The sequence below is a fragment of the Leopardus geoffroyi genome, chromosome D4 (genome assembly GCF_018350155.1).
Source record: "Leopardus geoffroyi isolate Oge1 chromosome D4, O.geoffroyi_Oge1_pat1.0, whole genome shotgun sequence".
NCBI classification, from domain to species: domain Eukaryota; kingdom Metazoa; phylum Chordata; class Mammalia; order Carnivora; family Felidae; genus Leopardus; species Leopardus geoffroyi.
Window position 1 is genome coordinate 3,404,028 of NC_059342.1, and position 70,446 is coordinate 3,474,473.

A 70,446-nucleotide genomic window follows, 5' to 3' on the forward strand; every position below is an offset into this window, starting at 1 on the left:
ATAAACTGTCTTGTAAGCTGAGAGTCAAGGGTACCCAAGAGGTCCCGTTTCAATGCCTGGGAACCCCTCTGGGCGTCTGCTTCTGGGGCCACCACCCCGAGGGTGGGACCCTGCCAGCCACGACTCTGCCCCTCCCGACGGCCTGATGCCTGCACAGGCCCCGGCTGAGTTGCTGGCCACGTCCCTGCAGGAAGGCGCTTCCCCTCCCGGCTGACTCTGGGATGCGGGGGGCATGTTGGCCGTCCTCGATCGCCACCCATGCTCCACTCGAGTGCTGCCTGTGTCCGATGCCTTGAGGCTACAGGCTTCAGACTCTAAACCCTCTGCCTGGGCGCCTGGGTGTCTAGGCACCCGTGGGTCAGCGGCTCCAGGAATGGCGGGGCAGTGAACGCGGCACGCACAGCTGTCTTAGGAAGCACCATCCGCCGTCTCTGAGGTCTGTTCCAGGCTTGGTGGTTGTGAAGGAAGGGTTAACTGGCAGACGCCTTGGCCCTTTAAAAATACTCTTAGGTATTACCCCCTTGCGGGGCCGGGGAGGGTGGGGGTCTGCAGCCGGGCTGGCCAGGAGGAGGCCGGCGTGGTCTCGGGAGGCTTGGGGGAGGCTGGGCTGTGTCCCGCCAGCTCGAGGGAGGGCCGGGGACAAGGCCGTGTGGGGATTTGAGGGCCACGGTGACCTTCGCAGAGGGCCTGAGGCTGTGGAGGGCGTGTGTGCCCGGACCCGAGGGCCCAACATTTCTGTCACGATCTGGCTCTTGGCAAAAAGTAAACTCAGGAGTCCCCGGGCCACCGAGGCTTTGGACGGGTGTGTGGCAAAGGGAGGCTCAGGAGCTCGAGGACCAGGACGCCAGGGGCCGCCTGCGTGCGTGTCCTGCTCTCCCCCCAAGGCCCCGTTGGCCGTCAGGCTCCGCCTGCCTCACGGTACCTGGCTCAGAGGCGTGCACGGGGAAACCGAGGCCACAGCACGTGTTTCTTCAGCCTTTCCCTTCAGGCTTTTGCAGAAATAGCTTTCTACACACAGGCCTGGCCAGGGACACAGGCGTGCCCTGTGTGGAAACAATGGCTGCATTTTCCCCGGGAAACAGCGTCGGGTTACCAGGGAGCTCTGCTCGGCAAGACCTCCTGTGCGCCCGGCTGCACCCCGCGGCTGCCTCCCCAGCCCCTGGTCCGTCCGGGGGAGAGCGGCCCCAGCATGGGAAGCAGGCCCCTGCCCCTGCGGTCCCGGCTTGTCCGTGCCCCGGCCCCTGACACCCCCGGAGGATGTCCTCGGAGCCCAGGAGCCAGGCAGGACGCAGCGCCCCCGCTGAGCTGGGCCCTAAGTCTCAGCCTCTCCCTGCAGGTGGAAACCCCGAGGACCAACCTGAAGCAGGCCCCCGGGGAGGGGGGGAGGGAGGGGCTTGGAAGCAGAGGGGAAGTCGAGGCAGCCGCAGCGCCCGAGGCGCTTACCAGCTTCCGTCTGTTTGCGCTCCCCAGACTCTCTGCTAACTTCTCGCTTTTTCTGGTTCTGCCCGAGGGATGCCCGCAGCTCTGCCTGAATGCATCTGGGAAAGCTTCTGCTGCTGTCCCCCGACAGCCCCGCCTCTACGGGACGGTCTCGGCTACCTCCCCTTGCTTCACTGTGTGTGGCACCGTCGTCCCCGTGCGATTGTGCAGAGGCTTCTCCTGGTTTCATTCTTGACCCCTGACTCCCCTGCGAGGCCCACATCCCAGGGGTGTGAGTTCCCGTGCGCCCCGCGCCTTGATGCCTTTGTGTCCTTGTCAGTGTTGTTTTGCGTCTTCGTGCTTGTCTCCAGCCCCCGTGGAATGCGGGTGTGGACGCTTGTCCTCTCACTTTGCAGGTGACCGGGGTCTTCCTCTGCTCTGCACACGTGGCTGGCCGCTTTGAACCGCTTTTGAACTGTGCCTTTCTAACCCGCCCAGCGCGATGCTGCAGAGGCTTGGTCATAAAAGCCCTGGGGTGTGTCCCCACGTGGGCTCGCCGGCGACGCCGACATCTCCCCAGAAGTGCCGTTCCGGGCTCCTCGGCGATTAGCACGCCCGGCTTTACCAACCAGTGCCTGGTGGCTTCAGGCACGCTTGTGCGAGTGCAAGCGTGGGCCTCGCCCAGGAGCGTGATGGTTTCTCGGTCCCCAGACTCTCGCGGTTTGCCAGTCTGCGGGTTTCTGGTGGCCCGACTTGTGCGAGACACAGAGTGGCCCCTCATTGCCGTTGCGGCTCGCGGGTCTCTGATCAACAGCGACTTCTATTCATCGAACCACGAGGCCACATAGTTCTGAAGCTATGTCATTACACGCCTACGTACTCAATTCTTTTCCGTTTTATTTTTAGACGGTTGTAGAGTGACTTGTGCCGTTGTGAGAAAACGGACCCCATAGACCCTTCAGTCGGCTTCCCCTAAGAGTAACATAACGACAGTGCGGAACCACAGCGGGAGGTTTATGATAGAAGGGTCCGTGGACTTCACTCACACGCTGTCGTTTCTTTGTGTAGCTGTGTGTGCAGGCACGTTTAGTTCCGTGCAGTTTTATCACATACCTGGATTCCCGTGACCACCGACAGCCCCGAGGCAGGACCGAACCATCCCTGCAAGGGTCTCGCGTGCTCCGTTTCACGGGGACCGCCTGGTGTCTCCCCTGCCACCTCCCACCCGGACCACGCTCATCCGCCTTCCGCTCTGTAATTTGTCAGCTCAAGAGCGCCGCGGAGACGGAAGCAGATAGTGTGCAACCTTCTCAGAGCGGCTTTCTCACTGGGCAGTTTTCTTGAGACCCACCCGGACTGTTCTTCCCCATATTCCCATCTATCGCTCATCAGCATGCGTTGTGTGGATGGACCTCCGCTCACCACCGACGGGCGTCGGGGTTGTTTCCACCTGTGGCCGTGAAAGCCTCCGTGCCTTGCGTGTGGGCGTCAGTGTCAATGTAATTTTCCGTTCTTCCGGGATAAACGTCCCGGAGCATCACGGCTGGGCCGAGTGCTAAGTGCGTGTTCAGCTTTACGAGAAGTCGCCGTGGCCCCTTCCCAGGGCGGCCGGCCCAATTCACCTTCCCGCCAGCCGCGATCCCGTTTTGCCACACGCTCAGCAGCGTTTGGGGTGATCGCGGTTTCCAAACTTCACCAGTTCTGGTAGAGGCGGAGAGCTGGGTCCCCGCGGTTGCAACTGGCCGCTTGTCTACGACAGACGCTCTGTCCTCACACACCAGGCCGCCGCCCCCCTCCGAATCTCCAGGACTCTGTCACGGCTTCCGCTGTGTCTCCAAACACAGTGCCCTGAAAACCTGGGGTTCCAAGCTGTACTTGAAGAGCTCTGAAGAACATTGTCTCAAAAGGAAGGGCCTTCTCCGTGCGGGCTGTTTGGACCACGGCTAGCCACACTGGCCCCGGGGTCTGCGGCTGGGCCGGAGCCTTCGCTCTGCAGAACACCTCTCCAGAGGCCACCCGGGGCCGTGGTGGGGGTGCCTCGCCAGCACGAACGTGAGTACGTTCTCGAGGGGAGGTCGAGGGTGGACGGAAGAGAAGCGATGCGGTCACATCCGGACTCCCATACGTCCACTCACCTCCCTCCTTCCCGGAGTGCCTTTGAGTTTGCCTTCTCTGGAGGATCAGCACCGAGGAGCAGGGGGAAGGTGAAGCCTTTCCTCTGTTCCCCGATCGATCGCTTGCTTCGCCAGCATGGGCCCCCGGCTCCGGAGAGCACGTGCGGTGTCCTTGGAGGCCCAGAGCGTGGGCTTTCCAGGGCCCGGGCTCCCGCGAAGCCTGAGCACAGGGTCACGGAGGCCTGATGCGCGATCACATCTTCCCCCGTCAGCGGTGGCCGGTTCGTCCCCAGCCCGTGGGGCGAGGCGGCCAGCGAACCTGTAGCTGATCTAAGTTTGGACCAGGAAACCTCAGACTGTGGCAGTGGCTTCTTCGCACACGGACGAGCATGGGTGCCAATGAGATGCGCTCATGTAAAAACCGTGAGAGAGCCTTGGGCTTTCTCATGTTCCCCGTTCAACCAAAATTTCGTGATCTCAGGCGCTGTGTTAGACCCTGGGAAACAGAGAATGGGGTTTACTTTCCAGGGACGGGGGGCCGGTCCGTGCCACCAAAGGCCACTAGGAAGGTGATGGTTTCAGACAGTGAGCGATACGCGCGCAGGAGGAATAAAAGTGGACCACGTGGGCGAGAAGGGTGCCCAGCTGGGGCTTGGTTACTTGTCCACGGAAGTGACCAGAAAAGCCTCTTTGAGGAAACCACGTGTGTGTTCTGAGCTTCGCAGGGCGAGGAGGGACTGGCCATAAACATTCGAGAGGGAAACATTCCCGTGGTGGAAAAAGCCAGCACCAGGTTTCTGGACTGTGATCGGCTTTGGTCTGTCTGAGGCGTAGAAAGGGATCGTCGTGTTTGGAACTCGGGAAGCGAAAAAAGCGAACGAGAGACGCGATCTGGGCCGCGGGCCGCAAATCTGTGTAGGAGAGAGCCCCCCGTTTCCCCGTGCGTGACGCAAATCCCCTGGGAGGACGGGACCACGTTTTTGTGCTGCTTGGACTCAAAGGTCGCTCAGGGTTATGTGCAATACAGACTGCAAGGGATCGGTTAGGGGGTGAGCGGTCTGGCGGGCGAGAGACGGTGTCGGCCGGGCCTCTGGCAGCAGGACGAAAGGGATGGGTCCGGGGCACATTTGGGGGCCGCGGCTGACGAGACGTTCCACCAGTGAATGACCTGGGTGCCGCCAGCGTTGAGAGAGGAGCCGGCTGAATGGTGGTATTATCTCCTGAGATGGTGGAAGCCAAGGAGGTCACAGACTCGGTGGGTGGAGATCCAGACTTCACTTCTGCTACAGCTGGCCTGTCTCTTGGGCCCGAGCTGGGGGGCGGGGGGGAATGGTCAGGGGAGAACGGCCTCAGTGAGGGAAGTGCAAGGGTTCGGGGGCCAGCATGACCACAGGGCGGGGGAGAGAGCACGCAGGGGCCCCGGACGGAGGACTGGTGTGCGGCTTGACTTGGGGTCGGCGTGGAAGTGGTGGCTGGAGGTGAGGCCAAGAGAGGACAGAGCTGACGGACGTTTTAGGGTGTCAGATTCCAGGGCAGTGTTGCGTGGGGTAAGAGGCGGGAGGCAGAGGCGGTGGAAGGAGAATCACCCGAAGGGGAAGGAACTGAAGGTGGCCATGTATGGGGGCTCGACTTTGGACAAGGTGGGTTCAAAGTACGCCTGGGGTGCCTGGGGGCCTCAGCGTGCAACTGTCGGTTTTAGCGCAGGTCACGACCTCACGGTTCATGGGTTCAAGCCCTGCGTGGGACTCCACGCTGAGCACGGAGCCCGCTTGGGATTCCCTCTCTCTTCCTCTCTCTCTGCTCCCTCCCACTTGTGCCTTCTCTCTCTCTCTCTCTCTCTCTCTCTGTCTCAAGATAAATAAATAAACCTAAGAAAAAGCATGCCTTCTGGCACTTTCCAGATTGTACATTGATTGTGGGACCAAGCCCCCGCTTAGCGTGAGGTCTCATTTCCACCGAGTTTAATACGTCTCTGTCTCTCTTAGAAAATGGCAGTTATTATTATTTTTTGATGCTAGAAGAAATACATATTTTTTGTAAAACATTTGAAAAATTAAAAAAATAATATCTCAAAATCTGACTACCCAGAAATGATAAATAATTAAAATACTGGATATCTTACAAACACATGCACATCGTGTGACATATTTGTTTGTTTACTTATTTATTATTTTTTTAATGTTTATTTACTTTTGAGAGAGAGAGAGAGCGAGCGAATGAGTACAAGCGGGGGAGGGGCAGAGAGAGAGGGAGACACAGAATCCGAAGCAGCTCCAGGCTCCGAGCTATCAGCACAGAGCCCGACGGGGGGCTCGAACCCACAAACTGCGAGATCGTGACCCGCGCCCAAGTCAGAAGCTTAACTGACTGAGCCACCCAGGAGCCCCTGAAGCGGGCCTCTGAAAAATAAATAAACATTAAAAGAAAAATTAAAAGCAGATAAAAATTAAAATTCTTATCCCTTCCCTTCTTTAGGAAGCAGAAACACAGAGCCGTGCTCCCACGTCTGCTGCTGCTCTGTGCTGCTCCTGATCCCTAACATATTTTATGAACTGTGGTGACATTTCCCACCTGGGAAGGATGTGGTTTTCCTGAAGCATCGGGGTCCCGCGGCCAAGGTCGCAATTCAAGGGAACTGACAGCCTGAGAAAATTTTCTTGGAAATCGGCAAGGATGGTGGGAGGGTCACGTTCACCAGTCTGTCTGCTCCTCTTGATGTTTCCAACTCCTACTTGAGGCTTTCACTTTTGATGTGTTCACAGCCTTGGAAACAAACGGGAGAAAGACAAGTCAGCACAGAAGAAAACCAGTGGTGCCCAGAGAGGATCAGGCTGGTCCAGCGGTTCCTGGGCAGGATCCTTGGTAAAGCAAGGCTGACTTTTATGTTTCTCCTTCCCCACCGGGGGCCGCAGAGCTCTGGTAGGATTCCAGCGGACAAAGTGCAGGGGGGAGGAGGGCGGTCCGGAAAGGATGGCCGGAGCCCAGGAGGGCGGCTCACCCCTGCCCCCTGATGTTTTTGCACATCGGGTGGACCCTTCGACGTTCGAAGTCTGCCCGCTTCACGGCGGGCTGGCGAAGGACATGGGCGTTTCCACGGCTGTTGTGAATATGAGCGTGTCCCCTGCGCCCAATGCGAGCGAGGTCGCACCACACGGGAGGGAGACGGGCAGAGCTTTGTGATGTAAGGTGCTGCGTTTTGTCATTAGTGATATATGATTTTATTAGGTGGGTTTGGACAGGGAAACAGAACTCCTTGGCATAACACGGAAATAGATGGGTATGTGTGTGTGTGGGTGGGTGGGTGGCTGGGGGCTGGCCTGAAGTCACTGCAGGTCTGTTCTAAGAACAGCTGCACACACAATAGGCGAGGACAAGACACAGTAGAGCCTGTGAGGAGACACTTGGGGGCCCCTAAGAACCAGCTGGGACCCACGTGGAGGAAGGGGACACCCAGGCTTCTCTTCCTGCATCCGACCCGGGACCTGCCGAGGAAGCCGAAGTGCTCTGCCCTGAGCCTGTCCACTTGCCTAGCTCGGCCCTCGGAGAAACGTTAGGGGAAATTGGCAAAAAGGGTTCCTCACTATAATTTAATTTGGGTGGTAATGGGGAGCGTTGCAGGTTTATGAGCAAAGTAAAGGCACGATGAGGGCCATTTCAGGGGACGGTTTTGCCTCCTCCTGCAGGATTGATTAATCTGCAGTGTTCGGATGGACTGATATTCTGGGAATAAGGAAGAACTGAACCCTTCTGGCAGTGCGACTGTGGGACAGTCAACGCCGACGAGGTCCAGTGAGGTTCATCGTCCTGAACCTCGAGGGGGGGTCCCTTGGCATCCAGACAGAAAAACAAAGTCACCTGCAAGCGGGAAAGTGAGTGATTGCAGATTTCGTGAGAAAACACGCAGAGCGGAAAGTGTAGCTCGAATCCGGCCCCCGCCGGTAGGTCACTGGGTGAGGGTGCCGTGGGGTCCTTCAACGTGCCAGCGCACACGGAAAGCGTGCGAAAGATCTGTTAGAAAGCATCATTCGAATGGAGAAGCGAGTCAGGAGCTTAATCCAAGGACCCAATGCGGCAGTGGTTATTTGCACGAGGGGACGGCGGTGAGGTTGGCACAGTCGCCGGACTTGGGGGGGGGGGCTCAGCCACGCCATCAAGGCCATGCAGGTGGGTGGGGTGCAACACTGGGCGACTCTCCAGAATCGGGAGATTAGGGATGCAGGGGAGGGGCGTGGGCTGGGACAGGAAGCGAGCAGCTCAACACTCCATCTTGTGTAGACGTTACAAAGCAAGAAAGAGTTCTCAGGAGATTACTTGAAGTCATAAATGTGACCCCAGGCAAGAATAAAACTACGTCTGGCACTTAAACACACGGGCACACACACAGACCTGGGACGATGTCGGATTATGTCTCACCCAGATTTCTGGGGGAGTGCCAAGATGTGGTTGACGGAGAAATGCGTGTAGCCTTTGAATATCCGAAGACACTCAGGTCTACATTTCCAGTGGAGCAACTGGAAATCAAAGACACGCTATAGTGTGTGTGGGGGGGTGACTCAGGGCAACGATTTTGGAAAAGCATCCTTCGGTAGCTGTCAAATGTAAGGACGCGTGCCACTTGCTTCCCACAGACTCCACGAGTTTAAATAGGCTGGAGCTAGATCTGACTCGTGCAGACCTTCGCCCTCCTCAAATCACGTGATTCAGCGCGGCCGTGTTCCCCTCCATCACCGTTCGAAAAATTAAAATCCTGAGAACCATAAAAAACGTCCGCCTCTACGGGACAGACGCAACGAGCTGTTCTATCCGTAAGATGAACAGTGGACCACTTTTAAAAAAGAAAAGTGTGGATCCGTTTGCACTGATATTGATGATATGCTATTAATTGTCACAGAATTGTATAGACACATAATCATTAAATTGTGTAAAGGGTGTGCGTATGTCAGATTTTGCACGAACACACATTTCATAAGAAGACACGAGAAAATGTTAGTGCTGTGTTTACCCGGGAGGAAAGGGGAATTGTATCTCTCTTCCACCTTTTGACGTTGTGACAGCTGGCATTTACTACGTTTTTTTCTGTTTTGTTTTGCTTTGTATTCAATCTTTCCCCTCCGTTTTAAAACTTGACACGTGATATTACATCAGCATCAGGGGCACAACGTAGTGATTCAAGCCCCTGCGTTCCTCACGCCGTGCTCACAGGGGAGCTGCTGTCTGTCTCCGTACAACCCGATTTCGGTGCCGTTGCTACACTCCCTATACTGTGCCTTTCTCCTTGTGACCTGTTCATTCCGCGACCGGGAGCCTGTGTCTCCCACGGCCCTTCACCCATCGTGCCCATCCCCCCACCTCCTGCCCTTCAGCCGTCGGTCTCTTCTCTGTATTTACCGGACTGATTCTGCTTTTCATTTGCCTATTCATTCCTTTTGGTTTTTAGACTCCACCTGTGAGTGGAATCACATAGTATCTGTCTTTCTCTGACTTATTTCACTTAGCATCATACACCCTAGGTCCGTCCGTGTTATTGCAAATGGCAAGATCTTTTTCTTTTTTGGCTGAGTAACGTTCCATATCTATCTATCTATCTATCTATCTATCTATCGTATATCTATCATCTATCCCCAAGTGAAATACCACCGATGCTGTTCTACAGACCTCTTGTATCAAAGAACACTAACCTTGAATATCTTTCAAGCACATCTGTCTCATCCCTTTCAATATCTGCCTGGGATTTCCAGTATGTGGTAGCAAGATGCATTCTTGGAAAATAAGAAAACCTTGAAAGACTGGGGACCAGTGACTTTGGACTTGCTTCTCGGTGCAAAGACGAGCTGGGAGCTGGTGCTCTGCACCGCTGGGGTCCCGGGTGAGGGTTCCAGTGAGTGGTTCCTGGGGGTTTCTCTTCCTTGTCTCCCCAAGCACCATGTGTGTGCGCGTGGGTTTGAAGTAACTGTTAACCAAGGGATAAGAAAGCCTTTCTCTGAGTCTGCCTGCCCCGGGGGTAATTGGACAGCAGGAGACCATCTCTGTAGCCCCTGAGGTTGTTGCTTTTTTTTTTTTTTTTTTCCAACGTTTATTTATTTTTGGGACAGAGAGAGACAGAGCATGAACGGGGGAGGGGCAGAGAGAGAGGGAGACACAGAATCGGAAACAGGCTCCAGGCTCTGAGCCATCAGCCCAGAGCCCGACGCGGGGCTCGAACTCCCGGACTGTGAGATCGTGACCTGGCTGAAGTCGGACGCCCAACCGACTGCGCCACCCAGGCGCCCCGAGGTTGTTGCTTTGAGAACAAACTCGAGCTGCTCTGTCACCTGCGTTGGCTCTTACAGCCCACGGCACGGAGCCCACAGCCCACGTGCTCATTCCTCCTCCCAGCCTGTGAGCGTCAGGGATCTGACCCCACCGCAGGGCCGAGACATCTGAGCAGAGCCCTACGGGTCCCACGTCCAGCAATCCTGCCCTGTTTCAGGAGGTCTCACCCAGACACCTGGGGTCCTGGCCATGGGACAGCTCTTCCCCGGGGCACAGGGTCCTGCCCCCCCTCAGTGACCGGGGGTCAGCTGTGGGCTGGGTCACTGTGCAGCAGGCCACAGCAGGTCGCAGCTGCTGGTGGGGTCAGCCGGGCACTCTTACCGGTTCCTGCTTTTATTTTTTATCTTTGCCTTATCCAGCTCTGGAAATAAGGGCTCATTTCACGTTCTGCCGGGAGGGAGGAGAGAGAGAGCCGTGGCTGGGAGGCGGGAGGACCCCAGGGCCCAGGAGACGAGGCTTCAGTTCCTCTGACTCGACGCCCTCCATGCGGATGGAGAGAAGAGAAAGGGTAAACTCGCCTGCGGGGCTCCACACCCTTGCAGGGGGCTTCCTGTGCATGCTGGGGGAGCATGACCCCCCCAGCTCGTTTGCTGCCCCGGGGGGCTTGCGCACAAGGAGGGGGCTCCAGGGTAACTGTGCTGTTTGCTTGTTTCTTAATCACTGGTGTTCATGCTGATCCTTCTGCGTTTGGTGGTGATTTTTCGTGCTCTGTCTCCTGTTTCCCCTGCAGGTTCCTGAACCTCAATCTGGCCCATCTGCCACCACACACTTTCCTTGTCTAGAGGCTGGTGGCCACCTGGTTGCCAAGGAGCCTGGGGCCACGCCTCACCCGGAGAGGCTGAGTTCTCCTTTGGATCTTTCCAGAATCCTTTCTGTGTGCACACTGGAGCCCCACCTCCGCTGGTCACGTGGCAAGTATGTATTTGGATAAAGCCAGTGGGTTCTGACAACACCAGTAAATTCCTCAAAGAAAATGTTGGGCACGGAGGGACGTGGTGTAGTCTGGGGTGACAAGGGGGGATCGGCTACGGTCTTGATGGGTCACTGCTGAGGAACGCCCCAGGGCCAGTGGTGGCCCCGAAAGTTTATTTCTCTCCACGTAACCCTATGCTCTGCCTTCGGGAACACCTGCCTCCCAGGATGTGTGAGGGGAAGGGCAGGAGGTGTCTGTGCAGCGGCTCTCGAGGGGCTAGTCCTAAAAGCATCACACTCACATTCCAGAATGCAAGGGAGCCCGGGACCACGGTCTAATTATGTGCAGGAGAAGGAATCGGCCCAATACGGATCAGAAGATGTGGGCGTAAAGTCTGGCTCAGCCCGATCTCTTCACGTCTCCAGTCCTATTTCTTGGGCTGCCGAGGGTGGAGGACGGGGCGGGAGAGCATAGGGCCCCTCCTGGCTCCTATGGCCACCAGCACGTATTCTCGTGGGTTAGAACTGCTCATTTTCCATGCCCGGATGAGACTCCCCAGTCCAGCTTGGCTCTCAGGCTGAGCCCGAATGTGCTGAGGCAGGTGAGGACCATTTCAGAAGAGCGACTTGTCCCTACTGGTGAAGCTTCTGGAAAGGGCTGTTTGTCAGATTGTCTGAGTGGCACCTGGGGACTTGCGTGCTCTCTTACAGCCCCCGGGGTGACCAGGGCGGTGTCAGCCGAGCATATGCAGGGGGGAGCCTGAGCAAAGGTGGCGAATGGGTGAGGACACCTGCCCGCCATCACCTTCAGCCCCTTACAAACTGGCTGGTGTTTGCAGGTACCAGTTGGTCATGTGACAGTGGTGTCCCCCGATGTCCTCTGCTCACCAGCACTAGAAGGACCAGCAGGCACTCTCTCCAATGTGAATACGATTCTTCGGTTCAGGTTTATACACAGACACATACTGGTTTCTTTTCCCAACATATAATATATTTTCAGTGTAGAAACAGCTTATAAGCACATGTAAGTACAAGGAAGAAAAACCAGTTATTACAATCCAACCCCCTGATTTTCTGTGTGCACGTATAGATGACTGCTTTTGTCCAGGACGTAGCTCCTTTTATAGTTTAAGTGACAAAAATAATAGCATAAATGGTAGAGGTGTAGAAGGGAACATTCACGAATTTTAATCATCTCCCTCCAGCTCGGTTTTATTTAAATTTTTTTTTTAACATTTATTTATTTTTGAGAGACAGAGAGAGACAGAGCATGAGCAGGGGAGGGGGAGAGAGAGAGAGAGAGAGAGAGAGAGAGACACAGAATCCCAATCAGGCTCCAGGCTCCAAGCCGTCAGCACAGAGCCCGATGTGGGGCTCAAACTCACGAACTGTGAGACCATGACCTGAGCTGAAGTCGGACTCTCAACCGACTGAGTCACCCAGGCGCCCCTCTCCAGCTCTGTTTTAAATGGCTGAGAGTGCAAAGTCAACAGGTTGCTGGGAACCTCCCCTACGTTTTCTCTTCTTACCCCAGAGAAAGTGTTTCTACCTCTCCACACACTTTGGACATAGACTGGGGGAGAGAGAGCCTTTTACTGCTTCACAAAAATTGAGGCATGTCATATATCTTGTTCTGAGATTTCTTTCCACCAAAAGCGCACCGTGAAACTTTCCAATTCAATGCCTCAGAGCTCTCCTTTCTCTTTCAACTGGTCAGTCATCTGTCACAACACAGATGGCCATGATTCATTCAACCATCGTCCCGTCGATGGTCGTTTGGGTGCTGACTGGATCTTCCTACTGATGGCATCAGTGTGGAGGCCAAGCCTACTCACATCTTGTAAGCAGCCGCTTGTGTTTCTCGAGAGCTGACTTAGAAGTAGGAGTACAGGGTCCGAGGAGTCTAGCACATCTTGCCCATTTCCATCCTGGGAAGTTGCAAGAACCGATCTTCCCGCTCATGGTGCACAAGCTGTTTTCCTCCCTTCCGACCAACAGAGGTGGTTACGCTCAGTGAAAAGTTTTGCCAGTTGGACTGATGAAAGATGACCCCTCATTATTTTAACGGGAGCCTCCATGAAACTGGCAAGGTTCATCATTCTGCCACCTGATGACTGATGTCGTGAATGGATCGTTTTGCACCGCACCGGCCTGCGAATTTGCACACCTCTCTCCCTCGCCTGCTTTTTCCTACTAATTAGTTGGAGGGTGTGGGTTATACCGCCAATGTTTTCTCTCTTCAGTGTGTGAAAAGAAGTTTTCGGTCCGGCTTTAAAAAAAAAAAAACATTTTGCTTATTGCATTTTTGGTGTTAGAATTATGAGAAGTTCAGACGATTTTAGTTATTTAAATTTATAAACATTTAAATTGAAAAGACCGTGAATTTGTTGCCCACGCGGTCGCAGGAAGGCCCCTTTACCGTTTATTTCTTAAACGTAGCTTGTCATGCCTGTTAGCTGCCCACCCAGCTGCCTGATTTCTTGGTGACATCTGTGTGGCTGACACACGGAGAGTTGGCTCCCGAGGGGCGTGCAAGGGTGTGACCTCACTCCTTTTGAATTTTCTCTCTGCCAGATCCCATCCCCGGGTGTGGCCACGCCTTTCCCCCTCCATTCTTCTAGGCTTTGCAGAAAGAAAAGAATTCAGGGAATGAGTTCCTGTTTGGAAAATTCATAGGCTTTTTGCGGGGGAAAGTGTTCTGCTTTTTTTTTTCTCGATAAGGGGAGAAAAGCCGGGAGGGTTAATCCAGGTGGAATTAATTCTTCCAAATTTCTCTTTTGCTCGGCTGAAGTGTGGGCCTGGTGAGAACGAGCCTTGGCCCCTGCAGACTTCCTGCCACACGTGGCCGGGCTCCCGAGGGGTTTGCCGTGGCCTTCCGCCTGCCGTCACCATGGGGCGGAACTTGTCCCCACATCAGTGGCACCGCTCCCAGCTGCGAAGGTGACTTTGTCAGGTTTTATCAGTGCTTTCCTTTTAGGGTAAAATGCACAGACGTAGGAAACCTTCATTAGTCTCCACGATTTTCGGCTTGGGAAAGAAGGTGACATTGCTAACACACGGGCCCTTAGCGGTGACCCCACAAGGGGCAGCGTTCCCACAGACGGCCCCACGGCGGCCCCCACGCGTCGTGAGTGACAGCGCTTACGTCGGTCGCCATCGACTGCCCTGAACATCCATTATGTCATGGTTTCTATATTTGCTCTTTTCCCCCCAAACTGTATTTCGTGTTAACCGTGGAAGAAGAAGTCAACGTAGGGTATCTAACGCAGGGCGCCCGGACCCCGCACCCCGGGGAGGAAGGTGAGGCCTCCCCGGCCACCCCCAGCTGGCCGCCCCCGCCCCCACCCTGCTGGCGTCCTCCGGTGCCTCGGTTTCTCCAAGGTGGCAGCTGCCCTGCCCGCAGGTCCTTCCCGTGGGGATGCTCCTCCCGTGTGTTTGGACGGCTGGCTTCTTCCCCGTGCATAGTGCTGCTTCTCAGAAGCCTTTCCTGATGGACAGTCTTGCAGAAAGCTGCAGGGTCAGCTCACAACCGTGACACCCATGTGCTGGGTCCCTCCTGCCTCGTGGGCCAGCATGCACCCTGATCCTGGCGCCCGGCGCGCGGCCAACACATCCTGCGGGACCACAGGGTGGGCACGGTGCCTGCCTCCCAGGAGGGTGGGCTTCACAGGTGCCTCCGGGGAGGCGTCCACACCACCTGCATGTGGGTGGTGGGGGAGGCGGCCACGGAGGCCTCCAGTAGTAGCTCACGTCCGGACTCTGCACTGGAGTTCCACACCCAGCGTTCTGTCCCTTTGCAGACGTTTTTGTGGACCGGTCCTTTGGGACAGCGGACATGCGCAGAGGCCCCTCTCGAGAAATGCACCTGTCTTGGGGATGGTGGTGGCTTCTGGCAGCTTCAGGGCACGGCTGGAGAAGATTCCACCCGGGTCTTTGTAAGACGGAATTCGATTTCATTTCCAATGCTTGGGATACGTGTGAACAGCAAGCTCAACACGTCTATGCATCAGAATAGGGTAAAGAGGTATCAAAACGGGGTGGCCAGCCACATCCCAGAGGGCGTGCACCCCACACACCCTAGTGCTCATGCTCAGAAGCGTGCAGAAGTCAACAGTACAGGTTTTCAAGGATGCCCACGTATGTGACAGAAGTCAGAAAAGCAGAGCGAGGGCCCGATGTCAACAACGAACGTTCGGGAAATAAAATGGAGAGAGAAGCGGCCAAGGGCAGGTGGCGGCAGGTTGACTGTGGGGGCCGCCCGCTGGCGGGAAACGCTCTGCCCGTCTTGCGGCGCAGGACCCCCGGTGTGACCGCCTGAGATCACAGAGTCAGGAAGCAGCGGGTCTGGGGTTGGTCTGGCTCCCAAGCTCGCGGTTTCCTGTGGGCACCAGGGACCAGCCATCAGTAGAGCCACTCTTAGGGATGAGCTCAGAGGGCATAGTGGATAGTGACAGGAGAGGAGGACAGGGGGGAGGGAGGGACAGCACGGGACGGGAGCTGAGGAGAGGCAGCAGGGAGACCCCGGGGGTGCCGTCTCAGCGGAGTTGGTCTCATGGGATGGGGTTACTAGTGACACCTCAGGACCTCGCGACGCCTGAATCGTGACCCCGGAGGCTGTAACCCCCCAGTGTGAAGACTTTCCTGATGGACAGTCCTGGAGACTGGAGAGCCCACGTGCTGAGGAACAGAGAATCCCCACGTCAGGAAGAGCAGATCCATCAGGGATCGAAAAGACAGGATGAAGAGAACAGCAGCCACTCTGGACCCTCAGCTCTTCCCCCACTCTGACTGCCCGGAGAAGTGTAGCCAGGCCCATCCAGCCTCCCCGGGGAGGAAGCCAGTCATCCCCAGAGAGCGTCGCCAGGTGCTGGCCTCGGGAGGTTTCTTGGCGGAGAGAAACACATTGTGTCAGTCTGCAAGCCGGCCCCTGCCCCACCAGACCCAATTCTACCCAGCACTCGAACGTCTCGGTCGGGACAGCCAGGACCACAGACGTCGGAGAGAAAGGCTCTACAGCAAAGACAGACGCAAAGGGGCAAAACCAGAAAACAGAAACCGGCGTGCGGGGGAAGAAATAACAATACCAAGAGAAACAGAAACGATAACCAAGGTGCTAAAAAGAACAGAAAAATAAAAGTTAATATCACAGAGACTGAAGAAGGCATGGCACCCATAGACAAAGATTCCATGGACAGAGATTTACTGACATTGGTCAAGAAGGAAGGTGGAATGTAGATATTTTCAGACGTGAAAGCAAGACCTATCTGCTTATCCATCCGTCCATCCGTCCATCCTTCCGTCCATCTGTCCATCTGTCCATCCATTCACTATCTACCAATCTGTTCATTCATCCATTATCTACCCATATCTATCAATTAATCTATCATCTATCTATCTATCTATCTATCTATCTCTTTTCCCCTGAACTCTTTCTTTGAAGACCACTGGATAATTAATTTTAATAAAATAAGGATGAAAATTAGATAAGATGGAAATCTGGGAAAAGAGGCCCGGCAGAGGGGAGAGAAGAGAAAGGAAAAAGAGCTTTTGGAAGGCTTGGGAAAGTTCGGAGGTATTTAACAGATGTGTTGCACCTTCCAGAAATGCTACTAAGAGGGGCCCGAGGCACTGAGCAAATAAGAACACAGAGTGGTTTGTAACTTCCGGGAGAGCCCGTCAAGGCTGTGTGAGAATGGGGACTGTCCGTCCATGCAGCGGGGAACAACGTGTACCCCGTGCGGCTAAGGCACACTGCGGCCCGCTGGGAGGGTAGGAGGCGGGGGGCGGGGCGATGGGAGAGACCCACTCTCTCCTTTAACAGAAGGTCGAGACGATACACTAAAATGTTGACTGATCAAGAGATAGCAGGATGGAGTATTTCACAAATATACAGAAATAAATGTCAGAAGGAAATCTTCATAGAGATTGAAAACGTGTTCCTCTAGGAAGTAGGGAAGGTTTGGGCACGGAGCCCAGTGCTTTTTAAATATGAGCTACTTAGACCTCTCTGATTTCACTATGTGGACGTACTTGGCTAGAAATAGAAACCTAACGCTATCGCAGAAGGGCGCGTAGAGGAATGCATACACACAGCTCCCGGAGGCCTAAAAACCGGGAAAGGTCTGCCGACAGGATTCGTGTTGCCTTTTTACTAGGGGGCGTGGCCAGTGGGGTTTACACTTCTCCCGTGGGAGCCGGGAGGAAGCCCTTCTTGTCCTCGGGGCCATACAGCCTGTGACCCTGTCTCTGAAATGCTTCCGTGATGGGATGCTTACAGCGCTAAGACTCGCCCTGCTCATCCCTGTGGTGAAGACAGACTCCTCCTGCGCGGGGCGGGCGTCTAGAAGGCCCTGGGAGCCCCGTCAGCGGAGGGAAGGAAACGTCAGTCCCCTGTTGTTTGGGTAAAGCTGCCACTGTCGACCCAGGTACTTAACTGGTCGTGCACAGTGGGCTTTTACCAGTTGACAGCCTCACCCCACCCCCCCCCCATGTCCCCATCTGCTGGTCCAAACCCCATCCTACACTCGCTGCTCTGACCCGTGGGATGGCTCACCTCCAGTCCTCTCTCGGTATCCTCAGTCGTGATCTCCTCTCACCGTCCTCCCCATGGGGGGAGACGCAATGTGGGTCGTCGGGAGGGACCCCAGCCCCCTCCCAAACTTGTCTTCGGAAGTAGGGTGACGGGTGACACACAGAGGAGTCATTTGGGGGCAATAGAGCACACGGAACATGAAGGTCAGTGCTGGTGGGTCGTAGACGAGACCGGAGGCGCGGGCCCAGGAGGGGGGTCACGCAGGGCGAGGGCAGAGTTTGTGGCTGACCGGGGGAGGGGCCAGGAAGGGGTCCCGACTCCCCTGATACCAGCAATGAGTGCATTGCATGTGGTTTGTGTTCTGGCTCCTTCGGGGACCGGGACCCCTGGATCCTGGCCACTTCTCGCTCTCAGACACGACCAACAAGGCTGTCCTGTTCTTATCTGGGCGACAGCAGCATGTGACCGGGGGGCAGAGGAAGCAGTGGGGCCTTAGAATGACATTGAATAAAGTGACATTTAGACGCTTGTGTAAACACCACGTCATATCAAACGAAGTGAAAGCCCAAACCTTTGGCACCCTCAACTTTGTTTTTTTAAATCCAAGCCTATTTTGAGGTATTAATACTGCAAAACATTTTCTATTTTTCATATTTGTAAATTTTACTTATTTATTTTGAGAGAAAGGAAGAGCACAAGCAGGGCAGGCACAGAGAAAGGGAGCGAGAGAGAGAGAGAGGGAGAGAGAGAATCCCAAGCAGGCTCCACACTATTAGCAAACCCTGAGATCATGACCCGAGGTGAAATCGAGTTGGATGCTCAGCCGACTGAGCGACCCAGGCGTCCCCAGCAAAACATTTTTTGAAGAACGCAGGAGACCAGGGAGGCTGGCTGCCCCAGCAAGTTGAAGCAGGTGCACAGGGCATGGGGTCCCAGGAGCAGAGCTGGCGGAAGGTGGGGGCAGGACTCCAGACACACAGTCCAGGAGCTTTGGGGGTGGACAGTGTTGTGGGCAGCTCTGTGCCCACGCTCCTGCCTGGGACCTTTGTCTTGGGTGAAGTGAAGACATCTCCCGGCCAACGCTGGTCAGCAGCCTTTGAGCAGAGACTTGGCGACCTCCAAGTACGGGCCTCAGGACCTCCAGACCAAGCAGAGCCAAAGAGCAGGGAGCCACCTCTGCAAAGAGCCTGAGGTTTGGGGAGGCCGCTCTCGGAGTGAGTGGAACAGAGTGAGCGTGGAAACTGTGGAGTACGGCCACCACGGAGGGCAGTTTCCAGATCATCCAAATGACCCCAGATGTCCCCTCCTGCTCCCTCCAGTGACAGGTGGGAGTCTTTATCAACAGTGTGCAATCTACAAAGCCGAGCCCCATGCATATCGTGACAAAAGGTGCTCAGAGACCTGGCAGTGACACGGGGAAGGGGGAACCGTGCAGGAAGGGTGCTCAGGGAGCTGGGGGAAGATCGGGGAAACGGAGAGTCAGGACATCACCAATCTGCCCTCTCACACACTGGCCTAGGTGGCCACGGCAGAGCTCACAGGAGCCACGGGCATGTCTGCGACGGGGGCTGGCAGGCAGGAGGCTCCGGCTTCCTCCATGCAGCTGCCATGGTTGGACAGTGGCTGCCTGTGGTCGCCTGTGGTCTTCTGCACAACAGAAGAAGGGAAGGACCGTCGGCATCTGTCCACCCGAGACGCACGCTGTCTCCGGCTCCCCAGACTCAGGCCAGTGTCTGCTGGTGGCCAGCTCGATCCCCAGACTGTAGGGGCAAGGGCAGTGGGGGACACCAGACTGGAGCTCGACGGAGCCGAACGTGGAGAAATGCAGCCTCAGGGCACTCAGGACGTGGGCGGGGCCCGTATGCACCTTCCTTCACGGCCACGGTCTTCCCCCCAACACCACCAACCCACACTACAGTCCCACGGCAGGCCCCGCTTGAATACGCGGCAGAGGCTAAGTTTGAGTTCGAGCTTCTTGGCCTTTGTCCCCGATCCCTGTCCCGTGTCACCTGTCGTTCCTGATTGTCCAGTTGGGCCATCCCTCGAGAGAGTGACGTGAAGGTGTCAGGTGCTCTTCTCCCCTGGGTGTCCTCCTCTGCCAGAGAGCACCCACTCCGTGTAGACGCTTCTGGGGAGGCTGACGTTACAGTGACTGTTGCACCGCGGGGGTCACCAGAGCGGGACTCAGAGGCTCTGAAAAATGTCCTCCAAAGGCAAACTCCACCAGAAGAGAAAGGTACCCCCGTGCCAGGTCCTGACCGGTGGGGATGTTTCCCAACCTTATTCACTCGCGGGTGAGGGTCCCAGCAAGGCGGGGCCGGCTGCGGAACGTGGGTCTGGGAGGCTGGGGCAGGGCGGGGGTCCTTGTGGCTGGGGAGGTGGCCGGAAAGAGGAGTAGGGATTGCGGTATCCTTACGGTTAGGGCGATCCCTTACACTGGCGAGGTCCACGGGCGAGCTGTGATCACCAGCAAAGCCTCCGAGATCGTGGTCTACAAAAGCGAAGGTTCGAGACGTCCGGGTGACCAATGCCAGCGGGGGTCAAGCAGAGCAGGGGAGGGGAAGGCGGAGGGTTGCCTCAGCACCGACGTCCCTGCCCAGCCTTCCCGTGGTCCGTGACTCCCGCGTGCCCCCCTCTGAGACACACACGCGATCTTGGAGCTCCGTGACGAGCTTGCAACCCTTACTTGACTCATGGCGATGTTAATTCATTTGCCAAGATCGTGAGCGTTTTTCTGTCATCCTCGGGGGAGAAAAGAGCCGGGTGGGGGCCTGGGGGCAGGTGATGCCACCTCCGGCCACAAGCCCTGGTTCCCGGAGTGGAGACAACTTGACGCCCGAGGAAGAGGATGGGGCCAGCCATCCCCGCCTGGTCACACACGTGCAGCCGGGGAAATGCCTACCGTTCTCCCCCCCTGCTTCCTGTCCCTGCACTCACCACCCCGTGACTTCGCCTTCCTGCCCGCGTCTGCGACGCTGCTGAGCGCGAAGGGCGCTCGAGGATGCCGGGCGGCCGGTCACCTTTGGAAGTCACGACACAGACCTGGTGTGACAATGTGTCTCCAGCCAGGGTTCCTCTGCATCTTGGGAGCCAGCAGCGATTCTGAGACCACTTCTATTTCGGTCCCTCTCTAAGGCCCTGGTTTTACGGAGGTGTGTGTTGTGTGGCCTTGTGAGGCCCGAGGGATAGGGTCCCGTTGGGCAGGCTCTGCAGGTCTGGCCGTAGCGGGGCCCTGACCTACTGTGATGCCTTGTGGCTGTTCATTCATTCGTTCACCTACTCAGTTAAAGTGTCTTGCGTGGCTGATGTACATCAGGGGCGTTCCTGGGGGAAAAGCCTGGTCCCTGCTCTCACAGCGTCAGGGCCGCTGGCCGGTGAGCCCGGCAGGTGTAACCCCGCAGAATGAGCATGGGGCTGAGGCGGGTGGGGTGGAGAGCAAGCCGGGGAGGGCGTGGGTGGGCTGCAGGGAACAGGAGGCAGGGGGTCTGTGCCGGGCAGAGGAGTGGCCTCTCGGAGGCCCACGGTGAGGGCCGCGGAGCCCTGTGTGGCTGAGCAGCAAATACGAGGGGGTGTCTGGGGCAGGAGGTGCCGGGAAAGACACAGAGGCCGTCACGACCGGCCACGTAAAGCCGGTGAGGCTCCAGCTAAGGGCCGAGGGAGCCACTGAGGCGTTCAATGCTCTACTCATCTGGCAAGATTCTACTCGTCTGGGTGCCCGGTGGAGAGTGGACTCCGGACGTTGTGCAGCAAGGCAGCCCGTGGGCAGGGTCTCCCGGCCTCTGTGCCGGGATGGAGGCCCCAGGGGGCAGGGGAGGTGGGGAGGGGAGCGGCAGAAGGCGGTGGCAGTCAGCGGAGCGTGTTTATTGTCTGACACCAGGTTCTCCAACCTCAGGGTCTGGGGGGCCACTGGGGGGGCTTGGCAGCTGCACAGGCCCCAAGAGTCTTCCCTGACTTGTCCGTGAGGGAACAAGAGGGTCACCCGAGGACCTGGCTCCGAGCAGCGAGGGGCTGCAGTTAAGGGTGTGGGTCGCGTCCCCAGGGCCCGACACCCCAGACAGCAGGACCCCGCGCGTGGCCGCTCCTGCAATCGAGATGTGGTTCTCTCCACGGAGGGAGCAGCATAGATTGCATTAAGCGGTAATTCTTGGAAGCCAGACGCGAAAGAGCACAGACCGTATGATTCTGTTTGCACAAAATACCGGGTAGGCAAAGCTAATGCATGCTGTTCGACGTCAGGAGGGCCGTTATCCCGGGCTCGGGGCCTGGAAGGGCGCTCGGAAGGTTCCAGAGGCTGTGCGTGTTGTTTCTTCGTGTGGTGCTGGCTTCATGGGTCCGTTCAGTTTGCGAAGAGTCACCAGGTCGTGATTTTACGCACACACATGCACACACACACACACACACACACCCCTTCAATGAAAAATGTCTTCAGAGGATGAACCTGGGGCTCCCCAGAAATGCCAGCTTGGTGTCTCGAGGTATGTAAGCGGAACTGCTGAATGTGTGTCCTTAGGAGCAACAGAGCTGAGCCTGCAGCTGTGGGCCGGGGGGCAGAGGTGACCAGGTGTGAGCTGGGGGACGGAGGCCCCACACCGGCCTCCTTCCCCCCTGCATCCCCGGGATGCTTTTCGGAGAGGCCCTTGTTGACTCAGAAGCTACAGGCTTAAGCCTCGTGCCGAGAGGTTTAGCCGGGGCTGTTGCCGATGTCTAAACGGCAAAGGGAGTCTGTCTTTCGGAAACGACAGGATTCCGGGCCGGGTCTCCTTCTCTACAGTCTCACCCACAGAGGTTCTCGGGGAATCCAGCAATGGGAGGCTTTCCAGCTGCCAAGGGTGGTGACTTCATCTAAATACAACTTAAAAACGTGTCTTCGGAGGGAAGGATGGTTGGCCTTGGCCACACAAAGGCCTGACCTCCCCAGCCCAAGCCGGCCCTTCCCTGGCAAAGTGTGTTCTCAGGAAACCGTTCACTGTCACCAGCTGTCCCAGCAGCGACGCCCCGTCCACTAGAGTGCCGGCCAGGTGGGGGTGCCAGGCACAGCGCTGGGGGATGGGACCCTCCCGGGACACCTGCACTTACACCCAGGAGCTGGGACTTGACTCTAGGCTCCGGCGGGTCCTGTCACTGCCGCCCTCAGAGCAGACCTCAGATCCCCCACTTCTGGTCTCAGAGCTGACACTCGGGCCAGATGGGACCTCATGGCTCAGTCCCCACTCCTGGGCACCCACTGTGCCATAGGGGGGCAGACGGCGGGCCCCACCAGCATCCCAGGAGTAGAACAGCAGTAAAGACCCCTCAGGGCTCCCCCCGACTCCCCTGGTGACTAACAGGCACGTTCCGGATTGTGGCTTCTCTGTCCACTGGGACCCGGGGCACGAGGACACACACAGACGGACCACAAATTACCTTGCCGTCTCAGGGGACTGTCCACGCAGCCCGGACCACCCCCACTCACACCACACCTTCCTCCGGACCTCCGACCACTGCCAGGGCTCTCCCAGCCCCCCTTTCCCCAAGACCTGCCCTGTTCCCTCTCACACGTGGAATGACATCCTCAAGCCTCCCTGACCTTCTTCCAGCCATGGACTCATTTGTGCCCGGCCCTCACACAGGAGCACCCTTCCCAGGGCTTTCTGGAAGGTTCTCCCAATGCTGTGTCCTCTGAGAGGACCTACCTGCTGTGTCTTCACTCTTTCCACCGCCTGCCCTTCAGCGATGGCGTTCTGTCCTTCACCGTCTTCTGCACGAACACTTTCTGCATCCACACCAACGTGTGTGGGCACGTCGGGGTCTCCCCACACCGCCAAGTGGTTCTCTGACGCCAGCTGGGTGTCCGAGAATCCAGCTCGCGTCTGACACGGTCTCCCTGGAGACGGCGTCAGATCCCACACACCAAGGCTCAGTCCTACAAGATGACTCTCCTCACTCCAGATGCCAGCTGTTACCTGAGCTTCAGACTGGGGAAGGCGGGGGGCTACAGACCGGAGGTTCCCATGGCCACCTCCTTGGGCTTCTCCAGTGGCTAGAGAGGCTCACAGAACTCGGGGAAACATGCTACTTACTAGATCACTGATTGATTATAACATGACAGAACTCAGGAGCCGCTGGATGAAGAGACGCACAGGGGGTGGCATGGGGAAGGGGTGCTAAGCTGCCATGCCCCCTCTGGGTACTGCCACTCTCCCCGGATCTCCCCGACTGCACTATCCTGGAAGCTATGTGAACCGGTCCTTTTGGGTTTTTACGGAGGCTCCGTTATGTAGGCATGGTGACTAGATCACTGACCACTGTGAGTGATTCAGCCCCCAGCCCCCCACCCCTTCCCAGAAGTCATGGGTGGGACTGAAATTTCCAACCTTCTAATCACGTGCTTGGCTCCTTTGGTGGCCAGCCCCCCTCCTTGCAGGAGGGGGGGGGGTGCCCGAAGCCACCTCGTTAACGTAACAGGACAGCTCCGTGGCTCTCACCGTGTGGGAAAGTCCAAGGGTTTCGGGAGCTCTGTGCCACGAGTGGGGACAAAACCCAAGTAAGTATTTCTTACTGCAAATCACAGCATCACAGCGGCTGTCCTGTTTGCCGCTCTGTCCAGCGCTGCGAGCAAGGACAGTGCACGGTCTGCCTGTCCCCAGAAGTCTGCTCAAGGGGCAGCGAGTCCCTGTGGCCCTGGCACCCGCAGGGAAAGCCCTTGGTGCACAGTGGGCCACTGCTTTGCAGAACGTGCAGCCGCGACGGGTGGTCCAGGCTGGTACCGTCATGGTGCCTGTTGTCTCAGCTGAGCTGGGAACTCCACAGAGGCGATGCGGCCCAGAGGTCACACGCATGTGGATGAGGAGAGGGACGAGGACGGCCCTTGTGTTGGCAGCCCCTCTTCCCATCCCATAGGGAAGACACGAGGGCTGGAAGGAGGTAGGATGTCCCCGGCCCCACAGATGGTGCCCTAAGGAGCTGATGTGGGCGGTCGGCCCGCCCGCCTTGGCCCGTCACCCCTGGGAGCCCCTGTGCCGGCTCCCGGGGCGGGAAAACCAAGGATGCGTCTGGCAAGATGCGTAAAGAGGCTCAGGTTTACGCTCAGCCACCTCCCATCTCCAGCGGTCCCATCCAACTGAGATACCGACCTACCGCTGACAACGTCCCTTAGATCCTGCCATTACCTCTTGCCCCCTCACCCCGTCACTGCCAACTCCAGTATGCACTTTCTGGCCACATTGTCCCCACGTCCCGTAGGCTCGTGCCACTCTTCCCGCTAGGGTCGTCTTGGGTCGACACTCACTTCCCTTCACTCGCTCTCTGTTGTGACTTCCCTGTGTCAGTAACACATTGGCTAATACCCTGAGCTCCCTTGACCTGCTTTTTATCAAACCCGATAGGCAGGACACCCCCATCCTGGGCGAACCCAAATATTGACTTGCTCTGTTTGTGCAGCCACGAAATGAAGACAGTCGCAGAAAACCAAAAACAAAGTAGGTTGATAGCCCTGCGGACTGGTGATCAACAACTCCAAAGAACATCCTGATTGTACCCTGCCTCATGTTTGGAAAGGGATCCTATCCAGGACAGACAAAGAACTCGAACCTTTCAACAAGCGAATGACAAAAAAATCCAGTTGTAAAACAGACAAGACTTAGACATTCACCAGGGACGCTATCCCCATGGACAATAAACACATCAGGGAGAGGCAAACGAAATCACAGTGGCCGCCATTGCACGTACGAGAATGGCCGACCTACAAAAGGCTGGAGGTCCAAGTGCTGGTGAGGAGGGAAACCACCAGACCTCACATCCCGAGACAATGAAAACACTAGATCCGCTTGGGAAAACTCTTTGGAAGTTTCTAATAAAATTAAACATGTTGCGTAACCTGTGAGCTGGGAACTGACCCCCAGGTGTATACGTAAGAGAAAATAATGTGTACCTCCACAAAAACTTGTCCATCGATATGAGATGGACTCACGGATGATGAGATGGATGAGAAGATGTACTCATTGTAACCCGAACCCAAAAACAACTCACATATCCATCAACGGGAAAACAGATAAACCGATCCCCTCATTGGACCTCAACACGAAAGTAAGAAGAAACAAGAACGCCTGATAACACACAGCGTCAGCATGGGTGAATGTCAAAAGCAGAGGTTAAGCGAAGGAGGCCAAATACAGAAAAGCGTGTGCTGTATGACGATTCCATCCTGCAAACTCATCAATGCATGGAGCGCTCAGAATGATGGCTACCGCCGGAGGGGGTGATTGAACGTTGCCTCGGGAGGGACGTAAGAGAACTTTCTGGGGAGAGGGAAATGGCCTGCAGCTTGATCGGGGTGGTGGTTACATGGGTGTATACGACTGTCGAAATTCATGAAACTGTATTCCTGAGCTTTGTGCATTTTCTTCCACATAAATTGCATCTCAATGAAAAATAAACCCTGCCCAGCCATACCGTAGTCCCGTGGTTATCTCCCAGCGGCAGCGAAAGACAGTTGTGTCGTTCAACATCTTCACACGCATTTCATTTTCAGGTGTGTTTTGTTTTGGTTTGTTCTGTTTGTAGATTTTAACCATTTTCATAGGTATCACAGCTGGCTTCTCTCCCAGAACAATCTATCCAAGAGGTCGAGGCAGAGGTTTAGACCTTTATGACCTAGACTCAGAAATCAACTTGTGCAACTTTCTGTTGGTCACATGGGTCAGCCCTGATTCTTTGTGGGAGGGACCCATGTCCATGACTGTGAAGACCAGGAGGTAAGGATCAGTGAAGGTCATCTGGAGGTTGGCTATCACGTTCACATGGGTGAATTTTTTTTTTAGATTTGGCAAACGTGCTGTATCAGAATGAACTATGGCATTTCTCCCAATTGCGTCCGAGTTTATCGGGGGTGCACGTTGGGCAGCTGACACATTGACGGTCTTCCTGATGAGGTAAGAACCAAGACTTGCCTGGGACTCACTTCCTCAGGCAACCCCATGTCCAACAAAACTAAATGCGGGCTTCTGGGACATGCAGAATGGTTGCAGAAATACAGGTTATTGTTCTGGGGGCTGGTAACTGGCTTGCTAAATCTGGTGAGTGTGAGGCCGGATCCTTGATCATCCTGTGTGTCCCATAAGCCCTTCGTCTTTTCCACAAGGAGCCACGTCATGGGTTTGGCACTGGGGAATTCAAATTCTGAGGTCTGCAAGGTTCTACATCAATTCCAGTGAGAGACAGCCCCGGTTTCACGCAAATGAATGGCATTCGGGCCCCTAGATCCATGTACTGATAGCAAGCAGAGTAGGTACTGAGGGGGACTTTAGTTTCTTTGCACTTTTCATTGACAAGGACAAGGTGATCTTGTTTTGGTCTTTACTTCCTTTGGTCTTTGGGTTTGAAATTGTCAGAGAATTTACTTTCTCCTGAAGAACATGCCAATGGGAGGAAATGTTCCCTTAAACTGGGATATTTCTAGAGTTCTTCAAATTATTTGGGGAGCATTTAAATTTTCTATTTCGTATTATTGAGGACTCTTGGTGAACTATTTGAAGGCAGGCATAACCGATACAATGGCTCCGTCTCGGGCACAGAGTGATCTTGGCGCTAATCTAGATAATGTCTTCTGAGTTGTTTCAGAGCTTTGGGGTCAAACTTTTCCCGTTTCTGTCATTTATTGAGCACTTCCTGTCCGTTCGGATGACTACAGGCCACCTCGTCTGCCTCAACTATCTTGGCGTGGGCTCCCCCTGCCAGCACATCACTGCTTCCCTAAGTCAACTGATTCCTGGTTGAGAATCAGCCAGCCCACCTGACTGCAGACACACACCACGTCGTCAAGGTCGGCCTCATCAGCCACGCGTGTGCTATTTTGGCCGCAGATGCTGGTTCCTCTGACTGAGTTGCCAGACGGCTCAGAACTCACGGTGAGAAATGGTGATACCGTCTATTGGGAGCCCAGGCAAGGAACCCACCAGTGTCGAGCGTCTTCTGATGTTCTCCTATCCCCCTTGATAGAGAAAGATAGAAGCCACCAGACGGTAAATCGCGTATCCCCTAAACATCCAGCGCACCTGCCCCCGTGCAGAGTCACACAACCTGCCTCCTCCCCTTGTTATCCAGAGACGAGCTGCCCTCCTATAAAGCCACTCGGTGCCTCCCTCCGCCCAATACCACCCGGTATTGGGGTCCCTTGTCCCCTCACATCCTCAGCTGGGTTCTTGTAGGAAAATGCGAGGCAGCCTCAAGCGTCTCTTACGAAACGGAAACAGGAGCAAAATGACAAAACTCTACAGGCGCCATCTCTCAACTTTGCATTTCCAGGGATTTCTCACAAGACTCGTCTGCCCTTTTAATTCTCCTCTTTTTACCCCCAGGCGCTGGTCACCCTCCCTAGTCTGGCATCTGCCCTCACCGCTGGGACGTAGCCGTGCCTCTGCGGGGATGGCTATGGGGAACCATCTTCCTGAATCTTGATTGGAGGGCCCTGGAGGGCAGACCTCTTCTCTTTCGGCTGCTGAACCGAGATGGGAAGGCGGCTCGATTCCGGCCATCCTGTGCCCTACGCATCCCGCACACCCGACCGAAATGTTGAGAACGCAGAGCAGAGAGAGAGAAAGATGGGCTATTTGGGTCATGGTGGGATTACCAACCCCCTAGCCGTTCTGCCCTCCGTGTGTGAGCCAACAGTCACCTCCATTGTCCACATCGCCTCAGGTCGAGGTTTCAGCGACTCGCAGACCTCTGTGTTCTCTTGGCTTCAACTATCGTTGACTTGCAGACTATGCACACGTTGGCACCGGGCCGGACTAATCCTCAGAGTCTGGAATGCGCAAAGCTTCAGTACCTAGTTAGGTCAAAGACTCCTTTAGCGCAGGAAGCCCGAAGACCACACTGTCATCTGTCCCCTTACACCTGTTACCCTCCCACGTTCTGCACTGGACCGTGTGCTGCCCACACCCACCCTGCTATGCAAGCAGAGACCTGGACGCCCTCCCTGGTGCACCCTTCTCCCTCACCCTTCCTAGCCAAACCTCCAGCCTAGAAAGTCTCTCTCATGCTTCTTCTCCTCTCGTCCTCATCGCCTGTCCCCCAGGACACGCCATCACCCCTGTCTTCCGGCCCCGGACTCCCCGATCGCGTGTCTGCTATCAACCCTCCCCTGTCTCCCCACGTGGTCATCGCATGACCCCCCGACCAGGCCTGTTTTTAGTCGCCATCGCGTCTCCAGAGCCCCACACTGTGATGTCACCTAGAACGTGCCAGTAAAGACTTGGTGCTTCCGGAGCGGGTCCCTTCCAGAGCGTAGGCACCCCCGGGGCGGGGAGGCGCCTACGCACACAGGGCCGGAGGGTGGCCTAATTTCTCAGGCCTCGTTGTTCCGCAGCCGGAAAGACTGACATTGGTGCAGGCAGTGTCTTGTCTGATCACGTCCCCCTTGGGTACCGGCTAGGTAACAGGCCCTCTGGGCAGATAGAGAGGACGAGGTCCACAGGGCCTGCATCAGGGGCACAGACAGGCCAAGGGAAGCGCCCCTTCACACAGCTGGGTCTCGTAGCAGCTGCATCTAAAAGGGAGGTGGAGACAGCGCACAGAAAGTCATGCTGTCTTCTCCCTGAACAGATATGACTTAAGGAGCCGGCCAGCGGCTCTGTCATCACGACGGCCACGCGGCGTCCCTCCACTGTACGTGCCGAAGTCACCGTGTGTCATGCTGAGCGGCCCCACCGGCAGGTGCGTTTCCGAGTCAACCTGTGCGGTGAGCCTGGCCTTAGTGGGTGAGGAAGAAAGGGGGTATGGGAATCACAGCCTTGCCCAGGGGCTGGAGGCTGGCTCCCCATCTGCCAGCAGCAGCAAAGCACCTGCAGAGAACCATTGGCCCCTCGGTCCAAGCTAAGGGCAGGAGGGAGACGATTCGCAGCCACGGCAAGAGGGAGGCTGGGGAGGTGGCGTCCTCGGGGAGTGGCGCACTCAGGAAAAGGAAGGGGAGAGAAAGTTCACAGGAGAGAAGTGGCTGAGTCTGTGGGTCCTTTGCGGGAGACTGGGAAAGGACCGTTTGGAAGGGGCTTGGACCCCGAGCGGTCCCAAGTGGGGGCATTTCGTTCCATTGTCACGCTTGGCAGACCTATGACAATTTTGAGTTCAGGCCACCCCACGTTTTTAGGGAAGCGGCACCGACAGAGGCGGGGGCCTTGCCCTCTGACCCGACTGTCCCCAGCACGAGTGAGCAGACTGAGCTGACCCCCGTCACGTGCCGAGACAGAATGTTTCTGTTTTAGTCACACCGTGGGTCATCGACCACAAATGCAGGCACACGCGGGGGCTGGGAGGGACCTGCCCCCTCCCCGTTACTAGAGCACTGGGCCCACCCCTTCCTGTTGTAACTGTCCAAACATGAAAAGACGTTAGTACCTGGAGAATCTTCTCTCTGAGACTGAAGTTCGTTTCCTGACTGCCGACTGGCGTCCGAGCAAGGAGAAACACCTCCAAAGGGATGTCACGCGAGGGAGAAACGTCTTTTCCTTGTAAAGCCTGTTGTGAACGTCACCTTCTTGCCTGGCCCGGTGGGCTGACTGGCCCCGGGCTCTGCTCCTGAGGGCGGTGACCCGTTCGTAGACACACGGGGGGCGGTGATGCGTCTCCGATGTCAGGGGTCCACCTCAGGCACACAAATGTAGAATCTGTCATCCCCAGGAGACTGGTTGCGGGGGAAGTCTGAGATAATCTGGTCGGAGGAGACGCTCTGGGTCACGAGCCACACCCTCCGGGAGCGTTCCTCTCCTGCCGACTCTGCGTTAGCCGCCGAATCCTACCACCCACCCGTCTCCCCGGCTCTGGGCTGTTTTTACTCTAAACTCAGATGCCTTTGGATCTCTTGCTCCAGTGGCCGTCCGCGTCGTAGGGGAGCCCTAATTCCCTGAGTGTGCAAGAGACAGGCAGCATCTGAAGGGAGGCGGGGGAGGGAGAGACAGGGGAGGGAGAGCCACGCCAACACCAGCTTGGCCACTGAGTCACATTTCCTGAAGGACGCACGGGAAAGTCGCCTTGCAAACCCCAGACTCAAGGTCCTGTCACCAACTCATCCTTCGGTGGGATTAGGACCCACAAACCTGCCACAAACCTGCTCTCTGACTTCACCACCCTGCTCTTCAGGGGGCCGTTCCCAAGCAGGTGCACAGCCTGCCCTGGCCCCAGCTGTCCTTGGGGCCACCATGCCCCCACTGGACCCCACCGGACCCCACTGGACAGAGAGAGGCATTCGCTTTTCTTCCGTGCTGTCACACTGGCTGGAATCCAGTCGCACGGAAATAAACACGCACCGTACGTGATCCCACCTGGCGGGGAGCCACGTGCTTTGACCAATGGCAGCTGCCGGACGCGGCAAACGATTCGCTGCAGAGGGCGAGGGGCCCGTGGGGTTCAAGTGAGATGTGCCTCGGCAAGGGAGCCTGGCCGGACAACGACCCGCTTTCCACGTCTGCTCCCACCCCCAACGACCGGCTACAATCTGTAGGAGCAGCTGTTTAAACGGACCCTTTCTTGGATGCTGCTTCTCCTCTGGTCCTTCGCGAAGATGTTCAGGGACGCTGGAGACCGGAGCTGGTGCCGCTCGGGCCGGCTTCACCGTGTCAGGGCAGGCCCCCCGGGGACCTCGCTGAGCGCCTCTTATACGAAGTCTGTTGCTGGAAACGGAGCAGGTCAGAGCCGAGGGCCAGAGCCGGAAGGAGCGACGTGCCCACTGCAGGGACCGGTGTGGCCTGGGCAGCCAGGAGGGACACGCGCTAACAGGGCTGGACGCCGGACGCCGGCCCCGCTGGCCTGAGATCTCACAACGGCCAAGCTCCGCTCTTCCGAAGCCGGGGAGGGCTTCCGCACGGCCTGCGTTTGTGCGGCGCCTTGGCATTTGCGAGCGGGTTCACCCAGTCTTCCTTTTCCTCGTCGCTGGAGCGGCTGAGGTGCTGTGAGGCGTCTCCATTTCAGAGTGGGGACGGGCCCCTCAGACGTCCTGGCGGACGGGAGCGTTCTGTTTCCCTAACACTTGCCTCCCCGGCGGCCAGCGTTACAGACGGTTCTGCCGTATCAGGACACGCGATGCCTGAAGTGATGTGTGTCCTTGGGCCGGAGAACCGAGCTCGCCTCCGTCCCCGGGCGTGCCAAACCCCACACCGCTTGCCGTCCTCCGGGACGGGGCTCGCCGTGAGCATCGAGAGGTGCCGCCCGCGGAAGGCAACCGTCCCCACCGACTGCCTGTCGCCCAACAGGAGGCGTCCTTTGTTCCTGCATCTTTGGTTGTGTGTGGCCTGCTGGCCGAGGGACCGCGCAGGGTGGGACTGACTCCTCGTCAGCCCGAGGCTGAAATGACCTCCCGCTTCACAGCTGGAGGAAGGCAGCTACTCTGACGGAAAGAAGAAATGGAAATAGAAGGTAGTGATCACAAAATAGGCAGAACCATAGAAAGATCCCTCCGGGCTGCCAGGAGAGCAGGTGGCCTGGGTCCGGAGGTGTGTAGCGGGGGGGATGGGAGCTAGAATGCACCTGCCGGGCAGAGGGAGCACAGGCCGTTCTCCCTGCCCCTCCTGTACCTGCAGCAAAGGCCGCCCTCCAGCCCAGACTGAGTAACTCGGGCCATGAGGGGACGCGGCGGGTGGCCGTGTCCGATCTGGGATGACCGTCTGTGGGAGGAAGCTACGTCATAGGAACCCCTGTGGGGGCTTGAACGATCCAGTATTGCGCGTGATTGAGGACGCTGGAGAAGGTTGTCGTCCACGGTCGATCTCCCAGAAGGGTGGGCTTGTTGGGGCTGCGGGTGAGGGAAGGGGTCTACGCTTCTCCTGTGAACGTCTGTCAGTCACCCTGACTCGTGAGTGGGGGACGTCAGTGTGCTGCCCCACGTGGCCTCCCTGTTCTCTCTCTGCCCCTCCCCTGCTCATGCTCTCTCTCTGTTGCAAAAATAAATAAAAACATTAAAAAAAAAAATTAAAAAAAATGAAGACAGAGTGAAGCCAGCCGCTTTCCCAAGGCGCGGGCAGCACATCTGGGCGCGGCGACGGGCCTGTGAGTTACAGACGGTTCAGCGGGAGCACAGAGGGCAGGGCTGAGGGCCTCACAAAGGGGGAGAGGTCTGTCGCAGATGAAGCAGATACCACACGGGGCCCGATCATACGGGGTAAAAGAATACAACTTTTATCTTGATGTCAGTGGGTGAGCCACCGGAGATTTGGGGCCATGCTTCTCTGACTGGCGTAAACATCCATTTGCCTGCGGAACAAGCCCTTGCCGATCAACTGAGGGGAGACAGAACTGAGTTACAACTCCGGCAGCTTCTATTTAAGGCCTTGTGACTCACCCCGTGGCGGTGCAGAGATTGCTAAGGCCTGTGCCCTCCTGTAAACACCTGTCACTTCCCCGCTCTGCAGAAACGCTGGGGCGGATGAGGTCACGCGCGTGGAATGTACGGGAGCTTCTCGGAGAAAGGAACCAGGTAGGTTCGGGACGTTACTATCGTCACCCCAGCCGTCTGGGGGTCCGCTTTCTAGCAAACCCAAGGGTCCAGAAGCCAGAAGCTACAAAATAAGGAAAAATAAAGGAAGGTGCCTGGCCCCAAAGAAAGCAGGAAGTAGACCAGGAAATGGCTGTAAGGTCAGAGATAACACGAAGCAGGATACGCCCGGTCGTGAGGGAAGCTTCGTGGCCCCTGGAGGGAATGACGGCAGAGGCCGGCCGCCCCACTGTGCACAGACCTCCCAGAAGTGAGTGATGCGGGGGTGGGGGGGAGGATGAGCAGGATATAAAGGGAAGACAGCAGACGGGCAGGAAGTGGCAGAGACCAGAGGGTCCCGGAGGGCAGCAAGAGATGGGGGAAGCAGCTGGGCTCCCCCCGTGGGGCGTGGAAGGTGGGGAGGAGGGTTTGCACCAGTTTGGGGGCGGCGGCCAGCCTCTCCCAGGCTCGGCAGCCCCACCGTTTTGCCGACTGTCCCACGGATCGGGGGCGGGGCTTCCTCTTGGACAGCGTGGACGCAGCCGCGGGAGGAACAAAACAGAGGGTCTAGGGGAGCTGGTGGTGTGGCTGCGTGGGCGTAGCCCAGTGTGCAGGCCCGAGGGGCCCAGGGGACAGGTTGGGAGCAGTGAGAGGAGGCCGCTTGGGAGTAAAGAACGAGCGAGCGCCTGCCATCACATCATGGTCCCAGCCAGCTGCTGGAGGCACAGCGCCCTTCCTCGGGTCCTCCCCTCCCCGGGATCTGCCCTGATACCCCTTGCCCTTTCCTGGCCGGTGGCCCGGCCGGTCCTGGTGGTGGGCCTGCCTCCCCAACCTGAGCTGAGGTTCCCCAGCAGCACCCCCCCCCCAACCCCAGCTGTTAAAGGAGAATATACCTCCCGCTCCTAGAACTCGTCCTCTTTGTCACTTTACATTTGTGTCAGTTCCTTGACAAGCTGATGGTTTCCCCGATGGTCCATAAGCCACTGGGTGGGTGTTTGATCAGCATTGCGTCCTTGGTGCCCGTCAGCGCGTCTGGCACATAAATACAGGGTGAGAAAGCAGGAGAAGGAAGAAACAAGCCTTTTCTGTAATAGCTTTGCCTCCCCCAGACATTCCCGCGCACCTTCCAGGCCTTAGCCTCATGGGCGGGTGGAGAGAGGCGGCCGCCGCTTTGTGCGCTTTCTAGAGAGTTCCGGGTCACCCTTTGGGAATATGACATTTGCAGACGCAGCAAAGCAAAGGGTTTTTAAAATGTTTCTCTTCTAACCCTTAACCTACATTTACTGTTTGGCTTTTGACGCCAACGGGCACTCGTTTTATTTACTTTTTACCTGCGCATCAGGGTTCCACACACGGAAGGACTGAAATACCTCAAATGCACTCTTACTTGTTATGTCTTTTAACCACGTTGGACAACATGATTCTCCTTCTGATTTCAGTTCCTCTTTCTTGATAAATCATGTATGTTCAGAAATAACATGAAGGGCGCCTGGGCGGCTCAGGGGGTTAAGAGTCTGCCTCCTGACTTTGGCTCAAGTCACGGCCTCACGGTTCGTGAGTTCGAGCCCCACGTCGGGCTCTGTGTTGACAGTCGGGTGAAGCCTGCACGGCTGGAGTGATTGACGGAGAGAGCCGGGCCCCGATCCTGGGCAGCTCGGCCTCACGGGGCCTGCCAGGAGCGCTGCCCGGCCCTGCTCCACGGCCGGTGGCTGGCCCCCTTGCCCCCTCTTTACCAGCAGCTGGTGGTGGCTGCCTCCGGCCTCTTCTGTGAGAACAAAGTGACACGACAGACAGCCACGGCCGTGGAGCACGCACAGTAGGCCTTCAGCTCCCGGGGGCCAAGCAGCCACGTGGGACACGCGGGAACTCTGGTTCCCTCCTTCCTCTTCCTAACGACATGGGGCGGCGTCTCCTTGAGGAATGTCCCGCCCATTTGCTTGGACGACCACCCGAGGCCCAGAGCCTGGCCTCTACATTTGTTTGGGAAGGTAGACCGGTCCCAGGAGCAGGGACAGCAGCATAGAGGACACTTCACAAACGGAGGGTCAGCTCCGAAAACCTAAAACGCGGCGTCTGTGTCCCGAGGCCCAGAGTGAAGGGGCCTCTATTTCCCGTGGAAACAAACCTGACATTAGCGAGGCCGCGCTCGCCCCGCTGCTGGAGGCTGACGTGGGTGCGAAAAGCCTCCACACAGAGGGTGGGGTCCAGTGGGACACCAAGGACGGAGAGAAAGGAAATTCTTGTAAATCGCTGCACATGATGAGACTGTGGTTTGGGGAGACACCGACAGAGCCGGGAGTGGCCTCCTGGCACTTGGCTTGGAACCGGCCCTGACGCCCCTCTGAGCGGCTTTCCCGTTACTTCCGTGGGAACGCGCACACCCGCGCACCCCAGCCTGCGTGTGCTAAGACGTTGCTTTCGTTATAAGTTCCGCTGCTCCGGTCTCCTTCCGGACGGTTCCCCGGCCAGAAGCAACTGCCCAGGTTGCAAAAGGGTGCTAACAGTTCCCCCAGCTGGGTTCAGATCCACCTTGCCGCCCAGAAAGCAAAGCACCGCTTCTCTCTCTCTCTCTCTCTCTCTCGCTCGCTCCATGAGCTCTGAATCTATTCCAACACCGCGTCAACATTCAAGCAGGAAGGAGAGGGTGTGAACTTTGGTAACCTCCATCCCTTGCTGCCGTTCCCAGACATCTGTATCACGTCCCTGGAGCACCAGAGCAGAGACGAGTTGCATACGCAGGGGCTGAGCTGCGTGCGCTCTGGGCCGTCTATGCTCCGCCCACGTCATAGAGCGTTTTTATGATCATCCAAAAACACTTTTGTGTTTAATGCGAAGCAGATTTCTTTGTGTAACAAAGACGGAAAGGATGTCCCTCGACAGTAGCTCTTGACTCCAAGGACGACGGCGGGATGGGACGGGGCGCGCCTGAGTCTGTTGTAACCGTGCGAGGTTGGTCCGCCGCGGGAGGCATGTGCTTACCTGGGCGCCGCTCCAGGCCCTGACAAATTCTGACTCATTACGTACGTACAAGGACATTTCCACTCATTGTTGGACATGAGGTCAAATTAATCCTCAAAGAAAGTGTTCTCGAAGAAACTTCACATCGCATAAAGCTGTCATCGTTTGAAACAGGGCCTGAGGGGAAGGGACCCATCAGCCTTTGGGATTCCCTAATGGCATCTGCGGTGGCCGCCAGCCTCCCCCCTACACCGTGCAGGCCGGGCTGAATGCAGACGCTTCTCCGGGCCAGGGGCGGCAGGGGCGGGGACCGTCTGCAGGAAAGGAACAGCAGCATACGTGTCCCCCTAGGCCACCGCTTGTCCCCTGTGCTTGTGAGTACTTTGGATCAGGGTGTTCTAAGTTAATACGTACCTGATTCCTCTGAGCATCTTGTTACAACGCAGCGTCTCACCCCCTGGGTCCGGGGCACGGCCTGAAATCCTGCATTTTGGACAAGCTCCGGGATCCTTGGATCATGCTTAGCTCATGTGATCCTCATAACAGAACTAAGGATTAAATACTATTACCTTTTGTTTGCAAAGTGTTTTTATTTATTTTGGGGGGAGAGAGAGCGTGAGCAGGGGAGAGGCGGAGACGGAGGGAGCCAGAATCGGAAGCAGGCTCCAGGCTCCGAGCTGTCAGCACAGAGCCCAAAGCAGGGCTTGAACCCATTAACCGTGAAGTCATGACCTGAGCCGAAGTCAGACGCTTAACCGACTGAGCCCCCCCAGGCGCCCCACTATTACTCTCTTTATAGGTGTGGCTCCCAGGGTTGCTCCCTCTGCCCACAGGGGCACGGAGGAGCCAGAACAAGCAGGAGGGAGGTGGGATGGGCGGGTGGCATTGTCACTCTGCTCCCTCCCATGCATACTGCTTACCCTTTACTTTCTCTGGAAGGAGGTCAGCAGGGCGGGGAGGGAGCCGGATTCTCTCCCTAACCGTGTGCAAGAAGGCCCAGAGGGTCACCGTAAATACTGCACCCCAACGGGGTCTGCCTTCCACAGAGAGAAGGCTAGCAAAGATCCAGAGTCCCTTAGGACCCCACATGTCCAGGATGCCGCGGAAAGTCACTCGTCACGCCAAGAACAAGGAAAACCAGAACTTGAACGAGAAGCGACCATCTGCAGACATGGGCGCTGAGGTGACGTGGAGGCTGGAGTCGTCTGACGAGGACCTTAAAGCAGTCGTTCTAAAACTCGTGGGACGGGCAACTCAGAAGAGCCTTAATTTACCCACGCTAACGGCAGAGAGAAGACAGACGTGTGGAGGAAAATGACAGACACGCTCCAGGCACCTGTGGAACAAGGACAAGATCCTCCATGGGCGTCATCGGAGTTCGGCAAAGGGGGAGAGATTGAGCCTGGAAAAAACATTGAAGAAGTAATGGCTGGAAACTTTCCAAATTTGGCAAATAGGTGAAACCCAGAGACATTCGCGCCAGGACTCTACCTCATTAAACACGTGATGTCAGGGGCGCCTGGGTGGCGCAGTCGGTTAAGCGTCCGACTTCAGCCAGGTCACGATCTCGCGGTCCGTGAGTTCGAGCCCCGCGTCGGGCTCTGGGCTGATGGCACAGAGCCTGGAGCCTGTTTCTGATTCTGTGTCTCCCTCTCTCTCTGCCCCTCCCCCGTTCATGCTCTGTCTCTCTCTGTCCCAAAAATAAATAAACGTTGAAAAAAAAAATTATTTAAAAAAAAACAAAAAAACCACGTGATGTCAGGTCCCAGAGTGGGGCGCCATCATGGGCTGAGCGTGGAGCGTCCAGGAGAGCTGTGTGACAGAGAGGAGTGCCACGGGGCACAAACCCAGCTCCTGGGGACACCTACTGAGTCCTCGCTTTCAGGGCAGGTCCTGGGCTGCAAGAACGGATCGGGGACGTGCTTGCCCAGGGAGGTCACAGGCTAGCTGGGGAGGGGGACGCGTTGGCAATCCACCGAAGTGACTACAGGATGATTGTTCTGCTCCCCACTGCTCCCCTGGGGCCTGCCGGTGACCTTAAGTCCTCTACCCTACACGTCTGTAAAGTGGGTGTCCAAACTCCTGTGCTCGATGCCTAGAACACCGTTGTGCAAAACACCCGTGTAAAACAAAACAATGTTTCATTTATTAAAAATTTTTTAACCCGATTTATTGTCAAGTTAGCTAACAGAGTGTCTACGGTTGCTCTTTGGGGCGTAGATTCCCATGATTCCTCACTTACATATGACGCCCAGTGTTCATCCCAACAAGCGCCTTCCTCAATGCCCAGCACCCATTTTCCCCTCCCCCATCCCCTCCCCCCACCATCAACCCTCAGTTTGTTCTCTGTATTTAAGAGTCTCTTATGCTTAATATTTTACAGAATCGAAGGCAAGTTCTCCCTGGTTTTGTGAAGCGGGGCCGTTCTGACTGCTGACTCGGGCAAGGACGTGCTTAGCTGAGTCGTCCCGTCTCTCCTGGCATCAGGGCTCCGTGCTGTGAATGCAAGAGGTGGTCGGAGAAAATGATTCTCCTTCCTACGGCTTAATACAAGGAGGCAGGCGAGGCGCCTCGCGTGTGGGAGGAGTTTCTCACCACGTCTGGGACCCTGGTTAGGGATCTCGCGAAATTACCCACTGAAAGTGATTTTCTTTTCCCTAGAAGTTCTCTAGAACAATGGCTTGACAAACTCAGAATTTCATGAGCTCTGTAAATCAGTTCCGCCCTTGAACACTTTCTTGTACACCCGCTGGCAACTCATGAATCCTTTCCCAAAAAAGGTAGAGTCAGTAGAAACGTGCACTGCCGCGTTTTGAGATTCATGTATGAGCCATATGAGGGCCAAGCACTCATTCACATCTGCTCGCTGCTCATCTGATCTCACCCGTGAGAAAAAGGAGGCGGTGGGCCGGGAAGGTAGGGGTGTGGAGCCCAGCGGGTTCTTGGGGGAGGTGGGGACTGGCGGGAGCAGCCGTCAGGGGCATCGGAGTGGCCCCAGCAGAGACTGGGTGGGGACTGGGGGCCTCGCAAGGAGCCTGGGCGTGCCGCCATGGAGCAGGACGGAAGGGGACCCGCAGCTGCTCCAACGACCCTGAGGGCCACCCTGGACTGTTTTCCTGGTCCCGATTGGATTACTTTGTACCTTTCCTCCCCTCAAGCCCTTCTCCCTCCTCACCTGTGCTGCACTCGCAGCCGCAGCCGGTGAATTAGTCTCACCTCCACCTCGTCATCACAGGGTCATCAACGCTGGATTCTTCTGCACACACCTCCTTCTCCTTTCCTGGGGCAACTCCTTTCCTTCCTCAGCATGCGTCCTGGGTCCTGTCTCTTTTTTTTTTTACTTTCTCTCTTGTTTCCAGTCTTCTGTCTCCGTGGGATCACTCCCCACGCCCTACAAATATTTCCCGCCGCTACAAATAGCAATGTTCCCCGAGGGGTGGCTGCTCAGCTTCTCTACCCCAGCTCCGGCACCCGTCACATGGGCCACTTTCTTTGGGCACTCACAGATGTGCTAGACCTGGGCACTAGGTCTCAGTGAGAGGATCTGGAGAAGAGCTTCTTCTGACGGGGACTGGTCTCTGTGTCTTGCGGGAGCCCCGCCAATGGGGCCGATCTGACCTTGGCTCTTGGAAAGCGGTAATCATCTAGACCTCTCTGATCTTCAGCAGCCCTTCTTCTACTGACCAGGCTCTTTGCAACAATAACAGAGTACAGTGGGGAGATTCCATCTGTCAAAGTCGGAGACTGAAGATTTCAGGTGCTCTGCTGGAATTATCTTTCGGGGTGCAGGCTAACTGATGAATTAGGAGGGCAAGGTTGGGGTGGACCTGGTTTCCCATCTAGGCAAGTTCTCTTGGCTAACAAGGACAGATCTACGTGAAAACCATTTACCGACATTGAGTTAAAGGCCACCCTGGTGGACTCAACGTCTACAGGGAGACCAGAATTTTCTTTAAAAACAATTTGCAGTCTGTGGTAGTAATCGTGAACACGTTCGGCAGACTTCTGAGTGCCTGTCTGAGTTTCGTTCCAGACTCCTGGTTTATGAAAAGCCTTCGGGATGGCAGGGGGCAGCCTTGTGTGAATGGCCCGAGCCTGGTCACGTGAAGGAGTTGGTGGTTGATTTAACTCAAAATTCTGAAGATTGTTCAGGGCTTTGATCCAGTGCTGAGCTTGACCTCCAACAAGTGTACGGACCAACGGATAAAGACCGAGAAGCCAACTCGGTTAAGTGTAAATTACAATATGTAATTCTTCGGCAAATCTATGAGGGTCCCCACTTCCCTAGAGGAAGCCTTTTACCACAGCTCTAAGTTCAGCGTTGGTCCATGGGTTTTGAGCGACTCGTGGTTTTGCGAGATCCTCAGAAGGCCTGATTCTAGAAGGGCGAGTTTCACGAGGCCCGGTTGGTGAAGTTTCAGCACCAGAGAAAAGGGGAGTTCGGGTGAAGGAGGGAAGGCAGAAAAAGGGAAAATGTGGGTGTGGAGGATGCAGAGAAATGTGGCTAGCGGCGGTCCAGATGGGGAAGACGTCTCTGACACTTTTACCCCCTTCCGATTGTCTATTGGCTTCAGTTAATTTAGAAATAGGGTTTTGTAAAGAGGCACTGTAGAACCCCCGGTACTTTTAGAAGCCTCTAGGTAGCCGCTGAAATAGCTCTGACATTCAGATTGTTTGGCTCTATTGCTGGAACCTCCCAATCCCTTCTGGAGGAAAAGCAGGTCTGGGAGGTTGTAAATTCCCATAACCCGTCACCCCCCATCCCACTCCTGAATGCCAAGGAATGCCCGTCTAAATAAAAAGGTAAACCGCGGCAAGATCGAACTTGTCAAAAAGATGAGATTACTTGGGAATACCAGAGGGATTGCAATTCAGACGCTTCAGTGGCAGGGGGCTCCGGGCTAGGGTTTGGGGCAGGCTGTGTTTCTGGGCAGCAGATGTGAGGCTCGAGGAGCTCAGCGAGACTGCGTTAAAAAAAAAATGCAAAAAGAGACCAGTTTGGAAACCTCCCGCAGCAGAGAAAACCAGCCCATCCCACAAACAAAGGTCCAGTCAGCATATTTTGAGAGACCAGCCCGACCTGGGTCACTCCTCCCTCGGGCTTCTGGAAAACCATAGATAAAACTTCCCCAGGCTAGTATGAGGCAACTTCCCAACCAACTGCCCTACCCTGCCAGAAATTTCCAATATTATCAGTCTTCGCCCTACCCTGCCAGAAACTTCCAATATTATCAGCCTTCCGTAAACCGGGCACTTGCGGGAAATCGGTCTCTCGTGCCTAAGTGTCGACTTCCTGAGAGCACGCGTGTGAGGTTCCCCGTGTTCCATCCCGTGGCTCCACTGCACGCTGAGATGTTTTCACAGCCACTCACCCCGATCTGGAGCCCTCTTGCCAGTATCCCCTCTACACCTGCCCTGACCCTCCTGTGATGCCTGGGAGACCCCGGACCCGCCTCCGCTAGGGAGACTTGCCTGCATTCGCTCTGCGGACACGTCCTTCCTCTGCCCTTCGCACGGATGCGCAGCTGTGACATCTTGTGGAGGGAAGGCCACCCAAAGCCATCTGCATTACACCCTTGACTGGTGTTTATCCGAAACCATGCAGCAGAAAGAGGTTTGGTGTTTTGCCGGATGCTGAGTGGGCGATCCGGTGAGGAGAGGGAGCACACACCTTTCCTTCCCTTTGTCTGGGATCCGAATGTGCCCTGGGTCATTTACCCCCGAGACACGCTAGAGTTCCTTAACGTGCTGGCCACGGCTGAGGTCACGTACGAATGAACTGTGTGTGAGAAAAGTAAAGTTGTCAGCACAGATCTGACACGGATGTTGTGAGTCCTCCGTGACTGTCCTCGGCGAGCAGCCTGGCTTCGGGGATAAGCCACCCGCATCACAGGGCTCAATGCCACGCAAGCACTGCTCACTCAGGGCACGGGGACACCTGCTCCTGGAGATTTCAGGGGTGGGCCTGGGAGGTGGGGCAAGCCACTTCTGCTCAGGCCCCACTGTCCAGAGCTCAGTCGCTGCAACTCGCGTGACTCCGAGGGAAGCCGCGAGACGCCCTACAGTGTGTCCTGGGGAGAGAGGTGAGCATGGACATCGGCGAGAATAAACGGCTTCTGCCGCGTCAGCCCTGTCCCCCGAGTCCAGAAGGGACTCAGATGTGCCCATAAACAGATGGGGAAACAAAGGCTTCCCGAGATCATCTATACCAGCCAGGATCTGTCCTGACCACAGTCCCAAGCCGACGGTCAGCCTGGCCACAGACCCACAGCTGCTCGCCATTGCCAGCGGGGACTGCCGCCCCCCGCAAGGCACTGAGTCACATTGCCTGAGTCAGGTCCATCTGCTCGGGGCACCGCCACGGAAACAGGCCCTCCGTGTAGGGGACAGGTGCCAAGCCAAAGAGGGCCGGTCGGGAAGTCCCAGCCTGGGCATCTGCCGTTTCATGAAGTCCTCTGGGTTGGGCCCACGGCCCAGGCAGGCCTCCCCTCCTGTTTTCCTCAACAATAGAAGAAAAGATGCTTCCAGACACTTCTGGCCGCCAGAGCCTCCCCTGTTTCTCTCTGAGGGCCTTGGACACCCCTGAGGCCAAGTTGGGGGCCGAATGCATGGCTTCCCGAAGCTCTGCTGAGACTCTCTTGGCAGAAGCCATGGTTTCCAAGGGGACGACGTGGCTTGCAAAAGAAGCGTCCAGATGATGCCCAGAGAAGCCTGGGCCGTGCCCAGGGGAAGCCAGCTCAGGGCGAACGGCAGCCTTGCACAGGAGGCAGAAGCCCGGCGAAAGAAAATGAGAAGCCGGCTGGCGTGGCTCCAGACGCGCGACGGGGAGCCGCGGTGGCGATCCCGAGGCTGGCTGGCTGGGCTGGAACCCCCCGTGCCACGTGCACGAGCTGTGTGGCCCTGGGGGGAAGGTCTGGTCTCCCTCTGCTTCTGTGTCCTCGCCTGCAAAATACACGCGATCACCCGTAGTGTCGTCAGGAGGACTCAGTGAGTCGCGTAAGATGCCTGGACAGACCTCACGCCTCAGCGGGCTCTCACGGATGCCATCGGCTGTCGGTATTTACTGGACAAGCCCTGGCCCCGGAGGAGCCGAGCCCGCGTGCCCTGGCGCCCCCTCCCCGAGGTATAGGCCCAGAAGCATCTACACCTGCACCCGCTAACACCACAGTCACTGGCCACGTGAGGTCACCATCACTGACATCGGAAGTCTTTGAAATGAACTGAATCCCCCCATGTGTGATAGACACACGTGGCTAGTGGCCCCTGCCTCCGGTGCCCCCGATACAGAACATTTCCACTGTCACAAGCAGCCCCCGAGCAGCACCGACCCAGACAGAAGCACGTGGACCGGGAGGTGTTGCGTACCCGCCTCCCCCCCGAGTCAGGTGGGAGCGTTTCCAGGACCCCGCAGGGCGCCGTGGTGAACAGTGGTCACAGGTGCGGTGCGTGGGCAAACCCAGACAAGTCGGAGACAGACCTGTGACTGCAGGGAGTGTGGGGAGTCCGGGAGGCACACAGGGGACCCAGCCGACACCCCGTGGCGTGCGGTGTTGGAGGAACAGAATTGGCCTGGCAGGTGGATTCTCAGACCCAGAACAAGCCAATCTCCTGAACAGAAGTGTAGGAGCTGAGACTGTGGGAAGAAACCCCCAGAACGGCATGTAATAACAGGAAAAGCAGGTCATAATACGAAGCGTGTGGAGTGTGCCAGGCACATTGAAAGATTTTTTTAATGTTTACTTATTTTTGAGAGAGAGACAGAGCGTGAGTGGGGGAGGGGCAGAGAAAGAGCGAAACCCAGAATCCGAAGCGGGCTCCAGGCTCCGAGCCGTCAGCACAGAGCCTGACGCGGGGCTCCAGCTCACGGACCGCGAGATCATGACCTGAGCTGAAGTCGGCTGCTTAACCGACGGAGCCACCCAGGCGCCCCTCCAGGCACATTTTTAAGTAATAGGTGTCTACTGATGCATTCTAACTGGACAGTGTTCTGCGGAGAAGGTATGACAGTTATCTTCATTTTGCGGACGAGGACACTGACCCGGGCAGGTTTGGTTCCTTGCTCAAGGTCACAGAACTGCGGAAAAGCTGGACGGGGTTTGAACCCGGGCATTTGGGCTCCGGAACGCTCACACTTGTCAGTCCCTCTGGCGCCTGAACTGCACTCTGTGCTTTCAGACTCTCCGCTCCGGAGTCCCGTCTCTGCCACATCTGGTGACCCACGTGTGCCCTTCTCTGGATAAGCTTCTCTAGATATTCCTATGCTTTCTCTGATTGCCTGTTTTTATCAGAAGTCACAAGCAGGCACCCTGCAGCCTTTTCTTTTTTTCTTTTTCTTTCTGTTTTTTTTTTTTTTTTTGGCCTGAAGTGCCTCGGGAAAAATACAATATATATATTACTTCCAGCTTTTCTTCAAAACTAGGACGCTCTAGCAATGCTCTGCCCACTTTCCATGGCAGCTCCCCTCCTTCCCTACCCCCAGCCACCCACACATTTCTCCTGCTGGCACTTTTTTTTTTTTTTTTTTTTTTTTACAGCTTTAGAGAGATGTAACTGACCTACAAATAACCACGCAAACTTAAAGTATACAATATGGTGAGTTTGGATATGTTTATACATCTCTGGCACCATTACCACCGTCAAGATAATGAACACATCCATCACCCCAGAGTTTTCCTGTGGCCCCTTTTTATCCCTCCCTCCTCCTTACCCCCAGGCCATCACCGGTCTGCTTCCTGGCATTGTAGGTTGGGTTGCCTGTCCTAGACTTGTGTCTACATGAAATCCTACCATATTCTCTTATCTGGCTTCCTTGGCTCAGCGTGGCTATGTCGAGATTTATCTGTTGTATTCTTTGTGCCAGTGATGTATTCCTTCTCACTCCTTCTGACTGCGGAGCCGCATTCCATTGCACGGTGCCGCCACTGTCTGTTTACCCACTCCGCTGTGGCTGGGCATCTGAGTTCCTTCCGGTCAGGCACCTGCTGATATTAGAATTTGTCACCCACGGTGTGTCTGGCAGCTGTTGGGACAGAGCTGTGGGCACAGAGCTGCAGGGGCGAATGCACGGGGAGCCAGAGGGAAGAGGTTTTGCTCTCACGTGTCATGCTATGATATTACAACTACGTGGGACACGGTGCTATTCCAAGCTCTTCCGCGTCCATTACTTTGTGCAATCTGAAATCCCAGTTGGAGCTGGGTCGAGTTGCGTGAGGATGAGCCCCATCCTCGCAGAGGCTGGACAGGTAGCAGATTAACACCCCTCCGTGGGTCCATCAGACCACAGCGTGCAGACGTGCAGCCGTGCCTGAAGCCTGTTCTCTGGAAGAGAAGGTGGCATTTCCTAGAAACCGGGTGGTGGTATCCTTCTTACTCAGTACAGACTGGGTGTGTTTAAAATGTGCGGACGGATGGACACGTATCCGGGTTACAGGTGTGGGAAGCGGAGTAAAGAGTAGGCAGCTGGTGGGGGTGCGGGGGGGTGTGAGGAAGGGGCCAGGAGAAGGATATTACCGCTGAATGGTTACCAGGGTTTCTGTTTGGGGTGATGGAAAAGTTTGGAAGCAGATAGAGATGATGCTTGTGCAATCTTGCCAGTGTGATGAATGCTACAGAATTGTACACTTAACATGGTCAAAATGGCAGATTTGAGTTTCGATCGATTTCATCGCAATTTACAAAATATAATTTAATACAGCCCAAACCACGGAATGTTGCACTTTAAGTGGATGAGTTGCATGGTAGGTGAATCATAGCTCAATAAAGAAAGCTATTTTAAAAAATTATTGATCGAACCTGGCCGCTCTCAATTATCTCCGATTTCACCACTTCCGTCCAGGGGCGCTAGGCAGAAACGGCCATCCCTGGGGGCGCCTGGGTGGCTCAGTGGGTTAAGCATCCAACTTCTCGGCTCAGGTCATGATCTCGTGGTTTGTGGGTTCAAGCCCCGTGTCGGGCTCTGTGCTGACAGCTTGCTCAGAGCCTGGAGCCTGCTCCGGATTCTGTCTGCCTTTCTCTCTGCCCCTGCCCCGTTCACACTCTTGTCTCTCTCACAAATAAATAAATGTTAAAAAAAGAAATAAAAAAAAGAAACGATCATCCCTGGAAAAGCGTGAGAGAAGGAAAAGCTGTGGGGCTGTGTTCAGAGTTAAGCAATCCCTGGCCACCTCGCGGGTGTCTCAGAACCGGCCTTTGCCGCCGCGTCTTTGGGATACGCAGTTCAGTGGGGAGCACGTCCGGGGTCTCGGTCACGTCACCAGCAAAGTTAGCCGTGGGAGTGAGGGTGTCGGTGGCCCTGTGGTTTGTGCTGCACACGTGAGCAGAGACCCCGGGGACACCTGAGTCATCGGTTTCTCCTCGTGTGACTCCCCAGCCCCCAAGAATGACAGGTCCTTGAAGGTCTGAGTGGACCCTGAGCGACCCCCCCTGCAGTGTGATGCCCCTCCAGCAGGTCCCCGGGGCCCGTTTGGACCACCTCATTCTCATCAGCCCCCATCGGGGCTCCGAGGAAGCTGCTCCATCATCAGACACGTACAGGTGCACATGTTGTGCACTGTACCTGGGTCAGTGAGGGCAGGCCTCCCGTTGCAGTGAGACGGCCAGGTTGCAGAGAGGGGTTTGCTCACAAATAGCTGTGTTTTCTCTCCTTGGCCTTGGCCAGAATCGATTTTCTTAAACGCGGCAGAAGTTGGATCGATCTTCGGAGCTGGACAGCAAGGCAAGCAGATGCGGGCGAAAAACCAGAGGCGGAGAAAACAGCCTGTTTTCCTAAGGCAAAGAGGGCAGAGGGCGCTTTGCCACCCAGGCCAGCTCATCCATGTAAGGGTGGCAGTTACACCCCCCAGCCGTGTGTGAGGGCACCACCTCTCAGTACTGCACCCAAAGAGCCGCTTTGGGGCTCAGTTCTACAGGTCCTCAGAATGCTGAACAGAGCTCCCGTGTGACCTGGCAATTCTACTTCGGAGTAAGTATTCGAGAGAAACAAAAGTGTGTGTCCACACAAATTCTGAGCATAAATGGCACGAAAACCAGCTCTTGGGTTTTGATAAAAGCATTAGGGGCGCGCCTGGGTGGCTCAGTCAGTTGAGCGACCGACTTCAGCTCAGGTCATGATCTTGCGGTTTGTGAGTTCGAGCCCCGTGTCGGGCTCTGGGCTGACAGCTCGGAGCCCGGAGCCTGCTTCGGATTCTGTGTCTCCTTCTCTCTCTGCCCCTTCCCTGCTTGCATTCTCTCTCTCTCTCTCTCTCTCTCTCTCTCTCTCTCCCTCCGTCCCTCTCAAAAATAAATGTTAAAAAATAAAGCATTAGAACAGACCCAAAGTGAAAAAGCCAGTCACAAAAGCCACGCATTGTATGATTCTGTTTACTTGAATATCCAGAACAGGCGAACTCAACAGAGACAGAAAACAGATCCCTGGTTGCCAGGGGATGGGAGGAGGCGCAGGTGGGGAATTAGAGGGAGGGGTCTAATGGGAACAAGGTTTCTTTTGGGGATGATGACAGTGTTCTAAAATTAGATCCTGGTGATGGTTTTGCACAGCTTTGTAAATATACTAAAAACCATTGAACTGTATACTCTAAATGGGTGGCCTTTATGGTATATCAATTCTATATCAATAAAACCATTTGAGAAAGAGAGAGAGAGAGAGAGAGAGGGAATTAAGCCTCATTACTCTGTGTTCTCTGCCTTGCACTTCTCCCCAGACACCTACTGGGATTTAATCTGTCTGTCTCTCTCACACACACATTATGATCGTTTTCCCTTCTCTTCATCTTCCCAGAATATCAGTCGATGGAAATCCTGTCCCCAGGACAGGGAGACAATGCCCGTCTTGTTGAAAACTCGAGTGGACTGGACAGGCAAAGGAACTTGACTTGCACAAGCAGTTCCCAGAGGGGGTTGCCTAGCGGTAAACGCTTACAATAAGAAACAAGAAAGAATTCAAACACAGGACCCAACTTTATACCTCAAGAAACTAGAAAAAGAAGAGAAAAGAAAGCCCAAAGTTTAGTAAAAGGAGGAGGGAAATAACAAAAAAATCAGACAACAAGAAAATGGAAGAGAGACTTAAAAAATAAAGGTTATGAAAACAAGAGCTTTTTTCCCCAAAAGATAAACAAAATAGACAATTCTTAGGGAGACATAGCTACAAAAAGAGAGACTCAACTAAATAAAATCAGAAATGGAAGATGATACATCATAACCAATGCCACAGAAATACAAAGACTTGTGAGAGATCACGATGAATGAATGTAAGACCTGAAAATATAAAACTCCTAGAAGAAAACAACAGTAGTCAGCTGCATGAAATCGAACTTGGCAAAGATTTTGGGGATCTGTCACCAAAAAAAGCAAAATCCTCTCCCCAAAGATAAACAAGTGGGACCATATCAAACTAAAAAGCTTCTGTGCAGCAACAGAAGCCATCAACAAAATAAAAAGGCAACCTACAGAATGGGAAGAAATTGAAAATCCTATACGCGATGAGGGATTAATATCCAAACTATATAAAGAACTACTAAAACTCAACAGTAAAAAACCCCAAAAAACCAGAAACAAAAACAAATAACTCAATTTATAAATGGGCAGAGGACCCGAATAGACATTTTCCCAAAGAAGAAATCCAGATGGCTAACACGTACCTGAAGAGGTGCCCAACGTCACTCGTCATCAGAGAAACACAAACCTCGACCACGACGAGGTATCACCTCACACGGGTTAGGTAGGGATTCAAAAGGGCAAGAGGTCCTCAGTGTTGGTGGGGATGTGAGAAAAGGGAGCCTGTGTGCACTGTTGGTGGGAATTTAAACTGGTGCAGCCACTCTGGAAAACAGTATGGAGGTTCCTCAAAAAATTAGAAAACGGAAGTCCCCAAGGGTCCAGAGATTTCATTTCTGAGCACATGTCTGAGGGAAACAAAATCACTCTCTTGAAGAGGGATCAACACTCCCATGTTTACTGCGGCATTATTTACAATAACCAAGACTTGAAAACAGCCTACATGTCCACTGACAGATGGGTGGGTAAAGAAAATGCGGTGTGTGTATACACAACAGAAAGTTATTCAGCCGTTGGAAAGAAATCTTGCCACACGGAACAACGTGGACGGACCCTACGGGCATTATGCTAAGTCAGACAAAGAGGCGAATAATGCCTGACACTACTAATATGTGGACTCTAAAAAAAAATAAAACTCATAGGAACAGAGACCAGATTGGTGGTTGCCAGAGGTGGGGGTTGGGGGTGGAGGGAATGGGTGAAGGTGGTTAAAATGAACAAACTTCCAGTTATAAATAAGTAAGTTCTGGGGATGTAACCCACCTGATGACTGTCCTTAACGATACTGTATTGTATATTTGAAAGTTGCTCATAAAGTAGATGTCAAATTTTCTCATTAGAAGGAGAAAAAAACCCCACGTGAGTGTTGGGTGTTAACTCAGCTCATTGTGGCGATCATGTCACAATACAGGCGACTCGTGAACAATGTGGGGTTAGGGGCACAGACCCCCGCACAGTCAAAAACCCACATGGAACTTCTGACCCCCCCCCATACGCTTACCTACTAACAGCCTACGGTTCACCAGAAGCCATATTAATAGCATAAATAGTCGATTAACATATTTATATGTATTATACATGGTATTCTTACAATGTAGTGAGCTAGAGAAAAGAAAATGTTAAGAAAATCATAAGGAAAAGAAAAAATATATTTACAGGACTCTATTGAATTTATAAAAGAATTATGCACGTAAGTGGACCCACACAGTTCAAACCCGTGTTGGTCAAGGATCGACTGTACATACATTTATGGAGTCTTTATGCTTAAATTAATACAACGTTACATGTCAGTTCTATCTCGATGGAACTGGAAGCTTGCACTCAGTCGTGATGATGATGATACTTTGGATTTCATAGATGAGATATTTTGGAGAAAATCAAATACAGTCAGTCTTGACAGCAGACAAAATCAAACACATTTCTAGAAAAATATAAATTCTCACTATCGATTTAACGAGAGACACGTACCTGAGTAGATCTAAATATCTAGGAAGAAAGGCATTACCTATAATGACTTTCTTGTTTTCTAACGATGTGAAGCAATTGTTGACACAAAGTTCAAGGCTCCAAAATTTTTTTTTCGTCTAAATTGTACAAATCATCTTTTCTTTTTTTTTAATGTTTATTTATTTTTGAGAGACAGAGACAGAGCATGAGCGGGGGAGGGGCAGAGAGAGGGAGACACAGAACCCGAAGCAGGCTCCAGGATCTGAGCCATCAGCACAGAGCCTGATGCAGGGCTCGAACTCACGAACCGCGAGATCATGACCTGAGCCGGAGTCGGACGCTCAACCGACAGAGCCACCCAGGCGCCCCACAAATTGTTCTTTTCTGATGGTCCAAGAAAATCAAGTTTCTGCCAAATTCGTATTTTTTCCACCAAATTCTCCCGTTTTTGCACTTCTTATGCCAAGCAGCACTTACTTTATATTACTAGATTTCTGAAACGATCTCCGTAACCGTATGTACAGAAGCGTGCCTCCTTCCCTAGCCTGCTCGCTTGGTACCTGTGATTCTGGAGCACGTGCCAGGCTTCTCAGCGTACGTGATTTCAGCTTTTTCTCTTTTTCACGCAGCGACTGATGCCACCACATACCTTCGGACGACCACAGGGCCCAGTGTGTTGTGGGAGATTGTCCCTGGAGATTAAGAGCACCCCCAGTACACACTGTCGACAGTGACACCCTCCAATGAACAAGAGGGACACCTGCCCGTAGAGGAATCCTCTCTAATCGCGGGGTTGTGCTGCCCAGGGGCGCCCACAGCTGTGGGCTTGACACTGGAGCTCTGTGCAGGCCAGCGACAGCCTGGGTGCCGTTCACTGGGAGAGCAGTTCAACGGGAGAATCCAAGCATCCGGTGCTGAGTGAAGACACAAGCGTGTAAACTGCTCTGGGGGCTTCCTGTGCCCACCGTCCACTTGTTCTAGGGATTCTGCCTTTGGGGAACGTTCCCAGGGGGGAATGAGATTCGTTCTCTCACTGCAATGGCAGATTAAGTGTCTGTGCAACTCATGTGCTCACGCGGCATTGCATTCTCACCAGGAAATGAGGCAAAACCAGCATCGGTCAGAATTCCCATTCAGAATGGGGACTGACGCCCATGGGCCTCGTGCAGGGGAAGCGTCCCTGTCTGTTTACTGGAAGGTCCAATGATATGTGGCCCTTTTGGGTCAAGGAATCCCGTTCAGAATCGGGAGATGCTCCTGTTGTGAAAAATTAATTTTGAGGAGCTCTGTTAGTTAGGGGGTGAAAGGATCATATTCGAAACTGACATTTTTGCTGGCTATGGGTTTCCTACCATCCCATGGGGTCTGCGGCTTCACTGAGGACTTAAAAAAAATTTTTGTTGTTGTTGTTTTAAGTTTATTTATTTATTTTGAGAGAGACAGAGACAGCACAAGTAGGGGAGGGGCAGAGAGAGAGGGAGAGAGACGGAATCCCAAGCACGCTGCCTACCATCATAGCAGAGCCCAACGCGGGGCTCGAACTCATGACACCGTAAGATCATGACCTGAGCTGAAACCAAGAGTCAGACGCTCGACTGACTGAGCCTCCAGCCGCCCCGAGGACTTTATTTTTCAATAAGAACACCGTGTATCTGATTTATAAAGACGCTGGGAAGGGGAACCCAGCACTTCCCGTGAGCCCTGTCCAGATTTCCCCGCTCTCATCCTGCACAGAAGGCTTCGTGGTAAGCGTCAACTCAGCCTGCCACTTCCTTTTACAACTCCGGAAATCTTCCTTATTGCAAAAGTGATGTAAACAAGTAGGAATCACTTCAACAATGTAGAGGGCTGTAGAGGAGACGCGGTTTCCCCCACCTCTCTGCAATCTCATTGCAGACTGTAGGTGCCCGACCGATGGGCGTCGTCGTTATGATCGGCTTACGTGCGTTGATGAAAATGACAAGTAGAACTGGCATAAGCGGGTTTGGCAAAAACGCAGCTGACTCCTGGTCAGCCCAGCAGGAGGGCTCCTTGGGTGTCTGTGTGGGGGTGCAGCCAGACTGTGAACTTTCCTGCATTAGCCCCCCACCGTTGGAAGCTCTTTGCCCTCAGACCTGCTCTCCATTCAGGTGGGTGTTCTCTGTACCCTGACCAGGTGCATGAAAGACAGGTGACACGCCCGGGAGACTATCATGCAAGGGCTCGTGGGGCTTTTGGTGGGACTTTGGCCTCCCTGCCGATTCGTCTGGGGTCCTCAGCAGGAGGTCCTAGCTGTGACCTCGGCTCTCCCTGGCGCCCATCACACCTCTGTGGTGATAGCCCTCATGCTAAGCAAACGGTTCGGCTGCTTACATTCATGTGAGTGTGAGCCCACAATGTGGGGACGTGTCAGCACCCCAGCTGGTTGGAGCACGAGCGTGTGGGCACCTTGGGGAGCCAGTGAAGCAATGGCAAAGGTTGGTGCAGTGGAGGCACTTAGGAGCATGTCTGCTGGAACTCATGCTCATTTCTTGCTTTGCATTATACCAGTAACACGTGACTGCTGTACGATAAATTCAGATAATATGGAAAAGCATAAAGACAAGGGGCACCTGGGTGGCTCAGTCAGTTGAGCATCCGACTTCGGCTCAGGTCATGATCTCATGGTTCGTCAGTTTGAGCTCCGTGTCAGGCTCTGTGCTGACAGCTCGGAGCCCGGAGCCTGCTTCGGATTCTGTGTCTCCCTCTATCTCTGCCCCTCCCCTGCTCGTGCTCTGTCTCTCTCTCTCTCTCAAAAATAAATAATAAACATTAAAAAATTAAAAAAGGACACTAAAGGCCAGAAAAGGCAAGAAAGACAAGGAGACACAATGCTGTGTGTTCAATTCCTTCTGTAACTGGTTCATCTTTTAACATCAAGCCTGCTGCCTTTTACGATGGGTGCTTGCTCTTTGACCAACGTGTGGTCTTCTGCAGATCTTAAACTGTGCTAATTGCAGAAGTACTAATTAAGAGATCAGTTGATGATGCATTATTCTTTCCCCAAGGATGCAGTCCCCTCAGGGAGTGTAAATTCTGCCCAAGTGTAAGGCTGGAGGCTCAGGGATCTGAGATGGGAAGGGAGCCAAGTCACCAAAAGGGCACGTAAGTCATTTACTCGATCTCCCGGAACTTTTGAGTTCTGTGCTTTTGAAGCCGTCTAAAATAAATCAGAGGGGTTCAGGACCCCATTTCCTGTGCTTGCGTTGACCTTTTGTGGCTGGGCTCCCTCCCTTTGCAGTGGGAGAGCAATTCTCCTACTCAAGGCAGCTCCTGGCACCCGGCCTCCGAATTTCCAGCTTTCCATGAGACTATCACTGTGTCCGTATCTTCCCGGCCGAACAGAGCCACATCTCTGGAAGAGCCAGAAGTCCCCCTGTGAATGCAAGTCCCTGCAGAGATAACAGCGGAGTTCCTTCTCCTCTTGTGAGACCTTTTTTCAGAGGCAGCCTGCTAGCTTTGCTCTCCTCCCTCATTTTTGGTCTTTATTTCTAGCCGTCTGATACGAAGCTTCTGTCCCCGCCACTCCGCTAAAACCAGAAGGCTGGACTCTAGAAGTTCTCCGAAGGCTTAAAATGTTTTGGGCTAAATGCACCCAGACACACACTTGTACACGTTCCCTTTACTCAGTTAATCGCTGCTGTTTCCGAATCAGAAACTCCAAACCATACCTCCATTCTGAGCCCTCACCCCGTATCCAATTTCTTGGTGGATGTGGGCAGGCCGATTTAAACAAGTCTAAGGCTTCCCTCGTTAGGTGCTCTCTCCCGGTTGCTTGCATCAGGCTCGTGCCCTCCGGAATTCACGCTGCACAGTAGGGCCACATCCCACCCACGGCTCACCCAGGTGCTACCTGTCACCACCTCCCAATTCCATCGGCCAAACTTCAAGCTGTCTCAGTATCCCCACCTTAGTTCAGGGTCCACCACGTCCACTTACATTTAAAAGGCACGTGTAACAATTGCTAGACATAACACACGAGGAAATAACGTAAACATCGAGGACGCAGTATATCAAAAATCAGCCAGGTCACAGCTGCGTAGCCAGTACGCGGGTCAAGGGGAAGAATGTCCTAGCATTCCAGAAGCTCCTGAGTTGTCTCTTTGGGCGGAATCCCCGTCCTCCTCCCAAGGGCAGCCACAAGGCTCGTGTTAGGGGGCTCACTTCCTTGCTTTTCTCCTCGTTTATCACCGACACCTGCATCTCCAAGTGGTGGGGTTGGGGCTTGCCCGTTAGTGATCAGCGTGTGTCTGCCTACACCCTGGTTTTTATTTTATTTTGCTTTGTAATTTACCAGCGCGAGCTTGGGATTCATCCATGTTCTTGATCGTCCGCGCTGGGTAGCGTTTTGCGACATGAATTTCCCGCTGTTCACGTAGTGGACCCCGGGGGTCCTATACGAGCACAGACACACTGAGCATGGCCCCCTTGGTGTGCGAGCCCGGGGGTCCCAGGGAGCGTTCCCCGGGGTCAGGTGGGCACCAGCCCCAATCACCTGGCCCACCATTACCTGACGTAGAAGGGCAACATGAATTTGAAGTAACTTTTGCCATACCTGATTAACTCCTCACTCTCGCCAAATACTCCTTCCTTCCACATCACAGGGGCGACTGTCCACGAAGCAGATCTGATGACGTCCGTCTTCTGTCAGGACCTTTGCCACAGCGCCCCCTTGGCCTTTGACCCCATCTGGATTCCATCACAACGGTGCCGGGGCCTCTGTGGTCAGACCCACCTCTCCAGGCTCTGACTCTGGACCCTCTCGCCCACCTCAACCTTCCTCATCACCTACACAGACAGGCTTGCACCTACAGAGACACAACAGGTTTTCGTCAACATCCTGCCCCTGACACGTAATTTTCCACTGCAATCAAGTCCTCTAGGAGAGTATCCCCCCCTCCCAGCCCAGGTTCAGTACAGGTTTCTGTGGCTCTGAAAGCACTCTTGTTGGAAGCGTCTGCTTACATCTTATTTATTTATATCGTGCCTTCCTATACAAAGGTTGTCTAGATAAAATACAGTAACAATGGAGCCTTAGGAGAAGGGAAAAAGCAGCATACAGTGAGGGGTCGCTAGCCTACGTGACGAAGAAGGGGGCATTGGCCGTTAGATCCGCAGACTTCCATGTGATCGTTCAAATCGGGTCCCAGGTTGACCCCGAGAATCAGGGACCGCAGAGCAGGCGAGTGACTTCTCCACTCACAGCGAGGGTGGGGGCCACGGATTGTGTTTCCTGTCCCGGCTCCCAGGGCCTGGGACCTCCTTAAGACAATGGGAGCAGGTGAAAGTTGGAGTGGACTCTCAAGGGGACAGTCACCTGCCTTGGGCAATGGCAGCCTCTTTGATGTCCTGCGAACTGAAAATGGCTCCTGTGGGTTGTCTGGGAGGACGAGCGTCGTCTGCAAGCTGCCTGCTAACTCAGCCGTCTACAGGGACGGTCTGTCGGCAGAGAGCAGTGAAAGTGACGAGGGCAGGACACACAGGCACCAGCAGGCCCCTGGTGACAAGGGGAGCCCATGCCCTGGGGGAGATGGGGAGCACATGCTTGTCAACCTATGCCGCTTTCCAAAAGGGCACGAGTGCTTGGATGATTTAAGTGTGAGACGTTTCTAGGGTTTTTAAAAGTTGGCGATGAATTCTGCAGTTCTTGTATTTTCAAAACACTGTAGAGATCTTCACCGAGTGGGTGAAACAGACCTCAGCAGTCCGGGTGCTTCCTGGACTTGCCTGGCCATGGAAACCACGAAGAGGTTCTTTGATAGCAGATAACCGTGATGGGGGCTGGGAGCCCCACAATAGCTTGGGGCTAAAATGGGGGGCTGGTCTCCCAAAAGACCAAGACCCAGTTAGAAGGTCGGAAATTTTAGGCCTTCCCCCAATCTCCCTCCTGGGAGCAGGAAAGAGCTGGAAATTGAGTTGCTCACCAACGCCAATGACTTAATCAATCATGTCTGCTTCACAGAACCCCCAGTAAAAGCCCCAAACGATGGGGTTCTGGGGCTCCTGGGTCAGTGAATGCTTAGAGGTGCTGGGAGGCGGGGCATCCGGAGAAGATGTGGAACCCCCTCGCTCTTTCCCTCACACCTTGCCCTACGCATCCTTCACCTGGGTGGGAGGTAATCTATTTTCCTGAGTTGTGTGAGCCACCCTAGCAAATCACCAAATCACAAGGGAGGTGGCTGTGGGGACCGCAGATGCGATAGCCAAACTGGACAGAAGTGCGGGTACCCTGGGCACCCAGTACTGTGCCTGGCATCTTGTAAGACTGAGCCCTTACACTTGTGGGTCTGTGCTGAGTAGTTAGCGACAGAATTGAACTGAACTGGGGTCACCTGGGTGGCTCAGCCTGTCAGCACAGAGGCTACACATCCTGCCCCCCCTTTCTCTGCCTCTCCCCTGCTTGCACTCTCCCAAAAGGTGAATAAATATTAAAAGAAAAAAAAAAACAGAATTGAAAGAAAAAAAAAGGGATGCCTGGGTGGCCCAGTCAGTTAAACGTCCAGCTTCAGCTCATGTCATGACCTCACAGTTGGTGGGTTCGAGCCCCGCCTCGGGCTCTGTGCCGACAGCTCGGAGCCCGGAGCCTGCTTCCGATTCTGTGTCTCCTCCTCTCTCTGCCCCTCCCCTGCTCATGCTCTGTCTCTCTGTCTCTCAAAAATAAATGAACATCAAGAAGGGATTGAACTGAATTGTAGGATACCCGGTTGGTGGCTGGAGATTTGGACAAATGGTTGTTAGGGGAGAAACCCCTACATATTTGGTGCCAAACGTGTTGCGAGTCTGCACGTACCACTGATGTGTTGGAAACTGCCCATTATGAGTGTTCTCGGACGCCCAGGAGGGCCAGCAGGCTGGAGATGATTCGCTTTGAGGCCAGCATGGGGTCCGGATTTCACTTGCCAGAAGCTGTGCCCCCTTCCTAGAGACTACCCACCCAGGCAGTTTATATGGAGCAACAGAACATATCCTGACATGTGTTGTCCCTTTAAACTTGAGGTGGGGACTCGGGGCGGGGGGGGGGTGTTTACCTCTGGCCAGTAGCACCCCCCACGGGGGTTTCTCTCCCCAGCCCACTGTGCCTCCCCTCCCCTCCCCTGCTCCGCCCAGACCGACCTCTTCAAGGTCACTGGCCACGCTGGCAAGAGAAGACGGCGACAGATACTTTCCCGAGTGTCTCGGGTCATCAATGGCACTTTCCTGTCAGCTGTGGCTGAGGTCGGGATCGTTCAGAAGACGGACTGAAGGAGTCCCCGCCCCTGCTACCTTTGCATCCCCGACACTGGAGCCGCACTATGGTGCCTTCGCACAGTACCATACACATCCTGCCTCCGGGGCCCCGGCTGGCAGTTGTCCACCTGGAGCTGAGGTAGGTGAAACCCCGGGCGTTACGGGCTCTCGTCCGCTCAAGTCCGGGCTTTGCCACAGCCCTGGAATGTGGCGGTGCTGAGGGGAATGACGGCTGCGCCCTGCGCATTCCCGAGCAGAGTCAAAGTCACAGCGCCCTCCCTGAACATGGGTGGGGGGGGCACTCGCGAGAGCCACGCTCTGTCCTTCTCCCCCTCCTCGACTTTTCATGTCACACAACTACTGACAATCGTAGACCCAGGGCAACACCAGATTGAAAACCAAACCCGCATTCTTATGTTAACCGCACTTGGAAGTGAACTGGGGTGTTTCCAGTTCAGTGTCAGTTGGTGGAGATGCATGTTGCAGTGTAGAACCACCTGTCCTGGAAGGAAGGGTGTGGAAAGATCCGGAATCTTGTGTTTTTTCCAAGCGTTCGTTTTCTGAGGAGTTGAAACAAAAAAGAACATAGACGTGAAGAAGTATGCGTATGAGATGTGCGTGTGTGCGGTGTGTGTATGTGCCTGCATGTGTCTGGGTACACGTGTGTGCACGTGCGTGTGTGTGGTGTACATGCACATGTGTACCTGGTGTCTCTGTGTGTATATGTGTGTGCATGTGTGTGCACATGTGTGAGTGTATATGGGTGTGGCGTGTGTGGTGTGGCACATGTGTGTGCATGCGTGTATATGTATTGTGTACATGTGAGTGCCTGTGTGTGTGGTGTATATGTATGTGCATGATGTGTATGTTTGTGAATGTGTGTATGTGCATGGTGTGGGCGTGCACATGTGTGTGCATGTGTGTATATGCACGTGTGTACATGTGAGCGCATGCATGTGTCTGTGTGGTGCATATGTGTGGTGTGTATATGTGGATGTGCACACAAATGTCTGTACATGTGTGTATGTGTGCACGTGTGTGTGCACGTGTGTGTGTTGTATGTGTATGTATGCATGTGTATGTATGTGAAAGTGGGTATGTGCACGATGTGGGCATGCACGTGTGTGTGGTACGTGCGTGTGCATATGTGTAATGCATGTGTAGTGTGTGCACACACATGTGTACATGTACGTGTGTACGTGTGTGGTGTGCATGTGTGGGGTGTGTGCAAGTCTATGTGTGGTTTGCATGCATGCGCATCTGTGTGGGGTGTGCGTGGGGTGCGTGCACATGAATGTGTGTGGTTTGTGTGCACGTGCAGGCGTGTGTGTGAGGGGAGGGGGTGGGGGGAGAAGGACAAGCAGGCAGGTGAGACCGAGTAGAAGAAACATCACCTCTGGAGCCCGCTGGCCCGAGTTCGAGTCCTCACAGTGTAACCCTGGGCATGTGTGCAGCTTCCCGGAGCCTCCTCTGCGAGATGGAGGCCGGCACCCCCTGCAGGTTGTGGGATGTGACGGCGGCCGTGCTGACCCCCCCCCCCCCCACGATCCTGTGCCCTCTGACCTCCGTGCTGGATGATGGAACAGCGCTTTCTGGCGTCGCTGGGTCTCCGTGGGTGCTGAGGTAGGAGCAGGATGAACCGTGTCACCTGCACGCTGGACATTTGATTTTCGACACCTCACGGAGCTCTTTGACCTTCTGTGGGCCCCTGGAAGCTTGTGCGTTGGTGGCTGTCCCATCCGCCAGCCCCTGAGCAGCACAGGTGGGCGGGGAGCCGTGGCTCCGCGTTGTCCCTGCCCGTGAGCTGGAGGTAAGCCTCTCGCGGTCCGAGCACGGAGACTTTCAGCGGATCGTCGCCGTGGCATGGCCAAGTCTCCGCCGTGCCGGCTGTGTTGACAGTCACCGAGGTCGGGCGCTTCAGGGGGCCACAAATGCCGATGCTGCTTTTGCTGTCGAATCAACCCTCCTCTGTGTTGGGAGAGTGTCGCCACCCTGCCCTTACACGGCCATCCGCACTTACGTACCCTCCTCTCTTAAGCGTCTCGTGCACCCAGGCTCCCGTAAGGACGGAGAACAAAACCGTCTTTCCGATAGGAGCTAACAGTCAACACAAGTACTGTGGTTACTTTTTAAAAGATTTTTAATGCTTATTTATTTTTGAGACAGAGAGAAACAGAGCACGAGCAGGGGAGGGGCAGAGAGAGAGGGAGACACAGAATCGGAAACAGGCTCCGGGCTCCGAGCTGTCAGCGCGCAGCCCGACGCGGGGCTCGAACTCACGGACCACGAGATCATGACCTGAGCCAGAGTCAGATACCTAACCGACTGAGCCACCCAGGCGCCCCATAGGTACTGTGGTTATTGACGGAAGTGAGGAAAATTAAGCCCCGTGGTAAGCAGGGCACCGTATGAACTCAGATAAAATACGGTTGTGGGAAGACCCCTCCTTGTCCCTGTCCCTCTTCTGATGCCACTAACCTTGTAAGAAAGTAGCTCCAAATTCTGTGCTATCAACGTCACGGGACCCTCCTGGGTGGCTGGCATCGTGGCATCTCTTACCACGAAACCCACAAAGAGGGTGACAGGTGGGCTAAGGGGACTGGTTGCTGTCGTGCCACCAGTGTGGCCAGCCACTCTGCACTGTGGACCCTTCTACCGCTCCCTACACAGATCGCCAGTGTCACGTCTGCCCCTTCTGGGGCGCCCGTGGTCCTGGTGGAGAATGGCAAGCAGACAGGAACCACGCGGGCGTGCGTGTGCATCAGCTGCAGGGACGGAAGGGTCCCGCAGCCACTGGCGGCCAGGAGAGCGGCCAGACGCCGTCGCCAACGCCAACCACACGCTACCGTGTTCACACCTGCCGGAACACGCGGCTCTGATCGGGCCACCTCCCGGCTCCAAAATGTCCCATGACCCCCCCACCTTCCCCCAGAATGTGGGCAAACTCCCTGTATGAGCTCGCTTGAGGCGTCACAGACTGGGTGGCCTAAGTAACGTAGCTTCATTGTCTCCTAGTTCTGGAAGCTTCAAGTTCAAGATCAAGGTGTCTGCAGAGCTGGTTCCCGCCGAGGACGTGAGGGAGGATCCACTCTAGGCTTCTCTGGCAGCTTCTGGTGGTTTGTTGGCAACGTGGGCATCTTCTGGCTCGTAGAAGCCAGCCCCACGGGGACTCTGCCTTCAGCATCGCATGGGCTTCTGCGTCTGTCTGTCTGTCTGTCTCTGCGCCCCAGTTGACCTCATTATGATAAGGACAAGAGGCATGTTGGATTAGGACCTCCCCTAATGACCTCATCTTAACTTGACGACACCGGCAAAAACCTTATTTCCAAAGAGGGTCACACTTTGAAGAGCTGCGGTTAAGGACCTCCGCACGTCTGTTTGGAGGGGACGCGGTTCAGCCCCTTATGCAACCCTGGCTGAGCAAAGTTGTTCACCCCCTTCTCCAACCCTGATTTACCTGCACCCCAGACTCCTCTCTCCATCAGGACTGGCCTCGCCAGGATGCTGCCGCGTTCCCCCCGAAGCCTCTCCATCCGTTAAGACCCCGCTGAACCACGTTCACGGGGTTCCCCTGGTGATCTATGTGAGAGCGTTGGACTCGCTTTTTGAATATCCCACAGATCAGGCAACCACCCAGGGGCCTTCTCGTAATTCTTCGATCTTTCAGGACGAGACCCGGACAAGAGACACCTTGGCGCTGGGTCCCCACGTGGCGAGCTGTCAGTGGAGCCAAGGGAACAGAATTGCCAGGAGACGGCGTCACCTTCCAGTCTGTTCTCCCAGCCCCGAGCAGCCCTCACCCTGCTCCTGACTGCCCCCTGCGTCACCCTCCGGGAGTGGACGTCACCACCGGGCGCCGGCGGGGGTGACAGTGCGAGGCGTGTGGGTGCGGAGCCCGTGCACGGGAGGCCCTTGAGGTGCCAGACCGAGCCAGCCATGGACGGAGGAGGCTCAGAACCTCCCACCAGGGCTGTGACCGGATCTTCCCGTGTCGACACCCCTGGGGGCACAGAGAATTCTAAATGCCAGTCGGCCCTGCCAGGTCATTACGGAAATACACTCGTCAGGGTGGAGGGACAGAGCGTATTCTCTTTAGCAGTTTGTGAGCTTGATTCACGACCGTAACGTACTTAGCCCTGCTGTACTTGAGCGTCTGCGGGCACTTAGGCTCTGGGCCCAGCAGGGTGGGAGGGAGGGGCGGACTCATTTCTCGCTCCGTCCTGGGACCGCTGCAGTTGGAGACCTGTTTTTTCTAAGATGAACACACACGGGGCCGGCTCTTCTGGGCCCCTCAGCACTCGCTCGAGACCCTCCCATTTAGTCCTCATGACGTCACTCTTCTGCTCCCCTGTTCTGCGCCGAAGGCAATGAGATGTCTCCATGGGCGTACCCAGTCACCCCAATAAAAAGATGTAGAATGACGCGGTGGGACGAGGACGATGGGTCCCAAAAGCAGTCTTTGAAGGCAGAACATCTCCTGCCAAAGCGGGAGGAAGGGTGGTTTCGGGTGCAGCCGCTAAAGGGCTGAGACCAATGGTGTCTCCCCACGAGGAGGCCCTGATGTCCCCAGATGCACCTGCTCGTGCGTGGCTGGGAACGAATGTCCGTGCCCCCCACGGATGGCTCTCACCCGCCTGCAGATCTGATGGTGAAGGGGGTGGCAGGAGACCTCGCACGATTGCCACTCTTGAGTGAGCAGAAGAGAGGATGGCCCAGGGGGCGACACAGCACTGCCCTGGATCTCATTCAAAGGTGGATGAGACGCCGAAGTCACTGCACTGACGAGAGTCGCTTGGTCAGATAGAAACACACCTGGATTCTTCTTTCCTGCACGTGGGAGGACCCTGAGGCTCCTCCCGGCTCTTGCCCGGTGCTGCCCTGTCACCTGGGAAGACGGCACCCTCCTGGCGGCTCGCACCCCCTTCTGGTGTGTCCTTCACCTGCAGGATGGGTCCCCTGCGCCCTCCTGTCCTGCTCAGGGACATAATGAAGGAGTCCCTATTTCTCTCTCCGGTGCATCTCTCAGAGCTAAAATAACTTCACCTCCAAAGGATCACTCGGGCAAAAAGCATCATTTGCAAGCTTCCCGCCTCTTTGAAATGCCGTCCAGATGCTTCGGCAAAACCTCTTCTCCTTTTCTGTCCCCGGTCTATTTATAATTCCAAATATCACTCCTGTTTACGTAGACCCCGGACACCCCCTCAAAGAACGTTAGCAATGGAAAACAAATTCTTCGGTACAAAATGTGTCTTGATCTCATGCTCCATGGCTGGCTCTGCGCTAGGTAACTAACGACTTCATTTGATCGAAAAGAACATAGAGTCCTGGGGATATTTTAGACAAGTGGTTTGTCAGTCCCAATAGTCAATGGCTAAGTCAATGCTACGATTCTATTTTATAATCCACCCTAACTTACGGAGCTTTGAAATAAAAATAGAAGTAAGGTAGTGAAGAACTACCCACCACTAAGTCAAGAGGTTTTAACCGGAGGCAAATAGACCTCCAGGGAGCTGAGAAATTGTGTGCAAAAATTCGAGGGGACGTATACATGTGAATCACCAATTTTACTTCATGTGGCAGAGACTGTAATCTGCCCACCCAGTACCCAAGTACCCAACTGCTTTTCTGCCGTGGACACAGAACCTTTATTTTATTGGGAATAACAATGACTCCAGCTACAAAATCCAACGTTCTCAGCCTCTAGTGAAATAGGTGTGTCTGTGTCTGAAATCTGGCCACTTAGTTAAGCAGCAGGTGTTGGATGGGGCTTTCAGGAAAACACCTTAAAAGAGGGAAGGACTGGCACGCTCTCTCTTGCCCTCTCACCTTTATCCTTCTTCCTACGTGGAATGCAGACATGATGGCTGTGCTCCAGCAGTCATCTTGGACCAGGAGGTGGCCTCGCGGTTGAAAGCCACCTACCAAGGAAGGTGAAAAAGAACTTTAAAAGGAGCCTGGCACTGCCTGGTCCTGTTTATGCAAGATAAAAAGTCATCCTTGTCCTTAAGCTGTTGTCATGTGACTTCTATTGTATGCGGTCGAACCTGATGCTAGCAGATACGTCCCACTCAAGGGCAAGAAATGTCACATCTTTTTCTAAATCAATGAAAAAATGAAATTCAAATCCCACTAAGCTGACTGGTAAGAAATTCCATCTCAGCCAGGGGTACAGGACGTTTGTGAATATCTCTGGGCTTCCCGTTATGCCCAGAAAATGCGGTGAAGGCCTCTAACGTATGGTTCATCAGCATGGCTGCTAAGAGGCTCAACCAGAAGGAGGAAGAAATTATCCCAGAGTTTCCGGGCCTGGTGTGGGCACTGGGGTCTCGGGCCGGGCATGCAGTGGGGCAACTTGATCCAGCGCCCATGGGTGCACTGAACACCCATGCCTGTCTGCCCCTGTCAATCCCTGGGGTTTTCTCTGGGCCCCAGGACTGATCTGCACCACCCCAAGACCTCGCAACTCACGCCCCTCCCTAGAATTGGGGGTCCCCCAGCCCCTGGACAGCCCTCTGCCTGCCTCCCTCCAAGTTTTCCCCTTCCCTTTCCCTCCTGGAAGACCCCACATTGTCACCCTCGGGGACAGCGGTTCTGAGCCACAAGCTGGACCTCTTCCCTGATGGTGGGCAGGCCCGGCGAGGGACAGGCTCACCTTCCAAAGGGGCTTCTTACCTTGTCCTGCTCACTCAACGGGGAGCGTTTCCTGGGAAGGGAGTCTTTCCACTTTCTCTGGATTCACAGAGGAGGTCAGGCATCCTGGACAGGACCTGACATTGCCTTCAGAATTTCCATGAACATCCACATCCACACCCTTGATCACGTCTGTTCTCGTCTGCACAAAACGTAGAATAGCTTAAGGGGGAAGAGCCTAGAAAATTGAAAGACGAAGCAAGGACAGCAAGGAAGGTAAAGCGGAAAACCAACAAGGCTTAAAACGGAAGGACTTTGATCTTCGTGCGGGAGAAAGGGGGAACTCGGTCCCTCCTGACAGTGACAGCAGCAGCCTGAATGAATGACGGCCTGAGCCAGACATTGGTCCCCTTTTGTGATAACTTCTATTATTCAGGGGGCGCCTGGGGGCTCCGTCGGTTAAGCGTCCTTGAATTCAGCTCAGGTCACGACCTCACCGTTCGTGCGGGGCTCTGCACTGACAGCACGGAGCCTGCTCGGGATCCTCTCTCTCCCTCTCTCTCTGCCCCTCCCCTGCTCTCATCCACGCACGACATTTCGCTCCCCCTCTCGAAATGAATAAATACACATTAAAAAAGTAAGTCGCGTTATTCAATATTCCACGCCACCACCGTTGTACGAAGCAGCAAACGTCAGACATAAGCAGATCCGAGAGTCCTTGCGATCTGCCGTCACGGATGATGTGGAGTTTGGGGTGAGGCGTCCTTGCGCGCCAGTCCTTACACAAATCCAGCAGCGGCCTCTCACTCGAAATTGAGAAAGAGGCTTTCTTCCCCAAATATTCGAAACCACTGCTGGGTCTGGCCTGGGGTTCCTTTTGCCCCCATTTCTTATCATCCTAATGCAACCGACGGTTTTTCTTCAGAGAACTCTGCCTTGGTTTTCCCATCTGCAGAACGGGTCACCCTAAGGAGCCCGGGCCGGCGCCGTGCCTTCTGGAGGCCGACTTGGTTACTGCTGTGTGCACAGTGGTGGCGACTGTCCGGGGGCCTGGGCGAGGCGGCTCACGTGCTGACGGGCCGGTTCCCTGGCACAGCGCCTGCCCGGGGAGCGGGTGATGGGGTTCAGGCCTGTTTGGGTGCACAGCACATAATGACGGTGTCCCAACAGCTTGTGTTGCTGGATGCGGAGCTCGGTTTTGGGCATTCGCCATCTGAGTAATGGGCCCGTCTGACTCACTCGCCCGTCTAGAGGCAAGAACCGAGTCTGAAGCACAAGAAACTTAAATCCCCCCCTTATTTTTCCCCCGCAGGCAAACCAATCCAAAGGGCTTCTTTTCCCTAAGTGGTACCTGCGGTCACGTCGAAAGGAAGCCCAGGCGTGCCTGCCGGAGTCAGCCGCCTCACCCTCCCGTTTCTTCGCTTTTGCAATCTTTTGCACAAAGAGACAATTAGTCCACGGAAGGAGCTCGCTCACACAGAACACGGGGAGGTCGCGAGACAAGTCACGGATGAGTCGGGAAATGATCTTAAAGTAGTACTTTCGGATGGGGGACAAATACGTTCAAAGAGAAGGCCCTTGATCTGCACAAACCGAGCCTGAGTTTTCAGACTCGGGTGGACGCCCGGGACCATGGGCGGCAAGAGGGCCGAGAGGGGCCAGGAGCCAGCAGGAGAGTGGCCGCCCGCTGACCCCGTGCAGGCCCCTTCCCCGCGCCAAGGGCGGACTGTGGGCTGTGGCAGGCACCCGGCCTCCAGGCTGCGCGCCCCAGAACGGCGCAGAAGGATGTGGGAGAGCTGGCGGCTTTGGGGCCTGCCACTCGGGGGATTCCGGGCTTGGTTCTTCCCACTGCGGATGTGGGGTTCGTCTCCCTCACGGAGGGGGCCGTGCCGGAGTGAGCCGGCGCAGAGGGGCCGCGGAAGGCGGGCGGGTGGGACGGAGGCCAGTGCCCCTCCGGGATCCTGCAAGCGGGCCCGGGACGAAGGGGGGGAGGGCCACTGGAGGTCGCTCTCAGCAGAGGCTGCCGTGGCCTGCCCGCAGCTCCTGACTCAGGTCTGTGTTCTCTGATGCAGGATTCCCTGGGGTCTGAATGAGTCACATCACGTGTTCCAGAAGGTTCCCCGGCAGGTAACCTGCTCAGGAGGGGCCCTTCCAAGCAGGTAAATGCTGATGAAGCCTCAACAACGGGCTGTCCAGGAAAGCACAGAGGCCCTGAGCGTCGCATCTGTCGGTGTCCACTGTGCGAACGTGCCGCCCCGGGGATCCTCACCAGGTCACCCCCCACGGGGTCGGGACCAGAGAGAGAGCATGAGCAGGGGAGGGGCAGAAAGACAGAGGGAGAGAGAGAATCCCAAGCAGGCTCTGAGCTGATAGCCCCCTGACCCTGACTCGAGGCTCAATCCCACAACCGTGAGATCATGACCTGAGCCGAAACCAAGAATCGGGCGCTTAACTGACTGAGCCACCCAGGCGCCCCGACAGGCCTTTGTTTTGATGTAATTTACTTAATTGTTGGTTAACATAATCTAAGTCTATCAGGTTTGCTTCGGGGCAAGGCTGCTCCCGGCAGGCGGCCTGAAGAGAGCAGAGACCGGGGTGGGGGTGGGGGGGTGGGGGGGGGGCTGCGCCCACACTCCGGCCTGGGGGACCTCGGGCCCGGTGCCACCCATACCGTGCGGTCTTTCCACAGTCGGCGGTGCGGCCCCTCCCGACTCCTGAGACCCCGCCCCCTGCCCGTGTCTCCTTTCCTAGACGTGAGCGGTGGCCTGTCCTCCTGAGCGGCCGGGACCACCTGAGGACCACTGAGACGCCCACGCCTGGTGCACGTTGGTGCTGCTGCTTCCAGCAGCGAGCACAGCCACGGAGCCCTGCCTCCGTGTGCCCCAGGCTCGGGACAAGTGTCAGCGTGTGTGTGTGCAAGGGTGTAGGTGTGTGTGCGTGTGTGTGTGTGTGTGTGTGCATGAACGTGTGTGTGTGAACTCTGCCCGGGCCCCAGCGGCTGGCTCAGGCTTGGATGGGGTGCTGTAAGAAACGGAGAACCACATGATTTCGCTGCTCAGGGGTGGGGCGTGGGGGGAGGCCGGGAGCAGGTCAGCACCCCTGTTACCCCGGAAAGGGAGCAGGGACCCCGTGCTAAGCAGGGAGCCTGTTCTGCAGAGAAGGGGGTCGGGCTGCGTCAGCTGCTTCCCGGGGTCTTCAGGCCCCCCAGGAACCCGGGCTCATACAGCCCCTCGCCACGTGAGAGCCACTGTGGTCAGCATGCGAGGGGCCAGGGGTCAGGACGTTGTGTCTCTGGAGGGGGTGCTGACTTCTCTGAGGGGAGGGGGCGCAACACGGATGAGATGGGACCCGGGAAGTAGCCAGGTCCCGTGCCGAATCCCACCCCACCCATGCCTGTCCCGCCCCAGGCCGTCAGCTCTGTTCCGGCACGCTGTCCTCGCTCAGGACCCGCGACCGCAGGAGCCCTGACCCCAGGGGAGTCCTCAGCCCAGCTCGCCAGCTGCCCTGCAGGGAAGGGACAGGCCCAGGGTGCAGCGTGGTCCTGACTTCTGAAGGCGTCTGTGCCACATGGGAGGCTCTGCCCCGGCCTCTCAGTGGGGTGTGGAGGGGCTGCAGGGACAGTCCCACCCGTGCTGCCTGCCTCGCCGGGGCCCAGAGCTGTCCCGTCCGGTCCTCAGCCCTCCCTGAGATGCCCTAATGGCATTTTACAAATGCCTTTCCTGCTGCGTCAGCTGGAGCGAGGAGGGGGTGTGGGCAGATGAGGCCCCAGCAAACTCCCGTGCTGCCGAGGGGCCCCTGGGGTCCCAGCACGAAACACCGCCCGGGTGGTGGCCTGGGGGCAAAGGGCAGGCTGGGTTTCATTCGGTCACTCAGCTCAGCTGGGGGCAGCGTCGGGGCTGGGCCATTCAGACGCCTCAAGGGTGCTGGCTTAGCATTTCCCTGGAAATCTTGTGTCCTGGAGAGGGCTGGATCCCACGGGCTCGGAGAGGCATGTGATGCTTTGTCACAGTAACAAAAACGAGTACCTTGAGTACCGACTATCTGCCAGGCACGTGACGTTGCATCACTGGGAAACTAACAAAAAGGCCGTTAGTGTCCCCGGGGTCCACCCACTGCCCCTAACTTCCGTAATCTCGGGCACACAAGGGTAACAAAGCTGAGGGGTGGGGAGGCGGTATTGCCTGCAGGTGGCCCCCTTCCAGAGTTCCCCTTTGGGACTCCCGGGGGAGGGGCACGGCGTCGGCATTGTGACCCCAGAGGGTCGTCTGACCTCAGTTGGAGAACCGCTGCTCTGTGTGGAGCCCCCGATCATCACATTGCAGACCTGCTTTATTCCAACGTACACCCCCTGCGTCTGGCTTCTGAGGGTGCAGGCTGTGGGGATCCTGCCCGGCCCCCCCTGAGCTGGGCAAGTTCCCCCCGCCAGCCCCGTCTGGAACCCTCTGGGGTGCTCTGGGCTTTCTTCAGCCCTCCTCGGGGTGCATCGCCTGCACGCTTGTCTCTCAGGCTGCGTGGTTGCGGGAACCTTGACGAAGTCAGTGCACCCCAGAACACGTCCCCGGCTGTCCGCAACCGGTAACAGGGAAGCCGGCCCCCGCTGTGACAGCCGCTCCATTTGGACCCGGCACACAGAACGCTCAGCAGAAAACGGTCAGCAGCTGATCGCACCGTTTGTTTTGTTCCCAGACTGAAAGGAACAGACCTGCAGGGACAGCCGTGTCGTTTGGGACAAAAACAAGCTGTTGCTGAGACCTTCAAATGCTACCTGATTGTGATTTCCAGGGACTGCTGTGCCCTGGTTCTGTTTGTGAAAGTCCCCGTTTTCTGGATGGAAAACGCGTCTTCCAGCCTGCCTTCCCTGGTGGGGGAGAAAACACACTTTAGACGTGTAATTTATGGCCACTGTATGGACGGCAGTCAGCAGCTCGGGCCTCGGTGCTGAGAGCTGCAGCCCCCGTGTTGCTGCACGCTTTCCGTGAGGGGAGTGTCAGGGGCCTCTCTGGTAGCACAGCCTCTCCCCATCGGCTTTGCTATTTTGTTCTGTTTCGCTTATGTGTCCTCTCCCAGCGCCCTTGGGCCAACTGCTTCTGAGTGCATGCTCGACTGGGGTCCCCACGCAGGGGCAGGGCCGGCTGGGGTCCCGTGGGTCCAGAGTGGCCCCGGTCATGGGATGGGCTCACCTTCCCTTTCGGGTCCTGCCTTTCCGCCCCAGGCCCTGGATATTCCGCGCGTGAGGGGCTCAGCAGGAGGCTCGCTAAGGCTGGGGCCTGGGCATCGTGGGAGCAGACTCCGGAGCTGGGACCCTGGGGACCCCTGGGACCCTGGGGATGTGGGGCGGACACAGGGGAGGGGAGGGAGGGGTGGGCTGAGGCTTTCCGGACCTTGCAGAGCCCCTCTGTAATGATGGATGGGAGGGGAAGCTTCTGGGGCCTGCTGGGCAGTGGGGAGGCCTGGGGGGCTGTCTTCCAAAGTCAGGCCGGAGGTAGCGGGGGCTCCCTTGACTGAATGGCCGCAGACCCAGGGCTCTGTCTGTCTCTGCCCTGGTTCTGGACCACGATTCCCGGTTCTCCAACACCAGCTGCGTGTCCAGTGATTCGGCTCAATTCCGACACTAATTAAGAGTCAGCACAGGCTTTGCAGGTCAAGGGCTCAGCGCCGCAAGGCTGTGCTCCTGGCCGATGCTGGTCACAAGTCCCAGGGGCCACCGTTCTTCTGATCTGCCAACCACAGGTTCGGGGCTCCCAAGACGCTTCCCTGGGTTCGGTGGTTCACAAGATCAAGTCACAGAAGCCACAGAACTGCTTTCCTTGCTATTTCTGGTTTCTGGTAAAGGATCGAGTTGCAAACAGCCATACGGAGGGGAGGTGTGGCAGGGGTGAGGGTGGGGGTGGCGCGGGGCATCCCAGCCCTCTCGGGCACGCTTCTGCCAGCACACGATATGCTCGCCAGCGTGGAAGCTCTCAGAACCCTATGGTCGAGGGGATCTTCTGAAGGTTTCATCACGTAGACGTGATTGATCAACTCTTTGGCCGTCGTCACATAAACTCAACATCCACCTGTCCTATTTTCTGGCTCCCTGTTGTACCACAGCGCGACTTCCAAACAGAGATCGGGACACCAGTAAGCACGAGAACCGCCTTGCTACCTGGAGCCTGACATCCCCAGAGGACAGTGTGACCAAGAAGGAGCCCAGCAGGGTTGGGTGCCAGGGGTGGGGGGGCTGGGCAGACGCACCCTCATTTCCAGGCGCAGCAGACATCACGAGGGGCAAGGGGTGCCGGGAGGGGGCTTCAGCCCTGCTGCCCACCCCGGGGGAGCTGGGGTGGGAACGGCTGCCCTTGCTGCCCCATCACAGGGGCCCTCAGAGCTGGGACCAGCCCTCCTGTGGACCCGGCCACGTCTTGGCCTCCCCCAGCCCTGAGCTGGGCTCTGGGCCGGCCCCTTTCTAAAGTGGTGGCCGAGACGCCTAACTTGGAGCACCGCCCAAGGTCTAAAGTCAGGGAGGCTGCCTCGAAAAATGCTTGGGTGCCACGTGTTCATCTTCGGTGGCCAGTGGTGTCCTGGTCCTGCGTGTGCGTGTGTGTGCGCGTGTATATGCATGTGTGCGCGTGCGTAGGTGGGGAGGCGCCTCGTTTGTGACGTTCGCCGGTTTCCGCGGAGAAAATCCCGCACGTGGCCCGGGTCTAGCTCCCGGCACGGTGCCGAACCCGAGCTGGGAAGAGGAGTGTGGCAGCGACCATCTCTGCCGGACGGATACCGCAGACACAGACGACCTGAAGACCCCAGGTGACAGCAGCTCGTGAGACAGCGGGTGATGATTATGCGTGTTTATCACTTGGATCTTAATATGACTTTTTTAACCGTCAGTGTATACGTTTTAATTCCTA

At 55.6% G+C, this 70,446-nt stretch overlaps 2 long non-coding RNA genes across 4 annotated transcripts; both read left to right on the forward strand.

Moving 5' to 3' along the window:
* Positions 1-25,518: 25,518 nt before the first annotated feature.
* On the forward strand, positions 25,519-31,166 carry LOC123592993. 2 transcript variants are annotated; one of them, XR_006710042.1, is made up of 3 exons: positions 25,519-26,070; positions 26,887-27,173; positions 27,624-31,166. It is a non-coding gene; the product is annotated as an uncharacterized LOC123592993 (long non-coding RNA). The 2 variants fall into 2 exon arrangements; XR_006710041.1 differs by having other exon boundaries at positions 25,520-26,198.
* A 7-nt stretch (positions 31,167-31,173) lies between these two features.
* LOC123592994 lies at positions 31,174-51,099 on the forward strand. Of its 2 annotated transcripts, XR_006710044.1 has the most exons (3): positions 31,174-32,996; positions 38,067-38,294; positions 50,314-51,099. It is a non-coding gene; the product is annotated as an uncharacterized LOC123592994 (long non-coding RNA). The 2 variants fall into 2 exon arrangements; XR_006710043.1 differs by lacking the exon at positions 50,314-51,099 and having other exon boundaries at positions 38,067-41,501.
* The last annotated feature ends 19,347 nt before the right edge of the window (positions 51,100-70,446 follow it).